Source organism: Pelophylax lessonae, assembly GCF_965119305.1.
Source record: "Pelophylax lessonae genome assembly, chromosome: 4".
Taxonomy (NCBI): Eukaryota; Metazoa; Chordata; class Amphibia; order Anura; family Ranidae; genus Pelophylax; species Pelophylax lessonae.
In genome coordinates this window covers 482,056,351-482,108,313 of record NC_138771.1, presented here as the reverse complement: position 1 = coordinate 482,108,313, position 51,963 = coordinate 482,056,351, and the positions used below count along the sequence as shown (strand labels likewise).

At 41.7% G+C, this 51,963-nt stretch overlaps 1 protein-coding gene across 1 annotated transcript; it reads left to right on the top strand.

The window, feature by feature from the left end:
* The first annotated feature begins 11,826 nt into the window (after positions 1 to 11,826).
* On the top strand, positions 11,827 to 41,825 carry RERG (RAS like estrogen regulated growth inhibitor). Its single transcript, XM_082256918.1, has 5 exons — positions 11,827 to 11,971; positions 27,236 to 27,406; positions 30,946 to 31,002; positions 34,938 to 35,011; positions 41,202 to 41,825. Exons 2-5 carry the CDS (start codon positions 27,346 to 27,348, stop codon positions 41,607 to 41,609), a joined length of 600 nt encoding a protein of 199 aa, XP_082113044.1. The 5' UTR covers positions 11,827 to 11,971; positions 27,236 to 27,345; the 3' UTR covers positions 41,610 to 41,825.
* The last annotated feature ends 10,138 nt before the right edge of the window (positions 41,826 to 51,963 follow it).

The window sequence follows — 51,963 nt, the reverse complement described above, 5'->3', positions numbered from 1 at the left end:
TCCACAATCTTGTAGCCCTAACAGTAAAGAACCCTCCTCGTTGCCTGAGGTTAAAACGCTTCTCCTCTAATCGCATTGTATGTCCTCGAGTCCTCATGCAATTCCTTCGAATGAACAGCTTTTTTTCTAAGCTGAGATCCCCATTAAGATATTTATAAATTGCTATCATGTCCCCTCTCAGACGTCTCTTCTCCAGGGAAAATAAATCGACCGATTGCAGCCACTCTTCATAGTTAAGGTCCTCCAACCCACTAATCAGTTTAGTTGCCCTTCTCTGGACTTTCTCCAGCTCCAACACATCCCTCCTGAGGACTGGCGACCAGAACTGGACAGAATACTGCAGATGCGGTCGGACCAGAGTTTTATAAAGTGGAAGGATTATAGTCTTATCTCTGGAATACATCCCTTTCTTTATGCATGCTAATATTCTGTTGGCTTTGGAAGCTGCCTCTTGACATTGCATGCTGTTGCCTAATCTATCATCAACCAAGACTCCCAGATCTTTCTCCATTTTTGATTCCCCCAAGGGTTCCCCTCCTAACGTGTATTGTGTTTTTATGTTTTTAGTCCCCAAGTGCAAAACCTTACACTTCTCCACGTTAAACCTCATTTGCCATGTCGTTGCCCACTCCGTAATTTTGTCCAGGTCATTCTGTAGGATATCTGCTTCATGCTGTGCAGTTATTGCCCTGGCCAATTTTGTGACATCTGCAAAAACTGATAACGAACTACTGATCCCGTCCTCAATGCTGTTTATGAATAAATTGAACAAGGTTGGTCCCAGGACTGAGCCCTGGGGGACCCCGCTTACTACCTCAGACCAGTCTGAGTATGCGCTGTTTATTACCATCCTTTGGACACGGCCTTTAAGCCAATTCCGTATCCAAGAGCAAACCCTGCTGTCGATACCTGCAGACCTTATATTATAAATTAAGCGCTTGTGGGGAACTGTATCAAACGCCTTAGCGAAATCCAAGTACACCACATCCACTGGTCTGCCCCTATCTAGCTCACAGCTCACCTCCTCGTAGAATGCTAAGAGATTGGTTTGACAAGAACGCCCATTTGTAAACCCATGCTGGTTACTACTGATGATGTTGTTGTCTTTAGCATATTCTACGATATAGTCCCTTATCATCCCCTCCAAAAGTTTACATACTATTGATGTCAAACTGACAGGCCTATAATTTCCCGGTATATGCCTCTGACCCTTTTTGAATATCGGAATAACGTTAGCCTTCCTCCAATCCCCTGGTACATCTCCTGTCCTAATACTGTCAGCAAAGATCAGGAACAGTGGTCTAGATATAACCTTACTGAGTTCCTTGAGAACTCTCGGATGTACGCCATCTAAAAGCAGATATCAATCCTCTTGGCCTTCCTGTACAGATTTTTCCTACTATTAATGATGTCGACATAGAGTTCAAGCAGGCATGGGAGAACAATTTAAAAACTTGCTCAAAAATGATGATGTCCCTTCTTAGTGGAAAATATAATAAACGCATCTCAACAATTGATAAAGAAATTGAACAGCTACAATCTTAACTCCTTCAATTCAAAACGCATCCCACGTTTATTGACCAGGAGAATAGATTAAAAGCACATCTCGACAAATATAAGGGGCATCATCTCCCAAAAGGACAATAAATTCTGGAGGAATCAGATAGCATTTAAAGATGGTCGTGCTTATTGGCGGAAACAGATACACACAAGAAGAAGACAGGGACAGAGACATAAAATCAAGACTCAGTATTTTCTGATGTGTCTCCTAACTCTTCCATTTCTGTTTCTTTGCAGTCCTCTAGGAAGAAAATTTCTAAGAAGAATAAGCAACGTCCACATGGTGATGGTTCTCACGCACGTCCCCTCAAAAAAACGCTCGGTAGATTCACCTTCACCTTTTTTCACTTCATCCTCTCTGGCCAAATCACTAATGGGACCTTTTCCTTTCATGGCCACAGGTAACACATCTGGTGACTCTAATTTTTCTTCACATGAACCTAGGACAGGCCTTGCCCCCACACATTCATGTAGCACCAATGACACACATGACATTCATCCTTCATTCAATATTCTTTTTGGACCTTAATGACCTTCTACCACAAATATGTTTATACACGGTCCCCATCATGACACGACTACCAATAGATCTATTTATAGGTCATCACCAGAATCATTTAATATTATTAATTTATCAAAACACAATTTACCGGATGATGAGATGCAGGTTTTACAACAGGGTCTCAAGTTTGCCCAACACACAACATAGGCAAATTTGAGGTCATAAAAGACCTTCAATTATTTGGATGGAAAATACTGCTTAAAACTATCTATGGTAAAAAAAATCAGTCCATCCAAGCAGCTATCCATGATGGAGCAGTGTTACGCTCAGCACTCCGGGCCCCCTGCTGGCCTCGAAGCGCTCACAGCGCACCGGGACTCTTAGATCTAAAGGACCAGTGCACAGGTGATTGGTACCTGGCCCAGACTGGTTATTAAGGGTTAAGGTTTGTGAAAGGCAGTGCTGACTTAATTAGGCTTCACCTGTGCACTGCTCATTAATACCTTCTCCTCACACAGCTTCCTGCCGGATCTTTGTGCCTTGTGCCTCTGTGAAAGCGTTCCCTTCTGTGTTTGTTTGCTTTGCCTGTTGCCGAATCCTTGCTACCGACATCTCGCCTTTGAACCTCTGCCGCCTGCCCTGACCTCTGCTACGTCCGACTACGCTCTTGCCTACTCCCTGTGTACCACGCCATATCAGCTACCAGTGAGATCGAGTTGTTACTAGGGGACACGACCTGGTAGTTACTGCCGCAGCAAGTCCATCCCGCCTTGCGGCGGGCTCTGGTGAAGACCAGTAACTGCTTAGAACCGGTCCTCTAGTACAACCCGCGCCATCGTCTCTCTGGTCCAGAGGATCCACTACCAGTCCTGCCGGTTCGTGACAAGCAGCAAACGATCGACAATTTGGGTTTGCTGGATGAAAATGAATGAACCCCCTGACCTTATCAATAGTGTTATTCTTGAATCCCTTCTGTCCAATACTAGCGACACCTTAGCGATTAAGTCCTCTCCAAAGAAAAAAACAGATACATACCTGGCATCCAGCCTAAATCCTAATCTATCAGCTTTTCTTCAACTCTCTAGTAAAGAGATTCAAGCGTTAAAAGTGAATCCCCACAGGGACAATTTGTCACCTGGGGAAAGACAGGCCCTTTTAAATCTGACTAATCTAATGTAAATTACGGTAAAACCCTCTGACAAAGGAGGTAGCACAGTAATTATGAATAATGACCAATATGCACAGATGTGCATGAATATTTTACATAACCGCAACTGGTATTTGCCTATTTCCACTGCACACATAAAGAAACATAGAGAGAGCTTCTGTGAAATGGTAGATTTAGCATACATAAATAACATCATTCCCAAACCATTTTGGGAATTTATACGTACTACATATCCAGTGGCTCCGACTTTGTACGTTGTTCCTAAAATCGACAAAAACAAAAGTAATCCCCCTGGGAGACCGATTATATCTGAAAACTGACCTCCTTACCAAAAATTTGAGTCGGTTTTTGGATGAACAGCTTAGACCATATGCCCTCTGTCTTCCCAATTACATCAGGGACACCCCACATCTACTCTAGATTCTGAATGGCATTCCTATCCCCGAAAAAATGCTTTGTTGGTATCAGTGGAGGTAGAAGGTTGATATTGCTCCATTCTACACCATAAGGGAATCTCGGTCATTAAACATCTTCATTCACAGCAGCATAAATTAGAATAGAAACTGAATGAGTTAATTCTTAATGCCTTGGAATTCATGCTTACTCATAGCGCATTTATGTTCCAGAACTCTCACTTCCTCCAGGTGCAGGGTGTGGCTATGGTGGCTATGCTGCGCACCCTCCTACGCTAACCTGTACCTGGAGTGGGAGCGGAACTTTCTGTCCTCTGAGGATTTTGCTATGTTTGCGAGACACATCAGTTTGTGGTACAGATATATTGATGATGTTCTGATGATCTGGGACAGCCCTGTAGAAACTCTATTCAACTGTCAAAAAGCAATGCATTCTAATTACTTTAATCTTATTTTTACAATGAACCACAGTATGACAACTTTAGCCTTCCTGGACATAACCTTTTCAAAGGGCCCCGAGGGGGAACTTTCAAGTTGTCTTTAATGAAATCCTACAGCAGGTAACACTATTCTTCAATTCTCTAGCTTTGTTTCAGGTGGCTGGGAAAAATAAAATAAAAAAACATTGGGAGCCACTTAACATTTTTAGATATAGCTCTCTCTCTTTGCACTATTTCACTAGATCTTTGGGATTGTGTTTTCCTGTGGTCACTGGCAGCGCCTCCTCCCCTTTCCTGCTTTGTAAATGCTGAAATCCATATGATTGCATATGGATGGTTTTTATCATGTCAGTACACATGATAAAATAATACATTTGTACTTATGTTTTTTTTCCATTCTGTAGATATTATGGATATTTGTAATTATTTACAGTCTTTTTGTGTTATATACTTTAGATTGTTTACCTACCTTTAATTTCTGAAGAAGTTGGAAATGTTCAGTGAAACTCACTGAGTCTATTGCGCATATTTCTCCTGTAATGTTGTGATTATACTAGAATAGTTTACTTTTGGAAGATGGTGTTTACATTATTAACCACTTCCTGCCCAGCCATCATTTTACAATAGGATAGTAGTTAATAATGCAAACACCATCTTCCAAAAGCGTTCTACTATTCCGGGTGGATCTCATGTGATGTACTCCCAGTCGCACAGCAACGGGATATGCATCCGCTGTGTTGACCAGACAAAGCCGAACTGAGCGATCAGAACTGAGTCGCTATGTTTGGCCCAGGTACCATGTGATCATTGTGACCAATCACAGTGATCACATGCTCATCAAGTAATTAACTGTCATGAATGGCTGCCATTCATGATTCATTATTTACTATTGTGATTGGTCACAGTGATCACATGGTGTACAGGGCCAATCACAGCATCACAATAGTAAACAAGAGCAAAACAAGAGTCATGAATGAAAGCCAAAATGATTGCTGTTAGTGATCATCGCTGTAGCAAGAAATCAGTGTAAAAAAAGGAAAAAAGCCTTACTTAGGTAGAAACGTGTTAATATTGTTATATTATGGATTAATGTATTGTCTTGATGGATAATGAATAAAGTTTACAACAATTTCATTCCATACTGTGTCAGTGTTGGACTTCCATTTCTCCAATAATATACACTGATTTGGGTTATTTTTACCAAAGAAATGTAGCGGAATACATTTTGGCATTCATTTATGAAGAAAGATTATCTATTTGCAAAATTGAATAAAATGTTATATTAGAAACTAAGAAAAACAGGTTAATTTATTCAAAAAATTTGGTAATTTTTTGTTTACAAAGCAATAAATAAAAAACAGAGCCGTGATTTAGTCCCCGTTCACACTGGGGCGACCTGTGAGGCGACCTGGTCGCCTCACAGGTCGCCATAGGTCGCCTTCCATAGGGAAGCTGCGGACCCGTTCTAATAGGAGCGACACAAGTCGCTCCGACTTAGAAAAAGGGTCCGGAGCTTCTTTGGGGCGACCCGGAGCGACCGTCATAGACTTCAATGTTATGAAGTCCGTGCCGGCCGCTCCGAGGTCGCGGCTTGCCTGGAAGTCGGATCGCCCCAGTGTGAACGGGGCCTGAATACCACTAAAATAAAGCTCTATCTGTCTCAAAAAAAAAGAAAAATTTCATATGGGTACAGTTTTGCACGACTGAGTAATTGTCATTCAAAGTGTGGCAGCACTGAAAACTTAAAAATGCCCTGGGCAGGAAGGGGGTGAAAGTGTCTGGTAATGAAGTGGTTACAAAAATATATACAGGCAAAATGGGGAATATGAGCATGGTGGTGGTGTTATTAAGATGTTTTACTATGTGTTAGCCTTGATGTACCAGGCTTGATTGTGTAAAATTTTATGAGAGTTCAAAAAAAGACTATCAATTTTTATTGCATTATATGTACCTTATGACTCTTTAAAGTTTAGTACCTGGAAAGTCCTATATTTTTTCTCTCCTATATATCACTATTAAAAGGTAACTCAACGTCCATGGTAAATAAAATAGCAAATAATAGAAAAAGTTATACAGCATATACAGTTGTGACCTAAGTCATATTGTTATTGAATTTTATTAACCACTTTACCACCGGAGGATTTTGCTGTCTTCCGTCCAGGCCACTTTTTGCGATTCGGCACTGTGCGACTTTAACTGACAATTGCGCGGTCGTGCGACGCCGTACCCAAACGAAATTTACGTCCTTTTTTTCCCACAAACAGAGCTTTCTTTTGGTGGTATTTGATCACCTGTGCGATTTTTACTTTTTGCGCTATAAACAAAAAAAGAGCGTTTATTTTGAAAAAATAACAATATTTTTCACATTTTTTTATATGAAATTCCCCCCAAAAAAAATGTAAAAATCAAATTTTTTTTACATTTTTGGCCAATTTGTTTTCTGCTACCTGTGTTTAGTAAAAAAAATCGCAATAAGCGTATTTTGATTGGTTTGCGCAAAAGTTATTGCGTTTACTAACTAAGGGAAAGATTTCTGTCATTTTTGGTGTTTTTTTTTTAACGCGTAATGGCAGTGATCTGCGATTTTTTTTGCGGGACTGCGACATTGCAGCGGACAGATCGGACCCTTGACTGACATTTTTGACACTTTTGGGGGTACCAGTGACATTTCTACAGTAATCAGTGCTATATATATGCACTGTTACTGTAAAAATGACACTGGCAGGGAAGGGGTTAATTTTATTGGAGAGGGAGGGGTTAATGTATGCCTGGTGCTTACTGACGTGTGGGGGGGGGGGAGGTGACTGTGTGACAGAAGGACAGATCGGATGTCCAGCTATGCTGAACACTCCGATCTGTCAGTCCCTGTCACTATGGAGATCCGCCTGCTGTGTTTACATACAGCGGGCGGATCTCCAGACTCGATCCCCGACGATCGGGGCAGAGCAGCGGCAATCGCCGCTGCTCCTCCGCTGGCCCGACTCCCGCTGTGAATGAACACAGCGGGAGCGAGCCTCCGGCGGCGCGCGAGCGCCGCCCACAAGGGGCGGAGTCCAGCGACGTAGGTCTACGTCGCTGGACGGGATCGCGGCACTTTGCCGCAGTAGCCTCCATGTAAGCGGAGGTAAAGTGGTTAAAAATTACCTTTCCTTTTCAATCTGCAGCTCTGTAATTTTCTGTTAGATGCAATGCAGATAGTGTACAGAAGGCCCCACAGAAATGTCATTTACCGCTTGTATGATTGGTTTACTGATTTTCCCACAAGCCTGCACTCGCATACAAATCAGATTTTGAGCATCAACTGCAACAAAAATTTCATTTTTGGTGACATACGAAACACGTTTAAGGGGATGCACTTTCCTCATTATAACCCTGCAGGTTCAGCAGCTGATTGATAATAATAAAACCACTCCCATACAGATTCACTATGCACATGGACACAGACACACAAACAGCTATTCCTTCAGAATAGCAAAAGGTAGGAATCTGTACCAAAGTGTGTTTAAATCCCTGCAATGTACACAGATTTCCAGAGGGGAATGCTTTTTATTTCTAAACAAATGTGGAGTTACTCTTTAAGCAAGGTGTTTCCTTAACAGCTCAAGTGGAATAAACAATTGTTGGTTCACAGTCTGCACAAACATCAAAGAATATTAACTGACTGCTGATGGCTCTCATAAGGAGGACCCTGATACCCTGAGACCTGTCAGGGGATGTAATGGTATAGACTAATTCAAATATTATTCAAAAGAATCAATGAATAGGGTGCCCCTCTATCTAGGGCTGTCTGGTATGCGATACACAGTTTAAGGTTTGAAATAAAGGATAAGTGTGGGATATCAAAAAAAAGTACAAAAAGGGAAAATGGTCTGGTTCCCACCAAAGCACTCCTCCATCCCAAAATACATATAGAAACAAAAGAGATTGGCCCGCGGGACTTTGTATGAGGTATGTGCTTAGTGGCTGGAGATCAATGAAATACACAATAGATGAGTAAAGCAATATTAGATTTTATTGCATTATATACACAAGTTGTAAAAGTAAAAATGGTAACATGTGCTCAGTGGCACATGGTGTAGCTCAATAGCTAAAATATAGATGATATACAACATGAATAATATAACATCACATATTGGCAGACATCTTGGTGTAACCACTTGGTTTCAAAAATGGCCTAGATAGTATGAGATAATATAACAGTAGAGTACATAACATCGTAAGCTGACGCGTTTCGGGAGCAACATCTCCCTTCTTCAGAGATCAATGTATTCAAGGTATATCTATAAAAGAACAATATGTTGAAGTATGCAATAGGAATAGAATTTGAATGAAAAAAAGTTCAGTCAAATAATGAGAACTCAAGGGAGTACTAAATACTCACAGATCAATAAAACTCAAATAGAAAAATTGAACTCCTGTGTGGCAGCGGCGTGCCGTGTCTGACCCAGGAGCTGAAGGGTCCCAATGTGACAGCAACCAGAGAAGGGGGTCCATGGCAGGTGGGTGGTGAATGTGTGATAGAGAAGTGCACCTTCCAGACCTGTCATATATAAATAAGTAACATAATAGTAAAGATGTAGCATAATGCTACCAATTGTAATGGGCATACATAAGTGTATATCAGGTAGGAAGGGCTGGTGTGATAAAAATATAGGGATCCCGAATAGGTGGAGAAAAAGTGAGCTTGGAGAGGAGAGAGAAAGAAAGAAGGGGAAAAAAAGACAAAAACCATGAGGTGATTGAGGAAAAATGGGTGACGGTGTGTCATTGCAAAGGTCCAAGTTGATATAAAAAAAAAAACAAATATACATACTCACCCAAGACAGAGAACTGAATGAGCACATGACCGCTGATTGGTCAGTTCTCAGTTTTCACTCAGCAGAGAGCAATGACTGTCAATCACCACTCTCTGCTCTGCCCCTAAAGTACTCACTGGGGCACCAGGCTGGGGAGCAGAAGCGGCTGTGAGCGGCACACTGACAACCTGAGCCAGCTTCCAGTCAGGCATCTGGGTGGGTCCTGGCATTAAAGTCGGGATCCTTCCAGAGCCTGGACCAGCTCTGTGACATCAGCTGACAGCGGGCTTTAGCCCACTGTTGGCTGAATCTAGGTCACAGGGGTGCAGAAATAAATTCCCTCCAGACCCAGAAGAGAAGTATGGCTTTAGCTATACTTCTCCTCTAAGCTATATACCATTTTCATGACTCTGGCTATAACCATAATACCTTTATAAAACAGCTGTCTGAGAAAGTAACAATCATTTTAGGACTAAACACACCTATATGAAGCGCAAGTGGCAAATTAAACATGTTACCCTTCCTGAGGAATCTACACTCTAGACTCGAGACCTCATGGTTAGTTTATATCAACTGGGAAATTAATTCTGAATGTAAAATATGGTAATTTGAAAATATGAATATAATTAGAAAATTGACATTCCGGGGGGGGGGGTCATAAAACCTTTCAGCACTCTTATCTCCAAACCATTAACCCTAGTGATTGGTTGAAGGGAAGGCTCAATTTAGCCCTCTAGAAGGTTGACAAAAAGAGACTGCATCAGCAATCTGGCGCTCTTCTTTACCATCAAACAAGGAACATCAGCCAAGAGTCCTGTTATGAGAGCCAACTCTCTGATCCATTTTATGCCCATTGACAAGTTTGCCAGTAAGCTAAAGAACCCAGGACTTTAAGGTGGTTATAAACCCCTACATATACCCACAAAGTGACTGGCCTCAGGTAATACACAGAGATTAAATAAATCCTCTTACATAAATTGTACCTGTTTATTTGCAGTCTTCTTCCTCTCTACATTCATTCAAATTCCAGAATTCATAAAGTTGGCTGAGCATTCAGAAAAAATGAGGCGGAGAGATGAAGTCACACTCGGCAGATCTCAAGGTCCCAAATTATCACTGACTGGAAACTTCACACTGGGCCTCATGCAACTTGGATTCTGTGCCTCCCCAATCTTCCTTCAGACTCTAGGACCTTGATTTTCAAGTGAAATGCAAAATTTTCCACAGTCCGTTATGATTTAGGGAGCTATGTCATCTGCTGGTGTTGGTCCACTGGGTTTTATCATGTCCAAAGTCAGTGCAGAGCTCTACCAGGAAATTCTAGAGCACTTCATCCTTCCCTCTGCTGATCAGCTTTATGGAGATGCTAATTTCATTTTTCGGTAGGACTTGGCACCTGCCCACACTGTCAAAAGTACCAATTCCTGGTTTAATGATAATGGTATCACTGTGCTTGATTGGCCAGCAAACTCGCCTGACCTAAACCCCATAGAGAAACTGTGGGGTATTGTCAATAGGAAGATGAGAGACACCAGACCCAACAATGCAGGTGCTATGCAGGTGAGCTGAAGGCTGCTATCAAAGCAACCTGGGCTTCTATAACACTTCAGCAATGCCACAGGCTGATCGCCTACATGCATTGATGCAGTAATTCATGCAAAAGGAGCCCCGACCAAGTATTGAGTGAATACTATATTGTACATGAACATACTTTTTAGTAAGCCAACATTTCTGTATTAGAAATCCTTTTTTTTTTTTTTTTTTTTGGTCTTATGTAATATTCAAGTTTTCTGAGATACTGGATTTTGGGTTTTACTAGCTGTAAGCCATAATTATCAAAAAAATAGAAAGAAATGGTTGTAAGATATTACTCTGTGTGTAACACATCTATATAAAATATATGAGTTTCACTTTTTGAATTTAATTACTGAAATAAATTAACTTTTTGATGATATTCTAATTTTATGAGATGTACCTGTATAAGCTATGTTGTAAAATATACTCCTAAAACCTGCACTGTATACACTCTGTTGTATGTTATATTCCTGACCCCTGCACTGTATGGACTATGTTGTACAGTATACTCCTGCCCCCTGCAGTGTATGAGCTATGTTGTACAGTATACTCCTGACCCCTGCATTGTATGGGCTATGTTGTACAGTATACTCCTGCCCCCTGCACTGTATGGACTATGTTGTACAGTATACTCCTGCCCCCTGCAGTGTATGGGCTATGTTGTACAGTATACTCCTGACCCCTGCATTGTATGGACTATGTTGTACAGTATACTCCTGACCCCTGCATTGTATGGACTATGTTGTACAGTATACTCCTGACCCCTGCATTGTATGGACTATGTTGTACCGTATACTCCTGCCCCCTGCACTGTATGGGCTATGTTGTACAGTATACTCCTGACCCCTGCATTGTATGGGCTGTGTTGTACAGTATACTCCTGCCCCCCGCATTGCATTCACTATATTGTATGTTATAAATCTGCCCCCTGCACTAGTCCTGACCCTTGCACTGTATATGCTATGTTGTATTTTAAACTGATTACTCCTTTTCACTATGTTGATTGTTATGCTTCAGATCCCTTTCGCCACCTGAAAAAAACCTTCAACCTAACAGCAGCCATACTCAGTAAAAAGGTTAGTGTCAAATGATGTTTTTTAAACATTTTGTGCCAAATTTGTTTGCAGACCATTCCAGCACTTGGCAACCAGCGCCCTCTCTGCACAGGGTCCTGGAACCTGTGGAACAGCCCATGCGATACAAACACTGCAGAACATGGTCTAAAATTTGGAGACTTTCTTGCAGAATCCTGGACACTTTGTAACTATGCTGTTAATGGATACTTAATTAATATAATTCAACATTGTATTGCATGTGGGCGTATGACTATGCAACGCTTGTAATACCCATTTCTGTCCAGTAGAGGTCCCCTAATCACCTTCTTCTAGGGCGGCTTTGCCTCTACCACCCACTCAAACAGAGAGAGAGAGAGAGAGAGAGAGAAGAGGGAAGGGTGAGAAGTGCAGACAGATTCTCCTTCTGCAGTGAAGAGTGAACAGCTTCTCTGAGCTCTGCAGGTGTGTACAGTGTGCAGATTGTGTATGGTGTGCAAATTGTGTATGATACATTGTGTATAGTGTGCATATTGTGTATGATACATTGTGTATGGTGTGCACATTGTGTATGATACATTGTGTATGGTGTGCACATTGTGTATGGTGTGCACATTGTGTATTATACATTGTGTATGGTGCACATTGTGTATGATACATTGTGTATGGTGTGCATATTGTGTATGGTGTGCACATTGTGTATTATACATTGTGTATTATACATTGTGTATGGTGCACATTGTGTATTATACATTGTGTATAGTGTGCATATTGTGTATGGTGTGCACATTGTGTATGATACATTGTGTATGGTGCACATTGTGTATGATACATTGTGTATGGTGCACATTGTGTATGATACATTGAGTATGGTGTGCATATTGTGTATGGTGTGCACATTGTGTATTATTCATTGTGTATAGTGTGCATATTGTGTATGGTGTGCACATTGTGTATTATTCATTGTGTATAGTGTGCAGATTGTGTATGGTGTGCACATTGTGTATGATACATTGTGTATGGTGTGCACATTGTGTATGATATGCAGATTGTGTATGGTGTGCACTTGTGTATGATACATTGTGTATGATGTGCAGATTGTGTATGATATGCAGATTGTGCACATTGTGTATGAAATGCATATTGTGTATGAAATGCAGATTGTGTATAGTGTGCACATTGTGTGGGATGTATATGTTGGCATATTTGTGGCACTGCAGAATCATGTATGTTTGCACATGGAGTGTCAGGCTGCTCTCTACACACATCCTTCTGCAGCTGTATTGTGGTGTTGCTGATGATGACGAATGCAGTGAGTGACGACAGCAGTGCCAGTACATCAACACGGACCTGTCTGTGGATGGTGACTGTATACAGACATCATTATCAATAACTGGTGCTACATAGATTTATACAGGACTGTTTCCTTTGTATGTGCAGAGTTATCATCAGTGTTATCACCAGTGTTCATACAGAATTATCACATGTGTACATAAATTAATATTATCTGAATCCTTACATAATCATCAATAACTGGTGATACATACACGAATATCACCTGTGTACATACACAAATATCATCTGTGTCCGTATATGAATATCACCCGTGTCCGTATATGAATATCACCTGTGTCCATACATGAATATCACCTGTGTCCATACATGAATATCACCTGTGTTCATACATGAATATCATTTGTGTCCATACATGAATATACCCTGAGCCAATACATGAATATCATTTGTGTCCATACATGAATATCATTTGTGTCCATACATGAATATACCCTGAGCCAATACATGAATATCATTTGTGTTCATACATGAATATCACCTGTGTTCATACATGAATATCATTTGTGTCCATACATGAATATACCCTGAGCCAATACATGAATATCATTTGTGTCCATACATGAATATCATTTGTGTCCATACATGAATATCATTTGTGTCCATACATGAATATCATTTGTGTCCATACATGAATATCACCTGTGTCCATACATGAATATCATCTGTGTCCATACATGAATATCACCTGTGTCCATACATGAATATCATTTGTGTCCATATATGAATATCACCTGTGTCCATACATGAATATAACCTGTGTCCATACATGAATATAACCTGTGTCCACACATGAATATCATCTGTGTCCATACATGAATATAACCTGTGTCCATACATGAATATAACCTGTGTCCACACATGAATATCATCTGTGTCCATACATGAATATCATCTGTGTCCATACATGAATATAACCTGTGTCCATACATGAATATAACCTGTGTCCACACATGAATATCATCTGTGTCCATACATGAATATCATCTGTGTCCATACATGAATATCACCTGTGTCCATACATGAATATAACCTGTGTCCACACATGAATATAACCTGTGTCCACACATGAATATAACCTGTGTCCATACATGAATATAACCTGTGTCCATACATGAATATCACCTGTGTCCATACATGAATATCATCTGTGTCCATACATGAATATCATCTGTGTCCATACATGAATATAACCTGTGTCCACACATGAATATAACCTGTGTCCATACATGAATATAACCTGTGTCCATACATGAATATAACCTGTGTCCATACATGAATATCACCTGTGTCCATACATGAATATCATTTGTGTCCATACATGAATATCATCTGTGTCCATACATGAATATCACCTGTGTCCATACATGAATATCATTTGTGTCCATATATGAATATCACCTGTGTCCATACATGAATATAACCTGTGTCCATACATGAATATAACCTGTGTCCACACATGAATATCATCTGTGTCCATACATGAATATAACCTGTGTCCATACATGAATATAACCTGTGTCCACACATGAATATCATCTGTGTCCATACATGAATATCATCTGTGTCCATACATGAATATAACCTGTGTCCATACATGAATATAACCTGTGTCCACACATGAATATCATCTGTGTCCATACATGAATATCATCTGTGTCCATACATGAATATCACCTGTGTCCATACATGAATATAACCTGTGTCCACACATGAATATAACCTGTGTCCACACATGAATATAACCTGTGTCCATACATGAATATCACCTGTGTCCATACATGAATATCATCTGTGTCCATACATGAATATCATCTGTGTCCATACATGAATATAACCTGTGTCCACACATGAATATAACCTGTGTCCATACATGAATATAACCTGTGTCCATACATGAATATAACCTGTGTCCATACATGAATATCTCCTATGTCCCTACATGAATATCATTTGTGTCCATACATGAATATCACCTGTGTCCATACATGAATATCATTTGTGTCCATACATGAATATACCCTGAGCCAATACATGAATATCATCTGTGTCCATACATGAATATCATCTGTGTCCATACATGAATATCACCTGTGTCCATACATGAATATCTCCTATGTCCCTACATGAATATCATTTGTGTCCATACATGAATATACCCTGAGCCAATACATGAATATCATTTGTGTCCATACATGAATATCATTTGTGTCCATACATGAATATACCCTGAGCCAATACGTGAATATCATTTGTGTCCATACATGAATATCATTTGTGTCCATACATGAATATCATCTGTGTCCATACATGAATATCATCTGTGTCCATACATGAATATCTCCTGTGTCCATATATGAATATCATCTGTGTTCATACATGAATATCATCTGTGTCCATACATGAATATCATCTGTGTTCATACATGAATATCATCTGTATCCATACATGAATATCATCTCTGTCCGTACATGAATATCTCCTGTGTCCATGCATGAATATCTCCTGTGTCCATATATGAATATCATCTGTGTCAATACATGAATATCACCTGTGTCCATACATGAATATCATCTGTGTCCATATATGAATATAATCTGTGTCCATACATGAATATAATCTGTGTCCATACATGAATATCATCTGTGTCCATATATGAATATACCCTGAGTCAATACATGAATATCACCTGTGTCCATACATGAATATCATTTGTGTCCATACATGAATATCATTTGTGTCCATACATGAATATAACCTGTGTCAATACATTAATATCATCTGTGTCCATACATGAATATCTCCTATGTCCCTACATGAATATCACCTGTGTCCATACATAAATATCACATGTGTTCATACATGAATATCACATGTGTTCATACATGAATATCACCCGTGTCCATACAGTATCTCACAAAAGTGTGTATACCCCTCACATTTTTGTAAATATTTTATTATATCTTTTCATGTGACAACACTGAAGAAATGACATTTTGCTACAATGTAAAGTAGTAGTGAGTGCACAGCTTGTATAACAGTGTAGTTTTTGCTTTCCCCTCAAAATAACTCAAGCCATTAATGTCTAAACCGCTGTCACCCCTAAGTGATAGATTGGGCCCAAAGTGTGAACATTTTGTTTGGCCACCATTGTTCTCCAGCACTGCCTTAACCCTCTTGGGCATGGAGTTCACCAGAGCTTCACAGGTTGCCACTGGAGTCCTCTACCACTCCTCCATGATGACATCTCAGAGCTGGTGGATGTTAGAGACCTTGCACTCCTCCACCTTCTATTTTAGGATTCCCCACAGATGCTCAATAGAGTTTAGTTCTGAAGGACATGCTTTGCCAGTCCAAGTGAGTACACCCCCAAGTTACAATGTCCAAGTTGGGCCAAATTAGCCATTTTCCCACCCCGGTGTCATGCGACTTGTTAGTGTTACAAAGTGTTGTCACATGCAAAGATATAATAAAATGTTTACAAAAATGTGAGGGATGTACTCACTTTTGTGAGATACTGTATATCCCAAAGTTTGTAGACACTATAACTTTTGTGCAAACCAATCACTATACGCTTAGTGGGATTTTTTTACCAAAAATATGTAGCATATATAGACATATATAGGTGTGATAGTAGCAGAAATATATGCTTGCGCTAATGAAATCATTTACACTAATATGGCTCCGCTCCTATAACACCTATATATGTGTAAGTGTAAAATACATATAAGTATGTGTGTATATATACCACTATACACAAGTTCAGATGTTTTGCCTGCAACAACACACCTGGGCGTTTTTTTTTTGGCGCTAGCGTTTTTTTGGGCATTTTTTTGGGTTCTTTGGAGGCAGGCAAAACATCTGAACTTGTGTATAGTGGTATATATACACACATACTTATATGTATTTTACACTTAGACATATATAGGTGTTATTGGAGCGGAGCCATATTAGTGTAAATGATTTCATTAGCGCAAGCATATACAGTAAACCCCCCTCCATTGCGGGGGTTACGTTCCGGACCCAGCCGCGAAAAGTGAAATTCCGCGAAATAGAAAAACCCCCATAAAAATGCATTGTAGGCATGTTTATTTTACTGTCACTGTACGTGTAGAAGCATTTTAAGGTCTTTAAACACACTTTTAAAACAATAGAAACTCATTTAAACACATAAAAGATACTAAGAGACATAGCAAGAGCTATGGAAAACACAAAAATATTTCATTTTTAATGATTTATATAGTAAAATAACATTACAAAAAAAAACGCGAATTACCGGGACCGCAAAAACTGAACCGCGATGGAGCGGGGGATTACTGTATTTCTGCTACTATCACACCTATATATGTCTAGGTGTATATATACATATAAGTATGTGTGTATATATACCCGTATACACAAGTTCAGATGTTTTGCCTGCCTGAAAAGACCCCAAAAAATGCCCAAAAAAACGCTTGCTACTAAACCGGCAAGGTGTGAAAAGAGAGAAGCCACTAACCTGTTCTATAAGTGACAAAATACAAACGATCTTTTTTTTTTTATGGTTCTGGACATGCTACAGAGCTGAAACTTCACAGGTACACTTTTTAGACCCCCCAGATACTAAATCCAAAGAATTTTTTTTTTTTTTTTTTCAATAATTGGCTCTCTATCAAAAATGACAATTTTTAAGAACTTTTTTTTGTGTGATTAATAGTCCCTGGGGTATGACCCAGAACCCTAGGAACTTTTTAGGGGCATTTATTGGGCTTTAGGGCTTCAAAATGGTGTTTTTTGATTACCGAAGTTCGGGTCCCATTGATTTCAATGGGGTTCTGAAATCTGGGCCGAACTTTTGGGCGGTTCGGGTGTTCTGGTCGAACCGAACTTTTCAAAAGTTCGATCATCCCTAGTGATCACATACCACCAAAAAAACTCCATTATGAGGGGAAAAAAGATATAACTTTATTTTCGGTACAGCGTTGAATGACCGCGCAGTTGTCAGTTAAAGTAACGCAGTTGACCTGTTACACATCATAACAAGTGTCACTTTATGTCTTATCGGAAAACTCTGTTTACAAAACCTTTGCAGTAGTTATATTCCCTTTGTCATGTGTTTGCCATGCCTTGTAATGATGGTCTCACATCTTGCTGCTGCAGTTTGTAGCACCATTGCTGATAAATTCCCTTGTCAATGTATTCATTCAGCTAGCTTGTCCCTGTTCGCTAAAGGGACAGGCTACTTCTTGTTACTGAGTGCTAATATGATGAAAAACATCTCTTACATGAATTGCAGAGGTCATGTATTAACTTCATATATTATTTGAACATAATAGAAACTGCTGACAAAGGAACGAGAAGATTTTCTCTACTATAGGCTGTGAACAGGGGGCAACAAAATGACACTAAGAAAATACACGATCAATGCACAACTTACGCAGGAGAAAAACACAAGAATGTAGGAAGGTTTATAATGCCTTTAACAACATTTTGGGCTATTTGGGTTCCAGCAAACTTGGGCATAAGATGGATCCATGTTGGCTCTTAAAAAAAAAAAAAATGTTGGCTGACATTCTTAGTTTGATAGAAAGTCACTCTTTTTTTCTGGTCCTTGAGGGTGTTTAAAGAAGTGACCTGACCATTCAAGGTCAAGTAATGGCTGAGGGGATGTCAAAAATGTTTATGATCAAGCAGATGCCCTTCCCTCGGATACAGTTTTCTAAATGTATTAATATGCCGAGGATGCCTACAGGATACATTCTGATAAATACTACATTGTTGTCATAGGCGTGTGCACGGGGTGTGCCGGGTGTGCCCAGGCACACCCTAATCACCCTCGTGCCCTGCGGTCCTTCCTTGCAGGTTCCACCATGGCCACCGGCCCGCCGCTGAGTCTGCTCTGCCCTTGGGCTGGCTCACTGCTCGGCTTGGTGCCGCTCAGCTCCAGACCGAATCCGAGCCGGCACCGCCCACTGGTGGGAGAGAAAGGCGTGCGGTGCGGAGAGGGACTGTCTGGGGGAGGGACTGCCTGTGCAGTGGCCGCCCAGCGCAGCCAGCCCGTGAGAGAACCAGGCAGGAGGAGGCAGCAGAGAAAGAACAAGCCGGCGCGGCAAGGAGGACCAGAAAGTCAGCAATGCTGCATCAGCATTCAGCAAGAAGGAGGGGGAGAGGCCAGAGAGAGAGCCAGAAGTGTGGTGACGTCACCTGACGGTCTGTGGTGCTGGAAGCAGGAAAACCTTGCCTGGGGAGTTGGACAGGTGAAAAAAAAGGTAAGTAGAGTAGTAGTAATAGTGTGTAATGAAAACGGAAATGTTTTATTTAAGAATTTTACAATTTCACTATCATTTTGTTGAGAGGAAGAACCAGGGAAGGCAACATATAGGCAGGTTACATTTTATGGTCCCAACTTGCTATGGTACATAATGCAGTGACACCCTTCCCCCATCAATAGGCTCCTGCAAAAAGAAAAAAAGGAAGAATCCAGATACAAGCAGCCTTGTTTCGGGTCCCGCTGCATCCTACAACTGACCAGAAACAATTCCTCAGCACAAGCCACCTGTCGGTGCAGTTTTTCTACACCATGGATGCAGAGCAGTGTTCCCAAGGTTTTTGTGCGGGTTAGCTGCACTTTGCCATACACTTCTATTATGTCCCATGTTTTGATGCCCTTTTTGAAAGTGCACCAAAACTGCCCTTTCAGTTTTTGTTTTCAGAAAGCGCACCAAAACTGCAGGATTTAATAGAAGTCTATAGCAAAGTGCAACAAATCCACACGAAAACTGCAGGTACACTGCACTGGATCCATGTAAACCATATGGCATCAGTGTGAATGCACCCTGCTGCGGGGAGGGAAGACTAAAAGTAAATTTTATGGGTAAAAAAGGCTTTTGTTTTATTTAACCACGTCCTCTAGGCCCCTCCCACTAAAAAGATTAAATTATCACACCCACCATTCACCACGGCTTTGGGGTGCACACCCTAATGCAATGGGCTGCGCACACCTATGATTGTTGTCCAGAACTGAATTACAATTTGAGTGAATACAGATATGATAAGTATCAGATGTCTGTATAACATAGGAGATGGAATGTACCTAAATGGACTCCGGTACTTCATAATACTGTATAGGTGTGTTTGATCCTAAAATGCTGGTAATTGGTTAATACATGTGGGTATGTTCTTATTCTTGATGTAATGTTATCAGCTCAGGAGTAAAAAAAACATTTACACGCTGACTCTACAGGAAGAGATATTCAGCCAGGAATGGTTTTCCTGCTTTTTGCAGGCTAAACTGGTCTACCGTAGGGTAAGAAGCCTAGCCTAACGCTGTTATCCTGAATGGATGTCTGCTTAAGGGTTCTAATTATTTAAGCCTTTAAACTGGAATGTTTTATGATAGCTGTTCAAACACCAGACCTGGATGCTGATTCCCTGATTGCTGCTAAAGTAGATAACGAGATGTACAAACCCCATTAGGGCCTGTTAATGGGGTTCATAATGCGTTAAATCAGTGGCCGGTTGTGGCCCTTTGCTTGCTTTTATCCAGCCCCAGTGGCATTATTCCCCCCCACTGTCAGCAACAGTGAGCCATAGCTTCTGACATTGACACTGATAATGGAGCACTATTCCTCCCACTGATGCCAATTATGGAGCAATATTCCTCCCACTGATGCCAATGATGGAGCAATATTTCTCCCGCTGATGCCAATGATGGAGCACTATTCCTCCCACTGATGCCAATGATGGGGCACTATTCCTCTCACTGATGCCAATGATGGAGCACTATTCCTCACACTGATTCCAATGATGGAGCACTATCCCCCCCCCCCCCCACTGACTACAATGATGGGGCACTATTCCTCCCACTGATTCCAATGCTGGAGCACTATCCCCCCCCCCCCCCACTGACTACAATGATGGGGCACTATTCCTCCCACTGATGCCAATGATGGAGCTTTATTCCTCCCACTGATACCAGCGATGGAGCACTATTCCTCCCACTGATTCCAATGATGGAGCACTATTCCTCCCAATGATGCCAATGATGGAGCACTATTCCTCCCACTGATGCCAATGATGGAGCACTATTCCTCCCACTGATTCCAATGATGGAGCACTATTCCCCCCCCCCCCCACTGACTACAATGATGGGGCACTATTCCTCCCACTGACGCCAATGATAGGGCACTATTCCTCCCACTGACGCCAATGATGGAGCACTATTCCTCCCACTAACACCAATGATGGGACACTATTCCTCCCCCTAACACCGAAGATGGGGCACTATTCCTCCCACTGACACCAGCAATGAGGCAATAATCCTCCTACTGACACAAGCAATGTTGCAAAATTCTTCCTACTGACACCAATGCTGGGGCACTATTCCTCCCAATGACACCAATGATAGGGTACTATTCCTCCCAGTGACACAAATGATGGGACACTATTCCTCCCCCTAACAACATAGATGGGGCACTATTCCTCCCACTGACACCAGCAATGGGGCAATATTCCTCCTATTGACACCAGCAATAGGGCAATATTCTTCCTACTAACACCAGCAATAGGGCAATATTCTTCCTACTGACACCAATGATGGGGCACTATTCCTCCCAATGACACCAATGATGGGGCACTATTCCACCCACTGACACCAGCAATGGGGCAATATTCCTCATACTGACACCATCAATAGGGCAATATTCTTCCTACTGACACCAATGCTGGGGCACTATTCCTTCCTATGACACCAATTATGGGGCACAATTCCTCCCAATGACACCAACGATGGGGCACTATTCCTCCCACTGACACCAATGATGAACCATTATTCCTCCCACTAACACCAACGATGGGACACTATTCTCACCCTTAATACCAGGTGAAGACACCTGAAGGCACCCCAGGGGGCCTAGATATCCTGGTTGATAAAAAGCTGGCCTATGGGTCAGGTCGGTCAGTCCCTGCCAGCTAACTAACTTGGCTGGAAACTAACTGGCAGGTAGGTTATAAAATATGGTCTCCAGCCCCCTGGCCACTCCTTCTTGCAGACATACCACTACAAAATGCAAATGGAGTCAGTGCTCCTCTTACTACAGCCTGCGTTTTATGAATGGGATGTAACATGGGGGCCATTGTGTAGAATAATTTTGTGGTGTCCATTGGAGAACAAATATCGGTATCTGCTATGCACTATATTTAGGGACCTGCGTATTTATTTTTATGATGAAGCTGCCTGAGGAAGGGGAAAATGCCTTTTGGTGGTGTAAATCTGTGGGCACTTTTAGACTTACGCTCCCAAGCAACTATTTTCTTGTTATTTTATTCAATGAACAATAATCTCTGTAACCAAGGTAACAAAAAATCTTCATCTATAGGAAACGTGGCCTCTAAGGTTCTCCTTTATCAGATAACTTACCAATTAGCAATCATAATTAACACTTTTTTATTTTTTCGGAAGGCAGTCTCTCGCTTTTTTGGTTTTGGAGTCTTGTTTCTGTTGCTTAGGCTATTTTTAGAATGATATATAAGTTATTCATAGTATTTCTTTCATAATACATAGCTCACCACCCTCCCCTCTTTCCTTTTATATTCAACTGGTTGCTTCGTTCTGTTCTTCCTACGCCACTGTTCCAGCCCACGTTCTCTCTCTGTATGTTATTATCAACTCATCAGACACAAAGTTTATTAACCGTCTGTTCCACAAATGCATCATTTATTAGAATCTTCTTTTAGAGCCTTCTTGTTTTCTGATCCTCCAGCATTTGTATATACTGTACTTGGATCTCAAAGCTATGAAGAAGGTATTTTTTTCCGGGGGCAGTATAGGTATTTTTATTATAATGACCGCCTGCTGGTGACTGGGCACATCAAAAATACTGCAAATAGCATTAAAGTAGTATCCAGTGGAGAGAAATTATTACTGATGCCAGCATTCACTGCAGAGAGCAATTGTCTCTGTGTTTGCATAGCATTCAAGCACTTTAATATAAGAACACAGAACAAGGGAAGGTTCTGATGTGGGCAAGCACACAGAGAAGAAGGATTAAATGGTGCTTTGTTCATTGCTAGGTACACTCATTCGGGCACATTTAGGTGGTTGAAAACCTCAGACATGAAATATGAACAAAGCATATCTCTCTATAGCGTGTATTTGTCTAAAAAAAATATTAAAGGTTAAATTATTATTATTTTGTTTAAAATACAAACATCCCATACTTACCTACTCTGTGCAATGGCTTTGCACAGAGCAACCCCAAACCTCCTCTTCTCTGGTCCTCTGCCAGCACTCCTGGCTCCTCCTCTTCTCTGAGTGCCTCCATAGCAAGCCTGCTTGCTATGGGGGCACACACGCTTGCTCCATCCCGAGCCCCGCTCTGTGTGTTCATAAGACACACAGAGCCCCACCTCTGCTCTTTCCTCATTGGTTCCCTGGCTGTGATTGACAACAGCTGGAGCCAATGGCTCCCGCTACTGTGTCTCAGCCAATTAAGGGGCGGAGAGCAGTCGCTCTCATGCACATCGCTGGATGGAAATTGGGCTCAGGTATGTATTGGGGGGGCTTCACGGGGGAACTGCATACTGAAGGTTTTTTATCTTCATGCTTAGAATGCATCAAGGTAAAAAACCTTCAACCTTTACAACCAGTTCAAGAGCACCAAGTGACATTTCTGTCTGCTGCTTTGTTCCTCTGCTATCAGCACGAGTCAGTTCTGACAAGTTTTCCTGACACCAAGAGAAAAATGGTGACGGGAGGACCACCAACAGATTCTTTATCTCAGCTCTGTTCCTTTGTGAAGGTGGGTGTGTCCCTTCCCTCCAATCAGCTCTCAGAGCTCTTCTTCCTGAGCTGTGCAGAGTGTAACTTCAGCTCTCCGCCCCATTTTTTGTGACAGCTCAGACAATGCTTTATAAATTCTGCAGACTGCAGATAAACAGGTACAACCTTTGTAGGAGAATTTGTTTCATCTCTGTGTATCGCCGTACGATAGTCATTTCACTTGGTATGTGGAAGGGTTTACAAACACTTGGCTTTCAGGGGAAATTTAAGTTAAAGCAGAACTCCCCAAATACTGTAGCTGCTGACTTTTAGTATTAGGACACTTACCTGCCCCTGGATCTAGTGATTTCCTCACCTGAGCTGATTCTTCAATCGGCTTCAGGTGCAGGCTCCGGCATCTGAAATAAGGGAAAAAGGAAGTGAAGCCTTGTGACTTTACAGCCAGTTTCCTACTGCGCATGCGCGAGTCATGCTGCGCCTTGTGAATGGTCCTGTAGTCTTCTGGGACCTGTGATGTGTCCCAGAAGGGGGAAGGAGGGGGACCGAACTTCCCTCTCAGTTCGCCATGGCTATCTGAGCCAGCAGTGGGAGCAGGTACCTGTCAAAACCAGGTACTTGCTCCCCCCCCCAAACAGTGCCAAATGTGGCAGTGGAGGGGTGCAAACAAGTGGAGATTCCCCTTTTGGTTGGAGCGCTGCTTTAAGAGATGGAATTATTGTTGAGAATTGCTTACAAAGGAAGTGGGCACACTGAAGGGAATGCTCTAGTTAGAGGTGCAACTGCAACTTTGGGATAGACCACCAATTTAATGCAAATGTGTTTACCTTAATATATATAATATAAAAGCTTATACTGGGGAGAACTACTATTTGGAGTACAGGGATATTCTGCCACCATTTTAATTCAACTACATCCATTCCAATCTGACTTTCCCACTGCTACACTTCATTACAGAGGAACTAAACCCACATTGAAGGCATGCTGTGAATGTCAAATGTCTGCAAATTTCTGCTTCTGTAGTAGCCTACTACTGACTACTTAGCATTAGAGTGTCAATGGTCTAAGCCAGCTAAACTGCAGCTTGGCTACTGTCTTTTCCTTATTTGCATCTAATGGATACAGAGAAGACACCCATGATGTCTCCATGAAGAGGACCTTTCACCATACAAGTATACTGTCGCATACCGTATAAAAGTGATCATTTTACTCATGCATGCAGGCCAAGACCACAGGCTCAATTTAAGACCCGCTTTGTATGCTGCCTATAATCCTTTTATTTCTACCCATGGCTCTGTGTGGCCAAAGAAGGAAAAAGCCCTGCGTATGCTCCATGTCTCTCCGGCTGGAGCTTACAAAGGACTTCCTCAATCCAACAGGACAGTTCAGGGTATATAGGAAGTCAGTTGCTAAGGCCCAGTATTGGGTTTTTTCATGGGAAAAAGATGAGTGGGCCAGAGCAAACTGAACAACAGATAAGCAAATGGAAGGCGAGTACTAGGAGGGCTGTTGCTTTGCCCTGCATGGATACAGCAAAGGTTCCCTATTAAGTGTACTAAAAAATACAATTTAAAAATAAATAAAATATACATTAATACATCTAACAAACATTAAGGCACTATAGCCAACTTTCACTTATTGATATGCCGTTTAATCTTTGTTATTATGTATTGCAATGCCCTATAGTAGTAATACTGTTTTGAAAGACAAAGGGGAAATCACATGTATTTATGTCTCTTGTCTTGTTAGCTAACAACCTTCTGGTTGTCTGTTGCTTTTCATTTGAATTAACATTTGAAAAGAAAAAATATGTTAAAACACAAAAAATATACACACTCTGTGTTTACCCTTGGGGATGTCTGATGATTCTTTGGTATCCATATTTGCAAAGAGGGACGCCTGTGATCCTGTCAAGAAAGATGTCCCTGAACCTGCTGCATGGTAGTGGATGGGCGTTTCCCCTAAAGCAGTGATGGCGAACCTTGGCACCCCAGATGTTTTGGAACTACATTTCCCATGATGCTCAACTTCACTGCAGAGTGCATGAGCTTCATGGGGAAATATAGTTCCAAAACATCTGGGGTGCCAAGGTTCGCCATCACTGCCCTAGAGCGATGTGTTTTTATCATCAGTGTTCAGTGATCTCTTGGGTTCTTCTGAACCTTCTCTGTGTCTCGAAATGTGTCAGTTTATGAGAATACTCTATCCAAACTGTTGCTATGATCATTTATCATTTTAACATTAGTCTGTGTCTTTTTTAATTGATGTGTTATAATATGTGACAATAAAAATTTTACTTTCATAAAATAATAGTCTAGATGCTTGTAAAATCCCAATCCATAGATATTTTTTCTTTCAAATTAAAGCCTGATACACAGCCCAGCGGGCTGAATGAAAAAAAACTGAAGAGCTTGAGAGAAGCCACTGTACTAACTATCCATTGTTATTACAGCGATCTCCCCCACTGAGCTATTGTATTCTGACAGGGGGACGGCCCCACCTAAACACACTGATCACACTGGCCATTGGCTGAGAGTGCTGATCAGATGCCAATCGGCCAACCTTTTTCGGACATGGCCCTTAGACAGACTGGCTACCATTCACACCGGCCGAATGTCGGCCAGTTTGTATTGAACCAGTTCGATGCCGCCGGATATTCGGCCCATGTGTATGTCCCTGAAGTCTGTCAACTTAATGTAAAGACAGATTTCAAGCAATTATTTCACATTACCTTTAAAGGAAATCATAACTAAAATGTGTTTTTTTTATTAGTTTCGTTTCTTTTTAAAGGGATAGTCCATCTAAAAGTGAAACTTTAACTGAAAGAGAAGTATAGCCAAACCTTTTTTAGCTTTACTTCTTTTGCATCAGATAAGTACATTTACTGATGTTCTACTGTGACTCAGAATCAGCTGATAGTTGGCTATAAATTAGCCGGCGGGGCAGAGCCACGGCACATTCAGGAAGGAATCTGGCAATATTGTTGAGATCCACCCGGCTGTCTGATTGACAGCTAAATCCTTGTTTCAGGCTGCGTCTTGGAACCAGAGCCAACCCATGCCCATCATTGCCCCAGCCTAGCGCTCCATTTTTTAGCTGAATATTTAGCAGTCATGTGATCATTCAGTTCTCAATGTTAGAGTCCAGTGGGAAAGCTGCAGTGCCACATGAATGCTCTGTGGCTTGTAGATGAGTGTATAATATTCGTTTTTCACTAACCCCAAGCTTCTCATTTAAGGATGGAGCCAAGTCAGCCCCTGGTTCTAATATGTCTTGAATACTCCCAACAGTGAGATGCCTCTGTACTAACTCTCACGTCTTGGGAGCATTGGTAAGCCCCCCCAACACTTTTGCATGTTCTAGCTCCTCCTGTCCTGTTACAGTCTCCATAAAATACATTTAAAAATCCAGCAGGGATGGTGGGATCCGATCATAATGAACACTGCGGGATCTCAAGTGCTGATTTTTCATCAGTAAAGTCCCTAAGAGAGATAAGAACCTGTCTACCAAAATAGTTTAGGGCAGGTTAAGTGTTTAATGTTTTATGAAGCCAACCTTCCTGCAAAAAAAGTGTATAGTATAGTTCAGAATTTACTACTATTGTAATTGTGTCTTTATAGGTTGTAGATTTAACCTGTTCAAGGTGAACAAAAATGGTACAGTCAGCTTGAAATTTCAAAATCATCTGTTGAATCAACGATTTAAGAAAACCAATAATTTTACTGTGATAATGGCAAAGAGTACAGAAGTGAAGATTGCAGTGCTTGGCAGAGCTGGAGTTGGTAAATCTGGTAAGTACTTTCGTTATATGTTGATAATTATATAAAAAAAAAAAAGCACATATTTCTGCACTTTAGTTTTAATCTTTCTTTGTGTGGCTATCATTTGTGCACATTGAATATTTCCTTTTTTAGACCATGCTATTAATTGATCAGAATCTGCCTAATTGATAAAGCTGCCACTTACGGCATGCTAAAAATTAGGTTAATTTACTAAGGGCATAAAGGTCGGGCACTTTGCAAGTAAAGTTGCACTCTACAAGGACATATGCTCCAGAGCTTAGTAAATGAGGAGAAGCTCTGCTGGCTTTCATCATCCAATCACGTGCAAGCATGAATGCTGTTATTTATTTTATTCCCCTTGCATGTCTTTACAAAGTAAAGCATCACCTCATTTACTAAACTCTAGAGCAACTGCTCTTGCAGAGTGCAACTGCACTTGCAAAGTGCACAGTCTATATGCCGTTAGTAAATTAACTCCTATATTTTAGGTGATGTAATTGGACAGAAATGTGTCAGATATATTTGGGGCCTTGGATTTTTGAACTTATAATTTGTGGCTTATTTAAAGCCCAGTTCCAGACCAATGTGGAAGTACTGGAACCCCTGTTAACTTTTTATAGCTGATTGTGTCCCTATTTGGAAGAATTTTTTATCTCTTCTCTTTGACTGGTCTCAGACAGAACAGTAATAGAGAGGATGTTCCCCTAAACAAGACGCAAATCTTCTAGAGCGATAAACGTTTCATACCTCTTACAGGGGTTTACTGCTATTTTCCTATAAGGTAAATTTCTCATAACTTGGAGTGCAAATGATGATAGAAGATACTTTTCCTGTATGGAAGCACAGTGAGAGATCACAGAAAAGTGAGAACATATGGCTATAGAAAAAACTGCAACGATTGAAAGACAAATGTGTGAGCCAGGATGGGACAAGCCCTGACCCCAGATCATTTAACTGGTGAGCATCAATAAGCCAAGAGAGATTGTAGTAAACATGGGGCACAGTCAACGGAGCTAAAGGCCGATAAGGTCATCAGGAGACTTAAGTGAGAAAAGTGAGACAAACACAGATTGGTCCCAAGCTTCCCAAATTGAATTTAATTGTGTTAAAGTACAGTCAGTTAAGGTTTTTAAATATTCTATTCTCCTTATATCCACAATAATATTCCGTAGCTGAGATTGTGATGGTGGGTCTATGGATAGCCAGTACGCGGAAATGGCTCTTTTATCTGCAGTTAAAATATGCAAGATTATTTTTTTAGAGTGCTTAGCAATACCAGGAAAAGGTAAATCTTGTAAATAGTGGATAGGGTCCAATGAGAGAGATGTATCGAGAACTTGTTGTAGAATGGCCATTACAGAAGCCCAGAAAAATATGGATATGGGGGCACTGCCAGAAAATGTCATACTAATTGCATCTCCAACAGGTCTCGGATATCATTGCATTATGGGCATGTTCTGTACCAAAACATCAAGACTTTATAAGTGGTGTCTCCCTGCACCATACAACGTGAGGACTTTTTCCCAGTGATTCAAAGAAATAGGAAGTTGGGGAATATGCGCCAACTTATACATATACAAATGGTGATCCACAGAAATGGGATATTCTTCATGATAGATTTTATAAATAGACAATATTAAATATAGTTGATAGGGGCATTGAGCACAAATAGATTCAAATTTAGTGGGCCAGTGTAAGGTTAAGGAGGGTGATATGAAGGAAAAGTAATGTTTAATTTGGTGATAAGAGAAAAAAAATGGTGTTGGGGAATTAAGTTCCTGAGAGGAATGTAGCTTATGGTAACTGGGTTTACAAGGTGACATTGGAAAATAGCCGCTTGGGCCCAAGACATGAAGGCGTTGAGAAAGAGTACTTTACATGACACTTGTTCCAAATTGACAGTGTAAACAACATGGAAGCTAAACATTGGTACTTCAACTCAACATCTGCATTGATTGGGACAGAGATGATGATGGGAGAGATACAGAGACTAGAAAGACACATTTTAGGCTTCAAAGAAGATAGCAGACAATTCAAGAAGGATAGAGTCTTCAGTCTTTGAATTTCAAAGTTCAAAGCCTGCACACATCAAAAAAATAAGCAAAATTATATCACCTCCCTGTCAATGTTGTCTCTGAAAGTTCAGAAGGTCCAACCACTGATTCTTTTCTACCTACCTTTATTGCAGCTGGAGATGGCAAAGTAATGGATTGTAGCCTCCAGTTCCTCCATGGTCAAATAATGATGTTTGAAACATGTAAGGATCCCATATGTGGAAAGGACCTGTGTATACTAGATAGATGTTCATAGCCATCAATAGGATGTAAATTAGTTTGTACCAGGGTGCAAACTCTGGAAGTTCCAGGTCTTCGCCAGATCATTGGTATAGTGATTAAAACACAAGTGGTGAATACTCCCTGGTAGCAACAAGTGATTTAAAGTGGCAAGTTACCAATTGTTAGGCAGGATTGTGATCGTTGGAAATACATTTTCCCAATGAACTACGTGAGAAACTGAAACTTGTGGAGGGCAGAACCAAAGTTTAGTGTATAGTAAAAATACAGTATGTTGATTAATCCAGCAGCCTTAGGTGAACAACCCTGGACTGGAAAGGTCCATAAGTATGTAAATATATAGAAAACAAATACCTGACACTAGGAATAATAGGTACAACTGCATATGAAATAGTGTGCACAGGAGATAACTGTCAGAGCTGTAAGCAATGGAAGGAAAGAGCCTGAGATTGTTACAGTGGGGATTTCTGTAGAGACTTAACTTGGCTGGGTAGCCTAATGGTGAAAGAGCGTCGGTACATCTAGGCAACGCTCTCCCATCAGAACCAAGCCTCCTCACTGTACCAATCAGCTGCTCAGGCTTTCTCCTTCAAGTTCTTTCAACTTTCCACATAGACATTTGCCAGCATGCATTTCTGAGCCTGTCAGCCCCCTCAGTGAGGAAACTGACAAGCTCAGAGAGAGGCCTGCTAAGAGAGGAGGCATCAATGGCCAGACAGGGATAGCCAAAGGGCCAGATGTGGTTCTAGGGCCACAATTTTCCTAGGTCTGGTCTAGAACTAAGGGTCCTATCCAGCCATGTGTAAACAGTGATAGAAAGTTATGTCTAAGTGTAATTGAGTAATATATCTAGAGGTTGTTTTCAAAGGTAGCGACTGACTTCTGTGAAATTGTAATGCTGGAAAACCAGCATTTGATCAGCACTCACAGCCAATGGTTGACTGAAAAATAGAAAATATGCATGTATACCCTGCTTAAGGAGGTTAATACTATGGTGGTGGAATGGGGGGGGAGGGGGGGGCACTGTTTGTTTTCTCACCTCTACAAATACTATGGGTATCAGTAATAGGAAACTGACTGTCTATGACTTCCTGCATACTGTCATATAAAGATCACCTGACTTTGACTTGGTCTGTATCTGTTTGCTAATCAATAACCAATAAGCATAGTGCTGACATGTCACAAATGTTCTTGTTCTTCTAAATTGCACATTGCTTTTAAGTGCCATCTGTATTAAGTATTTTGTCTTTCTAGCGCTTGTTGTGAGGTTCTTAACCAAGAGATTCATCTGGGAGTATGATCCCACCTTAGGTAAGTTCCCGACTTTCTGCAGATGGGGCAAGTATGAACTTAGTGTAAACTACTACAAAGTCTTTAATGCCACATCAATGTGTATTTTCATATTTGTGCACCTTTAACCTAACCTAACCTGACATGGAACAAGGTCCCAGGCTGTACACCGGGCCCCCATTTACATATGTATTGAGATGAAGCCCCCAGTGCTGTCCTCTTTCCTTTATTCAGTTGTCCAATGCTGGAACTTCAATTGCAGAGAGTTTGTATCTGGCCTGCTGAATGACAGTGCTCCCATGTAGCCTTGGCCCAGGATCCATTGAGGGTCCACGTGGGCAAAATAGAGTACTTAAAGATACCACAAGGTGCTTAGTAGTGTTACTGATTGGCAACAAGAAATGCTTTCAACCAGCTTTGGCACATATTTCACTACGGTTTTCTGTTTTGAAGCTTTGATCCAGCTTAATTTAAGGCTAACTGCTATTTAGCTCTTTCTACAGCCTGTAGAAGAAATAAAATAGAAGCTAATACCTTATCTAGAAAGATGAGTGCGCTCCCCTTGTTTAAGGCTGTTGCTCCTGGCTTTTGCCTTAAAGCTGAATTTCAGGTAAGGCTTTTTTTGCAGTAACATTGGTCCAGCATGCCATGCACATGGTATGCTTGTGGGATTCCCATGAAGGCCGATAATCACTATAATAGTTACCGCTACTACAGTGATTGTCACTGTCTTCTGGGTCCCCATTTAAATAAGGTGGAGAGGCGGGGCAGTGACATGATAATTTCTATACAATCAGAGGACGCTTTGCATTGAGAAAAACATAAGGTGTTCTATGAATGGCACCTGTGCTGAGCAAGTGATTACCTGTGTTTACTGTGCAGGAGGGCAGCCACTCGGCCTTGGACCTGGCAGATGCTCTGCTTTCATAGGGATCTCACAAGTACAGAATATGCATACTTACCTAGGTCCAAGCTGAACCAATGTAATGGGATGTAAGGGAGAAGCCAGGAGCTGCAGGCTACAATAAGGGGAATAGACTCCAGATGAGGTACACACACTCAGCTTTCTCTTTAAGGGCTCATACACACTTGGCCTAAACATCGCTTTCACAGGTATTTTACTTTTTTGCCTGTAAACGCACTTCTCTGTTAGCCTATGTGTCCATGCGCACATGGGCATTTAGAAGCATATTGTTAGAGGAGCATTTACAAGCTGAAAAATAGCGTTTTAAATTCTCGCCAAAATCTTAGTTTTGATTTGGACAGAACCGGTAAGGTTCTGAAACTTTGTCTGTCATTTATTGCTGCCTGTGACCTGATTAGGGAGAAAAGCCCACATTTCCTGTCCTGTTACAGGAAGATTAAGTAAGGAGAGGTCTCTGTTACAGGGTCTTAACAGCAAAAAAAAAAACTTCCAGAGAAGGCCAGAACCTCAAACAGTTTTATGTTTTGGCCTGTATCCCCTCTGGAGATTTTCCCTGTCCTATTAAAAGCATTGTAATTGAGACAGGAAAGAAGAGCAATCACCCCAAGGAGGACACAGGAAAAAAAACTGGCAACATTTCTAAGCCTTTTCTACTTATCAAAAGTTAAAACAAAATGGAAAGACGAGTTATACCTGGAGCTCTACTTTAAATGTAGGTAGTAAATATTTCTACTAATTATCAGGCTTTACATTGTGGTTGACCCCTCAGTGGATCTAGATCTGCATGTGTTATTGACTCCTCGGTGGATTCAGCTCTACAATGTTGCCCACTCCTTAGTGGATCAAGATATGCAATATTGCTGACTCCTCATTAGATCTGGCTCTACAATGTTGCCTACTCCTTAGTGAATCAAGATCTGCAATATTGTTGACTCCTCATTATACTGTATCTGACTCTACAATGTTGCTCACTCCTCTAGATCAAGATCTGTAATATTGCTGACTCCTCATTATATCTGATCCTACAATGTTGCTGACTCCTTAGTGGATCCTGTTATTAATTGCGGTTGAATCCTCAGTCCATCCAGTTCTACGATGTGGCTAACTCCTCAGTGGACTCAGCTCTACAATGTTGCTGACTCCTCAGAAACAACATGGCTGACTCCTCACTTGATCCAGCTGTACAATGTGGCTGATTCCTCAGTAGATCCCTCTCTACAATGTGGCTGACCACTTAATGGATCCAGATCAACAATGTGGCTGACTCGTCATTTGAACCAGCTCTTTATTGTTGCTGACTGGTCTATGAATGTATTCATACCACCAGAATTAATTAGCCATTGACATTGGGACAAAAAGTGAGGGATAGTGAGGGTCGGGATCTATTTTGAGTAATTATCACACCAGTAATAGTAATTAATTGGCCGTTGACATTGGGACAAAAAGTGAGGGATAGTGAGGTTCGGGATCTATTTTGAGTAATTAGACCTGTAATAGCTATAGCAGTATTATTTGTTCCTTTGGCAGCTATCTGATAGGGTTTTTTTTCTCATTATGGGAGATTTCCTCTCACTTCCTGTTGTGTGTACTGGACAGCAAGTGAAGGAAAATCTCCCCAAAGGCACACAGATTAAAAACAAAGACAAAAAACTAACAGGGGTTTTATCAATATGACCATGTTTTAGTCTTAGACATTATTTAAGGTACAGATGTCTTTTGCCAGCATTCTCTCTGTTTGTATTATCTTCATTAAAGGCCAACAAACCCATCCTATTCTTTGCAACCAAATAATCTGCTATTTTAACTCTGATATGATCTGCAGTTGCCAATGGTGCTGCACAAGTAGTCAGCTATGACACCAGCCATTTGATGGCTTGACAGTTCGGTTGGCAGCTTACATAGGCACACTTGTAACAGTAACATTTATCATTTAAGGCATTCCTTGAACTTAACTGTAACTAAAGTCCACACTACTTACCTATACTTCAACGATTCAAGATCCCTCAAATGGTACAGAAATCTTCTACCTGGCTTCTCTGGGTATTAGGCTGCGGCTTCATTGGCCCACGCGGGATGACGTCACTCCCCATGTGCAGGAGCTGAGTCATTCTGGCAAACAGGATATGTGCTGGAATATAAACTGAGCTGCACATGCGCAGTTCAGAGTACAGTACATCTAAGGATCTGTGAGTAAGCAAGTCGTTTTATTTAATTGCAGAAGAGACACTGCAGGTCTCATCTGCAATAAAGAGCCTGTCTGCTCGCAGTTTTTTTAAATGGAGTTTCTAGTTCCACTTTAAATTGGTAGGTTTAGTGCGCCTTAAAGCAAAGTTTCGGGCTTTTTTTTTTTTTTTATAAGATAAAACTAACCCTGGTATAGTCCTTCCTTTTCCCGTAGCGCTCTTCAAAAGTGTCCCCTGGTTTGTTTTTGAGCTGCCTTGAAAACTTACTTTTCTCTTCTTCTGCACAGAGGGGCCATCTAGACTGTGGGCATGTGAAGCCCTTTGGGTCTCTGTTCTGGGGTTCGGTGCATGCTGGGTAGCCGATTTTGTGGATGTGCAGTGCAATGGAATCATGCCCCACTGCATGTTGGCTGGGTTTCCATAGCGATGGTGGACTTGGAGGAAGTTCCCGCGCCGTTGCTTTGAAAACCTCTTCTATTAATCAAGGAACCAGGAAGTAAAACAAGCGGCCAGCGATGCACATTGATTCCTGGGATTGATAATACTCATCATCACCCAGGAGCCAATGCGCTGCCAGAAATGACGTACCTCGCCGCGGCGAGAAACACAGGAAGAGAACAGATAAGGCAATAAAAAGAAGGTAAATAGATCGAAAAAAACCCCCCAAAAGACTGCCAAAACCTTTTTAACCTGCAAACAAGATATGCATGGAGCCAAGTGTGAAATGTGGGTGGAACTTCGCTTTAAGTCACAAAAAATGTAATTAAACTGTCATGTGAGATAATCAATATCATGCAGCATAGTCATAGATGGCCTTTTTCTCCTCTCTCTTTCTCTCATGTCTTTAGAATCAACGTATCGGCATCAGACAACCATAGAGGATGAAATTGTTACTATGGAAATACTTGATACTGCGGGTCAGGTAAACATTGTTTATTGAGTTAAAGCTGTACACCAGGTAGATGTATAAGAAACAAATGGATGCAGCTCTATAGTCATTAATACACTATCAAATTTATTTTTAAATGCAATCAGTATAGGTTCCATATGACCTGGTATCATCCTGTTGTGGTCCTCTCTACAGTAGAACACAGACTGGGAGATGGAAAAAGCAGCACAGGTTGTCAGACAGAAAGATGAGCTTATCAGTCTGTTACTTCTTTTACTGGCCAGTCACTGCAGCAGATAAAAATCAGATCTCCTGCTCTCTCAAGCATGGCTGTGCTGTGAGTAAAGCCCCGTACACACGAGTAGAAATTCGGCCAGGAAATTTCGTCTGACGACCGATCTGCCGATTTTGTTAGTTGAGTTGTTAGTTGTTGTTGACTTGTTAGTATGGTGCTTCCGACAACCGACTCCGACTTTTCGGCTGAAAAATTCCTGGTGGGCAGGCTATATAATTTTTGTCGACCGTGAAAACACGTCCGATTTTCGTCTCATTAGTACAGATTTCGATGGGGAAAAATCTTATGAGCAAGACTAGGCATGCTCAGAGACGAAAGAACACATAGAAAGCAATCCATGACATCACTTCTGAAGTAGAAGTGCGGGAAAATTTGTGTGCAGTCTAGAGCACATTCCAACCAACAAAACACCACTCTGGACAAAAGATGGACGACCGGTAGGCAAAAATTCGTTGCGTGTCTACGAGGCTTTAATCTCAGAACTTGAATGCACTTAAATGCAAATATTTTGGCAGGTAAAACAACTCCTTTATCTTATACTTGGTTTTGGCTCTCAATTTATTTCAGTGGACCTCCAAGCTCTGAGTGTACCACAGTCCCCCAATGGCCTTGACTGTCTGATGGACGCAAAACCAAGCTCCTGTAGGATAGCACTTCTCCCTTCCCCTCTAGAAAGAAGCCCTCTTAGATGTCTGCATGGGGGCTTCTTAACATGCATGTGTTAATGTTGCACAGCTGATTGTTTATCGGGCCCATTGTGTTACTTTACAGCTTTACCATACATATTCCAACTTTCCTAGTGACTATGCGGCCGTTTATGTTAACCCATCTCCCAGATTTGATTTGCTTCAGGGATTTTGATTGCTTTTGCCCGGGGCCCCATTGACACCTTCGTGTTTCAGGAACATGCACAGAAAAGCACATTTCCAAAAACGCATGCCAAATTGCCCCAGCTCTTTTCTAATGACACCCCAAAACACAGCTAGCAAAATAACACGCCAAAACGCGCATGACAAAAAATGCATGAGACTCATTGCCTGCCAAAGTTGCAGGAGCTACTTTGGCACATTTGTCATGCGTAGGACCTTATGCTGTCACGTGACAAATGCGCAGAAAAAACGTGCACATGCCTTAATTAGCCCCGGTTCACAATGCCACAGCTTCTGCGCAATTTGTAGCCAAATCCCAGCGTGACTTCGACATACCTTGCATACGACTTCTTTAACAGAAGTCAATGCAAGTCATGCCAAAGTCAGACCAAAAGTAGTGCAGGAACCTTATTCAAAGTCGGAGTGACTCAAGTCACTTCTATTAGAACGGTTCCATTCAACTAAATGGGATGTGACTTCTGATGCAATATGCGCTCCCAAAGTTGGAGCGCATGTCGCATCAGTATGAGCCTGTTTTGAAGGCAAATTTGGGACTTCCTGCCACAGTGAAATCCATGTTTCCCTTGTATCCGGAAAACATTTTGCAATAATGATTTCTTGTTATAAGCAATGTCAGCCCTCCCACGCTTCATTTCAGTGGTTTCTATTGAACACTTTGTCAGGAACAGGTGTCCTTGGGAAGATTTAGTGAGATCGCTCAATGAAAGGGCACATATTATTTTACATCCTGCTTCTAATCAAAGCTCTTGTGTTAGCGGAGGCGTTTATCTGCTAATGTAAGTTAGGTGAAAACTGTCAGGGTTCAAGGCTTTTTCTTTACAGGTAATTCCAATCTGCGTCAAAAGATGAACAATTCTCATTATATCTTGTAAACAATGAGGGAATTACTTTTATTACTGCAGGACTGATTCAAGGTGATTCCCTATAAGATGCGGGAAACAAGTTTTGCATTTAGGGCAGCTTCACACTGCCTGGTGTGGTCCCTTTGTGCTTTGCGTGCAGGTTAATGCACTTTCCCATGGACTTCTATGACGTCCCGCGGTTTTGGTGCGATTTCAGAAACCACACCAAAATCGCAGGGCCGCTTAGAAATCTATGGAAAAATGTAGCCAACGTGCACAAAAGCTGCAGGTTTAGCAAAAGTGCAGCAGGGTAGTGTGAAACCACCCTTACATAAACCTGTATGAAAATGCAAGCCCCATCTAAAGTGAACAAAAGCCTGTGGACACAGTCCTTTACAGCTTACTCTATGTCAAGACAAAATTTAAACATATATGCAGTACATCCCTGCAATACAGACATCTTTAAGGACTTTGCAAGTGCAAAAAAATATCTGTTGATTGGCAAGAAATGCACTCAGCTTTTGGGCTGACGATACATAATTTTGTAGACTAAATAGTGTCATCCATGCCCAGTTGTCTTTTGCTAAACTTTCCAATCTACCCCACTATATTTATGTCTAAAGCGTAGGCACTAAACTAACTTATAGTCCAAAGATTTAAACTGGGAGAGATGCATTACGATAACATTGTACGTGCCTAGGACACATGACAACTCAGAATTTCTGGAATTTCTGAAAAGTTTAACCAATATAACAAAATGCTTTTAATAGTATATTTAAAGAGAAACTTCACTCCCCCATCCCCTCCCCCTTTATCTTTTTTTTTTTTTTTACTCCCTCTTACCTGTCATGCAGCTTTGGCCACCATCCACATACTCACCTGCCCAGCAGATCTATCGTACTGCTGCCATCTGGTGCTGGGGTGTGACAGCCAGGTCTCACACCACCATTTGGGTCTACCTTTACCAATGTAAGCTGACTGCCTCTTCTGGGTTCAAGCAGCCAGCCCATTATGACACAAGCCAGCTGCATCCACTGACTGCTGTGCAGACATCAGTGCCTGACCTCACAAATGCACTTCTGGAAGAATAGTCAAACATTTCCATAGACACACTCCTAAACCTTGTGGACAGCCTTCCCAGAAGAGTTGACACTGTTATAGCTGGAAAGGGTGGGCCAACTCAATATTGAACCCTACAGACTAAGACTGGGATGTCATTAAAGCTAATTTACGTGTAAAGGCAGGCGGCCCAATACTTTTTTTTTTTTTTAAATCTGTTTATTAAAGTTTTCATCTTCAAAACAAGTACGACAAACACAACACTGAAGCAAAACGGTGGATAAACTTGTGTTGCCCATGCAGGGGACATAGATTCAAACCACATGGTACAAGTGCTGTAAGATAGGGCAACATTAGGTTGGCGATGGTGTGACTGTGTAACCTGCACCTCCAGGTGCCAAAATTCAATCTATGTAATGATAGCTGACCCAGTTTCCTGCACATAGCACAAAACAGATAAAAGTTCTGTTAGGCATCTCTAGACCTTTCGTTATTTAATGTCTAGGAAGCCATAGCAGGGTCTGCCAACCATTTGGTCCACACTTTGTCATATTTAGCAGGACATCCCCTATTCTCATAAGTGTCTTTATATATTGGGGATTATTGTTAATCAAGCGTTTCCAGAAGGTAATGAATGGTGGAGCCTGGTTCTTCCAATGCAAGGTGATAGCTTTCCTTGCATAAAAAAGAAAGAGGCTTACAAGGGTTTGAAGGAGATTGCCAACAAGGCCTAATATGCAGATTTCAATGGCTATCGGGACCTGTATCAACGTGTAAGTATTAATGCTGGTTAGCACCTCTGCCCAAAAATCTGAAATGTGAGAGCAGGACCAGAAGATATGGGAATAGTCACCCTTAGGGTCACCACACCTCCAACACTCCGGAAGAGTGGTAGGGATTCATCATATGCAGTCTAGAAGGGGTAAAATAGGCTCTATGTACTATTTTAAACTGGATTAATTTGTTACATAAATAAATAAATGTTTTAAACGGTAAATCCCAAGGCCTAATACTTTTGACAATATAGTGTATGTGATGTCTTTTAGGGCAAAGGTAATTGAAGGTAATGCAAATAGCTACACTTAGCTTTTAGGGATCCCTACTCAGCAATAGAAATAGGGAGTACCTTTATAAAGAAGTTAATTGACAAAAATGTATTACCATTTTAGACTATGTGTCTGTGACAGTTCACTTATACTGTCCAACCTCACTGACACTGTTTTAATTTGGGCTAAATGCTCTGCTATCTCCTTGATCAATGCAGAGCATCTAATGGAAGGGAGGCGAAAAAAGGAAAGGTGAGAGAGCTGCTGAGGAGGAAAGGGGTTAAAGTCACCCAATAGTATTGCCCTACAATGACAAAGTATAGGTTCACTTTAGATTTAATGGTTAAAGTGGTTGTAAACCTCAGACATGGTATATGAACAAAGCATATCCCTCTATAATGTGTACTTGTCTCAATTATTTGTCTGCTGCTTCTTTCCTTTGCTATCAGCATGAATCACTTATGACAAGTTTTTCTGAAACCAAGAGAAAAAAGGCGACAGGTCCCCCAGCCGATTGACAGCCTTAGCTCTGTTCCTCTGTGCTGTGTGAAGAGCTCCAATCAGCTCTCAGAGCTCTCCTCTCTGAGCTCTGCAGAGTGTAAGGTCAGCTCCACCCCCTTTTTTCTGACAAGCTCAGACAAGCTTAAAAATGTAGCACCTTGAATGGATGTAAAGAAGAGAAGAGTGCAGATTAACAGGTATAACGTATGTAGGAGGATTTGTTTTATCTCTGTGTATCACCAGGGGCCAGTCACTTCACTGAGCATATGTAAGGGTTTACAACCACTTTAACCACTTAAGGACCGCCCACCATACATATACTGCGGCAGGGCGGCCCCTTAGCGCAAAATCACGTACATTTACATGATTTTGCTTTAAGGCTGTAGGTGGCACACGCGTGCCACCGGAGCCGTGCTCCCGCTGTGATTAGACACAGTGGAAGTCAGTCCGCGGGTCCGGCGGCTGCGATCGCTGGTGGCCTCTCACAATTGTCAAGGCGGCTCACAGAACGGCCGTCTGCCTATGTAAACAAGGCAGACGGCTGTTCTATTAGACAGGAAGGGAGAGATTGTGTGTTCCTACTAATCGGGAACACCGATCTCTCCCTTCCTGCAGTCAGTCCAGTCCCCCTACAGTTAGAAAGCAATCCCTAGGAGCACACTTAACCCCTTGATCGCCCCTGATGTTAACCCTTTCCCTGGTGTCATTTATACAGTAACAGTGCATATTATTTAGCACTGATCAATGTAATGGTGCCACCGGTCCCCAAAAAGTGTCACTTAGTGTCAGATCTGTCCTCGGCAACGTCGCAGTCCCACTAAAAATCACTGATCGCCGCCATTACTAATGAAAACTATAAAAAAAAAATAAAAAAGTCCATAAACCTATCCCATAGTTTGTAAACGCTATACCTTTTGCGCAAGCCAATTAATATGTTTTTTGGGATTTGTTTTACCAAAAATATGTAGCAGAATACAAATTGACCTAAGCCGATAAAGAAATTTGATTTTTTTATTTTTTTTATTGGGAATGTTTTAGAACAGAAAGTAAACAATATTGTTTTTTTTTTTTTTTTTCCAAAATTGCCGGCTTTTTTTGTTTATAGCACAAAACATAAAAACCGCAGAGGTGATCAAATACCGTCAAAAGAAAGCTTTATTTGTGGGAAAAAAATACATAAATTTTATTTGGGTATTTGTTAGTTAAAGCAACGTAGTGCCGTATTGCAAAAAAATGGCCTGGTCATTAGGGGGTAAAACCTCCTGCAGCTGAAGTGCTTAAAGTATTTTAATAATCTATTAAATTATGTGTGTGCAGGAAATGTACTGTGTCTGATCAGTGCTGTAATTTAGTGAACTAAAAAATCTGTTTTCAATTGAAAATGCAAAAAAAGCATATAATGTAAGGTAATGAAAACTTACTTTCGTGATTTAGGCATATATAAACATTCTTCAAATTCTAGTTTGAAGAATGTTAGTGAAATAATCTTTTCTCTGGTTTTTTTGTTCAACTAATTTTGAATAAGTTATTTCACTTAATTTTCATTTGCAGTGCACATGATCTACTATTTCTCACTTTGTCTTGTTTTAGGAAGACCCTTTGCAAAGAGAAGGCCACATCCGCTGGGGCGAAGGTTTTGCTATTGTTTATGACATCACTGACAGAGGGAGTTTTGAAGATGTCATGCACTTTAAGAACTTGTTAGATGAAGTAAAAAAACCCAAGAATGTTACTTTTATTCTAGTAGGAAATAAAGCAGACTTGACACATTCACGGCAAGTAAGTACTGAAGAAGGAGAGAGACTGGCCGCAGAGCTGTCCTGTGCTTTTTACGAATGCTCTGCATGTACCGGTGAAGGAAACATCACTGATGCTTTTTATGAACTGTGCCGAGAAATAAAACGTCGCAAAATGGTTCAAGGAAAGACTAGAAGAAGAAGTTCTACGACTCACGTCAAACAAGCTATTAACAAAATGCTAACTAAGATTAGTAGTTGAAGAGAGAGAGAATCGATGTGTATGAAGCTGATCTCTATCTTCTTGCTTAAAAAAAAAAAATGATGTTAGCTATTAGCTACTATTTTAAATTATTTTTAATATTTTGAAATTGTTATGTATTTTAATGTCATTGTAAATAACCATATTTATACACTGGTGTTATAGCTATATCCTTTATTATGTTTGAACACCTGCTTATATAAGATATTGGCGATGTTGCAGGAGTGATTAAATTATTTTACATGTAGCGTTATTGTCAAGTTTTTTTTCGGAAATTGTTTGTGAACCAGATTGCCAATGTTATATATGAGACAAAGATTGCATAGTTACATAGTTAGGTTGAAAAAAGACACAAGTCCATCTAGATCACTCCTATCAAATCCCACTTAAAGGCTAAAGCTGGGTATACACTTGCAGTTTATTTGTAGTTCAACCTGTGGGTTGAACGAAAAAAAAAAAATTACAGATCTCTGCATCTGCACAAGCAATTTTGATACAGGGACCTCTCCTGTTGCGCTGTTGTTTTCTGACAGCAAGGACTCCCTCCCGTCAGAATACAAAGATCAGTGCTGCAGTCATTGGCTGCAGAAGTTGGCCAAATGCTGGTTTTCCAGCAAGACCATTTGACAGAAGCCAGTCGTTACATTGGAGCCTACAAAGCATTACAAGTGTGATGAGTGTATTGTGTGTACAATGCTTAGACACCTGCAGACTATTCCTCCAGCCAGGGCCGGTGCTTTACGCCCTAGGCAAGATCAGATACTTGCGCCCCCCCAAAAAAAAAATAAATAAAAAGGGAAGGGGTTAAAAACTGCTCTATATCATATCCAGTGACCCTGATCTGATGGTTCCTCCATGTAATGCTGTCATACCCAGTGATCCCAATGTTCCTCTATGTCACATCAGGGGTCCCTGATGTTCCTCCATATCATACCCGGAGACCCTGATGTTTTTCCATGTCACAGCCGGGGACCCTGATGTTCCTCCATGTCACACCTGGGGACCTCAATCCCCCATGGCACACCCAGGGATCCCAATTCCTCATGGCACACCTGGTGACCCCGAACCACCGTTACACTTGTGACCCCTCTCCCCCATGTCACACCTGGCGGCTCAGATTCCCCATGGCATACCTGGTGACCGCAATTCTCTTTCACACCAGGGATCCCTCCATGTCACACCCAGGGACCCTGATTCCCTGTTCTGGGGACACTCACTGGGCAGTATGAAGAGAGTGGCCTGCACTCTGCCCTCCTTCACCAAGATCCTGCTGATTCCTTCTCCCAGGACGCTCCTCTCCTGGACCACAGTGCTCACCACAGCTCCAACCGGCTCCTGGTGGAGGGAGAAGCAGCAGTCAGAGAGCCCCGCATCTCCTTCATCACCAACATCCTCAGACTATTCCATTGCCTCGTCGCTTCTGCTCCAGTAAAGGTGCCGCCCTCCAGTGCCGAGCTCCGGCTCAGGTTCAGCTCTCCTCCGCTCCCTGCTTAATACCAACCCAGGGAAATGAACGGCTGCCCACCAGCTCAGATTAGAGATTCTCTTCCCGCCCAGGGATTAGGCCGCTCAGCTCCAGACGAAGAGGATCATTATGCAGGTAGCACTCCGGTGGGCTCCTTTCCTGCCCCTTGGGGCTCCCCCAACAATGGTGGAAAGCCAGGGCCTGGTAGTTCTGCCACTGCCCCAGACACCTGGCATCTTCCTCTGTCCCTTCTTCCTCTCCCACTGACGCTCCTCCCCTCAGCTCACAAGGATCATTCATGATGGAGAGTGAGTGCTGACTCGTGGCTGCGCCCCTAGGTGGCAATGCGCCCTAGGCGGCTTCCTAGTTTGCCTAGTGGAAGCACCGGCCCTGCCTCCAGCCTCAGGTTTCTACCGAAATAGGATCCTTCGGTTATGAATGCTCCATTGAGACTTACAAGTCCACATGGCAGTGGCAGATAGGACTTGATTTTTCATTTGCAGATTCCTATGAATGAATGATGTGGCTATTCAGGCAGAGCCACGCACAGTCTTGCCATATTAAAAAATGACAGGAGCCTGCAGGGAGAAATATCCCCAGATTCTGTACATGAGAAGCAATTTGGGGATAGGGGCTGTAAACTTTGACAATGTTTCTTTTTTTTTTTTAATTCTTTATTTTATTTAAGAAAATTTTGCACAGACTGACATGGGAGACGCCGTAATCAGTGCTGATCAAAAAATACAACTGATGATACACAGACATGAGAGAACACTTGAGGCAAAAAGTCAGATTCCATGCTGTTGAACACTTCATATGGATAACAATTGAACCCTTACCACCATAACTGTACTTAATTTTTCAGTACATATTCCAACAATACAACATCCAAACAAAACAACAAAAAGAGAAAAAAAAAAGAAAGGGTGAGGGAGAGAGGCCTGTAAAGCTGGCCACACATTATACAACATTCTTATTCAATTTCCTTTTCCTTTAGATTTACCTTCACTATGCAGTGCAAGGGCCTGCCTGATTACATACAAACTGAAAATGTTTAGGTTTGTTCTCATATTATATGATTTTGGTAAAATGAAAGGAAAATTGTACAAGAAAATGGGGGAGCAGTACCCTTATCCCTCCTCTACAAGAGAAGAGCCATATTCTCTGGTGCATATGTAAAGAGACCGGTAGAATCACTATTTGATAAATTTATGACCATGTTTCATGTTACACCTTTGTAGCACCCTACAAATAGGTGCTAAGTAAAGCTATAGTGGGACTTGTCTGCCTAACAGCAGGACTCTGATTTATCTAGTCAGGGTGTCAGGGATTCTAGGTGTGTCTGCTGAGGGGAGAAGTATCCCCACTGGCTCCTGTGAGAGGCGTCTCATAGGGCAGTGTGGGAAGCCCAATCAGGGGACACATCCTAGCTTGTAACTACCCCAGAAGGCAGATTACGCTGCAAGGGATTCTGGGAGTGTGTATAAGTTTGGGGGGAAGTGCGTGGCACTGTGTCTTTGGCGGAGAGTCCCATGAAGGAGAGTGCGGCTGTCTCTCCTCCTGTCTGAGGAAGGTGGATATCTCGGGGTGTCGCCTGAGTGTCCAGAGAGTGCTGAGTTGAGCTGAGGGGGATCCCGTGTGCCGAGAGCCTGCGGAGAGAGAGAGAGGAGTCCAGTCCCAGGAAAGCCTACACAGGTTGTGAGTACTGAGGATTGCCCTGGGGGTCTGCCTAGAATCATGGGGGACCACTCCGGAAGAGGTTCTGGGATCCAGTGTCAGCAAGTAGTAAAGGGGGTACCTAGGTTGAGGACCCTGAAGTTGTAAAGGGGGTGCATAGTCAGTGCACCCTGAAGAGTTCAAGTAGTAAAGGGGGCACCGGAAGTCTGGGCCCTGAATTGTATTGTGTGTGCCAGTTACAGTGATAGTTATTTGGAGTTCTACACAATACTACCTCAAGCTGTGCCAGGCGGGGGAAAGTATTCAGAGACTTACACAGTGATACAGTGTCAGGAGTACTACAGTTCTCAATCTTGGATCTACTGGAGGGATTCAACACTTCATCTGTTATACACAGTGTTCTCAGAGTCAGTGAGCGTTGGCTGTCGTCAAGGAAGCGCCAACGGGCATTTTCAGGATCGAAGTCCCAATTGTAATTAGTTCAGGCCAAAGGAGTATCCCACTCATTCCCTTCTCCCATCCCCTTAATTTATAATAAAAACCACAAACAAAGATGCCGGAGTTGTCACTGCTTCAGTTGTCACACCTGAGGACTCAGCTCACATGGGCTGGAGAGGATTCCGGTACTAATGGCAGACCCACACCAGGCCATAGGCCTAGAAACCTTGCTGCACCTTGAATATCAATATAAAATGAACCAGAGTCAGAAGGATGGACTTTGTCCCCCCGGATCCACCCCCACCGAGTGCCCACTGGGGTGCACATCTGGCGTGCTCAGTGACCGCTGTGCCCACAGATCGCGGCAAAGTGTCAATCACAGTGGCCCTTTACCATGTGATCAGCCGTGTCCAATAACAGCTGATCAAATGTAAACAGACTTGCTGGTTATCGGCAATACTTGACAGTACATGCTGTCACAGCTTGCGATCAATGCAGGCCCATCAGTGCTTTTTATCAGTGCTGCCCATCAGTGCCCATTACTGCAATCTATCAGTGCCACCTATAAGTGCCCATCAGTGCAGCCTATCGGTGCCCATCAGTGCAGCCTCATCAGTGCCCATCAGTGCAGCCTCATCAGTGCCCATCAGTGCCACCTCATCATTGCCCATTAGTGCCATCCATCAGTCTCCATCATTGCTGCCTTATCAGTGCCACCTGATCAGTGCCCATCAGTGCCGCCTCATTAGTGCCACCTATCAGTACCCATCAGTGCAGCCTATCAGTGCCCATCAGTGCAGCTTATCAGTGCCCATCAGTACCACCTCATCAGTGCAACCTCATCAGCGTCCATCACTGCAGCCTATCAGTGCCCATCAGTGCAGCCTCATCAGTGCCCATCAGTGCAGCCTATCCCTATCAGTCTAAGAAAGACAAAAATAATTGTGCGCTATCCTTAAAACCAACAGTGATATATCTATAGAAGCTGCTGCTACCACCTAAATGTGTTCCCACATCTACAAGATAAAAATACATAAAACTATGTGATAGCGCTGCTGAATTAATATAGAGATTAAAACAGTGCTAAACATACGATGACATAACCTATATTAAATATATAAATAACAAATAATGTGTAATTCAAACAATGAACACCTAGTAAAGTGCAATAATATTGCATAGACCGTGTGTCTGAGTGAATAAAGTGCAAGTGAAGTAAGCACTTCAGGACTTATTACTTCACTTGCACTTTCTCATAGTTTTTCACTATCACATAGTTTTATCTATTTCTATCCCTATCAGTGTTCATCAGTAAATGAGAAAAAAAACCTTTTTGCAAAATTTTAAAACAGAAACTCATCTCCTCCTGGCATGTGGCCATTACATTCTTAATCTGTAAACTCAGTTCATCAAGGCAGTCCCACCCCTCTGGACTTCATTGCCCATAATTCCTTGCACTGCTTGTCATAGCTCATCCAGGAGGGAGGGGGAGGGAGGAACACTGTGCTCTGCTCTCTCTCCCATCTCCCCTATGTATTGCCAATGCACAGAGAGAGATGGGAGGAGGTAGCAGAAGTAGGAGGAGAGGGGCGAGGTGCTGAGAGAGGGCAAAGACATGTCATAGGGACAGGATCGCGCTGACAGATGCAGAGAAGGAGTGTCTCACACTGTGAGACTGACAGCGCTCTCGCCCACTAGGAAACTGCCCGCCCAGGTTTGAAAAACGGGGACGAATCCGGAGACAGACACGGTCCGCGGACAGTGTCCTCATTCCGGGGACTGTCCCCGGAAACTGGGTACGTCTGGTCACCCTAGTTTAGTAGTGCTTGTGCTGTAATGATGCTTCCTCTCAATTCAATTTCATCATTCTTTTAAATCCTAAATAATATCTATTTCAGGTACTTAGAGCCATCAATTTTTGCAGCGCTTTACATATACATTGTACACAGTTATATATAATGTATGTATATACTGTAGATAGATAAACAGAAATACACTCTAGAGCCATACCCAGTATATAGATATACATAAACAGAGAATATATATATATATACTCCTATATTTCTTTGGCATTAATAATTTGAAATGGTGATGGGGACACAAGTGTTTGCCAGTCTGTTGTGTGTTCTCCTTCACATTGGGCAGCCAACCAGATCTGGGCTTTTTTTTCTCCTGCAGACAAACTGCCATCTGAGAAGGAAGCCCAACTGCAATCTGAAGGAGTGAGCTGAGATTATATTTAAATAATAAAAATAAATATATAATACCCTTTCAGTTTCTTGCATTATAATTGTGTAGCAGGTTTTCCAGGCATTGGGCCTGATGTGGGTCTGCCATTGTTATCGGTAACACTCCCAGCACATTTGAGCTGTAACCCCAGGTGTGAGAACTGAGACAATGACAATTCCGGCATCTTTGGTTTGTTTGTTTTATTGTATTTAGGGGATGGGAGAAGGGAATGAGTGGGATACTCCTCTGGCTCAATTAGGTACAATTTTGAGACTCTTCTAACAAAAATGCCAGTTAGCGCTGTCTTGACGCCAGCCGACGCTAGCCAACGCTTCCTGACGCTTGAATATACTGTAACACTGAAACTGTACTGAAACCTTGACTTTAATTCAGAAGATCCAGGAGAGAATACTTGACTTATGACATTGCTTTGCTCAAAAGTCACTGAATAGCTCCCTCCAGCCCTGCGCTGGCTTGAGGTAGCTCTTTGTAAATTCCTGTGCTGCTGCAACTCTCAACTGGCACACTCCACACTGTACACTGACTCTTCAGGGCCCAAACTGCAGGCGCCCCCTTTACACTTCAGGTTCCTCAACCTAGGTACCCCCTCTATCACTTCAGGGTCCTCTGACTAGGCATCTCCTTTACAGCTAGCTGACTTTGGATCCCCAGAACCTTCTCCGGAGTGGTCCCCTCTGATACTAGGCAGACCCCCAGGGGCAATCCTCAGTACTCACGACCTGTGTAGGCTTTCCTGGGACTGGACCCCTCTCTCTCTTCGCTGGTTCTGGGAATACCGGATCCCCTTCAGCTCAACTCAGCACCCTCTGGATTCTCAGGCAGCACCCAGAGACATCCGTTTCCTCTAACAGGAGGAGAGACAGCCGTTCTCTCCCTCCTGGGACCCGCCAAAGACGCTGAGTCATGCACTCCCCTCAAAATTATACCCACTCTCAGAATCCTCTGTGGCAGAATCTGCCTTCTGGGGTAGTTACAAGCCTGAATGTGTCCCTGGTTGGGTTTCCTCCACTGCCCTATGAGAAGCCTCTAACAGAGCCAGTGGGGAGACTCCCCTCTCAGCAGACACACCTGGAAGCCATGACACCCTAACAAAAAGAAATCATGGCCCTGCTGTTAGGCAGACAAAGCCCACTATACTTTACCTAGCACCTACCTGTAGGGTGCTACATCTTGTTTTTTTTTTTTTCAGAATTGTTTATAGTGCAAAAAATATAAATTGTACAGTTGATCAAATACCACCAAAAGAAAGCTAAATTTGTGAGAAAAAAGGACATACATTTTATTTTGGTACAGTGTCGCACGACCGAGCAATTGTCAGTTAAAGTAACGCAGTGCCAAATGACAAAAAAAGGCCTGGTAATTAAGGGGGCAAATCCTTCCGGTCCAGAACTGGTTAATTGACATATATGTATAAAAAGACAATACAAAGCATGAGTTCAATAAAATGACATGTATAATACTGTTGTGTGAGCGTAACCTCAGATCAACTGTGATGACAGAGATGTGAACCCAAAGCATTTCGAAAAATCACATATTTTTCTTCTTCAGGGGTATATGGTTACACAGTGCATTTTTTCTGCTAGAATCTCACAACAATGGAGGAACAACCGCATTGGTTAAAAACACAAAAGTATGTTTTCTTTGCTGTCGTCTGTCACTTCAAAGGTGAGACCAAATTGAGACCACCACCTCTGGCTCCATGGAACTACAAGGGGTACATATTATAAGGGCCCAGATGGCTGAAAAAAATTTGGGATACAGAAGCTCAGTCCTTCCAAACGCCGCGATTAATGATCTCATTTGTGATTAATTTGATGAGTATCTTGTAACAATACCCACAGTTTGATTGCGTTGTTTGGAGGAAGTACCATACAGAGAGGTTCTTGATCTATCTTTGGCTCTGTGATAGGAACGTCTCAAAAGAGTCAGTGAGTATCCATGTGCTAAAAGTCTTTCTTGTAATAGATCTGCCTGTTTCTTAAAGTCTATGTCAGAGGTGCAATTCCTCTGTAACTGTATGCATTTGGCATAGGGAAAACTTCTGACTAAGGACCTGGGATGTAGGGTGCTAGGATGAAGTTAAGTACTGCTAATTAAGATATTTAAATCTAAGAAAGATATTTGTGTCTTACTGATAGTATGGGTAAATTTCAAGTTATATTGGTTGATGTTGAGTTGTTCCAAAAACAGGTCGAGTTCCCTCTCTGAGTCAGTCCATATGACCAACAGGTCATCTATGTAATTGAACCAGTATAAAATGCAAGCCATGGTGCAAAAATTTCATCTGAAAATATTTCTCTCTCCCAACCACCTAGATATAAATTTGTGTATGACGGTGCACAACAAGTGCCCATGGCTACCCCCTCGATTTGAAGAAATAGCTGGACCATAAACACAAAATAATTTTTGGTCAGAATGAAAGTAAGTAGATTCAAAATGAACTGATTCAGTGGCCATAGTGATCTATGTTGCTCAATGAGAAAGGACCTGGTCACCCGGACGCCAAACTCGTGCGAGATACTAGAATTTAACGATTCTATATCAATAGCAGCAAGTATGGGTCCCCTCCATTTGTTTCAGTAGATCAGGTGTGTCCTTGATGTATGAGGAAAGTCTCGTTACATGAGAGATAAGAAATAATCCACAAATCTGCTGACATTCTCATTCAATGACACAATGACTGAGATTATGGGCCTACCAGGCGGGTGCATGAGGTTCTTGTGAACCTCAGGTAGGGCATAATGTAGGCGTGCGCAGGTGTATCTTAATTATGATGTAGTCCAGAATCTCTTTATCATTCAGTCCTTCCAAAAATGCCTGTGTACACAGTACTTGAAATTCCCTCTCATAAGATGTGACTGTTTGTGGATCAATATGGCGATACCATTGTTTGTTATTTAGGACATCGTAACACATCCGTTGATACTGTGGGTGGGACATCGAAACAATGTTCCCACCCTTATCTGATAGCTTAATAACTATATTTGTCTGTGTCTTAAGGTGTCTAAGAGCAGTTGCCTGTTCATGGGATAGATTAGAGGCAGAGATAGAGGATTGTCACCATGCGGCTTTCATGTCTCTGATGGTTTGCTGGAGGAACATCCAAACATTGGGACATCAGGGAAGTGACGTGATTTAGGCTTGAAGGTTTGTGTCCTGTGTGGCTCGATTTCAGAAAAGTTTGGTGTCTGCTCGAATGGGGGATCTAGTTCTAAAGCTCTCTTGTCATGCAATAACATTAAGCCCTTAAGGGCTCTAAAGTCCTTCATAGTGAAGTCCTTAATTTGTTCAGAAATTTCCCTCTCCATTTTCTTTTCTTTTCATTCAAGATCAAACATAAACTTATAAGTGAGATTTCGTGCAAACAAATAAAGGGCTTTAATTGTTTCCATAACATCTATTTCCTGTGTGGGGAAAAAGCCCAGGCCCATCTGAAGAACGGATTCTTGGGCCATCGTAAGGGGAAAGTCTGTAGGATTGATTATGTTGAATTCTGAGTTCTTGGTGCTATTGGTGTCTGAGATGTCCGGACCACATAGGTATTTAAATTGCTTTGGACTTTGGCTTCTGATAGGGCTAGGGCATGATCTAAAAAACCCCCTGTTGCAGTGGGGAGCTTGGTATTGGCCGGAATAATTGTAGTACATTTGTTTAACTAATTGTGTAGTACTGGTGTAAAATTGCCGCTAATAATTATAGAGGTTTTTGCTGTTTTTTAAAAAAAGTGACACCATTTGGTTGATGCATTTATCCTATACATCAGAACACTAAACTATAATCTGTTCACCTACCCTAGGTATATGACATTTAATAATACAGTGTATGAACCTTTAACCCTCCTCTTACAGTATGTTAGGGTCAGAACTGACCCGTTTTCATTTTTGAATGTCTATAAGTATCACATAAATTTGTTTATTGCATCAAGATTTTTTTACTTTGTCAGGAACCTCTATTTAAACAATGTAATAGAAAAAGAATCCTTTTCACTAAATTATAAAATACTGTGGTGAAAATTAAGACGTTTATGGTGTTAGGGTCAATTCTGACCCAGTTATAATATAGGATTTTAGGACACTAATAAGTGCCAAAACTAAAATCATAAACACTCTCTCTGCTTAGTAACACTGACAGCCAATCACCTCTCAACCCTGTGAGCTGTAGTTAGGGAGGGGCCTATCTCTTTGCCTGCTTGTCTGCTTCTCTAAATAAAGTAAAGAAACATAGGACAAATTCATTTCAGAGTTGCTGACTTTATTTTACCATTTTTTAAATTTGAAAATGAGAGGTATGCTATCAAAAGAAAGGTCTAAGGGGTCACACCAAAAATATTAAAACCAATCTTTACAAGGATAAAGAAGCCTAACAAGGTAACCAAGAGGTAAGAAACAAATTGGATGATAAATAATTGTTCCGAGGGTATTTTATGGCTGATTTAAGACACGGGTCAAAACCGACCCGTTAAAATCATGGATAGTAACAGAAAGCTAACATAAGAGGAGGGTTAAATAATCGAAGATATCCACA

Bases quoted from the DNA above. Each gene is read 5' to 3' on its own strand.
- RERG (XM_082256918.1), top strand. From the start codon at position 27,346: ATGGCAAAGAGTACAGAAGTGAAGATTGCAGTGCTTGGCAGAGCTGGA. The intron at 27,407-30,945 runs GTAAGTACTTTC...TTGTCTTTCTAG, and splicing joins AGCTGGAGTTGGTAAATCTG to CGCTTGTTGTGAGGTTCTTA. The intron at 35,012-41,201 runs GTAAACATTGTT...GTCTTGTTTTAG, and splicing joins TACTTGATACTGCGGGTCAG to GAAGACCCTTTGCAAAGAGA.